The sequence below is a fragment of the Leucoraja erinacea genome, chromosome 12, assembly GCF_028641065.1.
Source record: "Leucoraja erinacea ecotype New England chromosome 12, Leri_hhj_1, whole genome shotgun sequence".
Lineage (NCBI taxonomy): Eukaryota > Metazoa > Chordata > Chondrichthyes > Rajiformes > Rajidae > Leucoraja > Leucoraja erinaceus.
Genome location: NC_073388.1, coordinates 2,085,461 through 2,146,408, shown reverse-complemented (window position 1 = coordinate 2,146,408; position 60,948 = coordinate 2,085,461). Strand labels below are relative to the sequence as shown.

The 60,948-nt window shown below is 44.0% G+C and overlaps 1 protein-coding gene across 1 annotated transcript; it reads left to right on the top strand.

Annotated features, from left to right (window-relative positions):
* The first annotated feature begins 337 nt into the window (after positions 1 to 337).
* Positions 338 to 35,544, top strand: LOC129702405 (sodium- and chloride-dependent neutral and basic amino acid transporter B(0+)-like). Its single transcript, XM_055644184.1, has 13 exons — positions 338 to 498; positions 2,916 to 3,063; positions 9,780 to 9,911; positions 12,335 to 12,533; positions 13,201 to 13,821; positions 15,216 to 15,348; positions 17,656 to 17,796; positions 20,857 to 21,004; positions 28,684 to 28,802; positions 30,330 to 30,429; positions 33,509 to 33,618; positions 33,707 to 33,877; positions 34,732 to 35,544. The coding sequence occupies exons 1-13, from the start codon at positions 436 to 438 to the stop codon at positions 34,885 to 34,887; spliced, it is 2,241 nt and encodes a 746-aa protein (XP_055500159.1). The 5' UTR covers positions 338 to 435; the 3' UTR covers positions 34,888 to 35,544.
* Positions 35,545 to 60,948: the final 25,404 nt, after the last annotated feature.

Sequence of the window (60,948 nt, the reverse complement as noted above, 5' to 3'; positions counted from 1 at the left end):
ATTCCTCATATGTTACAAAACATACTTGGCTACTAAAATATGATTATGAGTACCAATTCTACTTTAAGAGAAGTAAATTATCCAGTTAGTTTGTGCCATTCTGATCAGCTTCCTGAGCTCCTGCTTTCAAAATGGAAAATCAAAAATGCACAATACCTGCACGTTGGCACTGTGTGCTCCAAAATGAAAGAATAATCCTTCATCTATAAATTAATTAACAACGTAAAAATTCTTGGACCCTGGATCCACCAGACTTTCAGTAGACCAAGATACACTTATTTTAAACAGTGCAAGGCACTTGCCTTTGGCTGTGGAAGAGGTATTTCCAGGAATAGAAATAAATCAGAATCAAGAGGGGACAAAATACAGAGCGACTGGATAAAGTAATCAAGGACCCCCTAAACATCCCGGACAATCATTTATCATTGCCACAAAATGGATGAGAGAGTATTTGCTTTATCGGACCATGACTATCAAGCACACAGTCCGGGTGTGAAAGTGAGTATTTGATCAGAGACACCAGCAATTGTCAATAACATGCTGATGATCTGGGCAGTTTGGTTATGTGTAGCAGAGTTTCCCGCGGAGTTCAGAAGTGATGCAAACTGCAGCCGATTCCTGGTAAGTGGGTGGCACGACCGACGTTGCAGCGACCTCTGCAGTCCGTCTGTCTTTTTTTTTGTCCCGTTGAGTGTAGTTTGTAGTGTTTTTTAAATTGTTTTTAACTGTGTATGTGTATGTGTGGGGGGGGCGGGGGAGGGGGAAAAGGGGGTGGGGGAAACTTTTCAATCTCTTCCCTGTACGGTGGACCCGACCTTTTCCGTTTCGGGAGTCCGTTGTCGTTGGGGCCTAGCACCGTGGAGCGGCCTCCAACCGGAATGACCTTGGGGCTCCAGTCGCGGAGCCTGTGGACCTACCATCATGGAGCTGGCCAGCTTCGGAACGTGGAAAGCTGTGGTAGCGGTCGGCTGCGACCCGACTTTGGAGCTTCGGTGGACGGTGACATCGGGTGCTCGTGGGTCCCTGGTGGGAGACCACTTTTCGGAGGTCCCGAAACGACAGCTTCTCCCACCCGAGTTGCGGGGTTAAAAATGACCTGAAGCGGGGCCTTACATCGCCTGGCGCGGCTTTAACGGCCGCCGGACTTGCTAGCGCGCGCTGGGTATTCCAACATCAAGACCCGGGGTGCGGCCTTGCATCGCCCCACGTGGCCTTAATGGCCGTGGGACTTACCATCGCCCGCCGGGGGCTTTGACATCGGGAGAAGAATGGAGTGCAGGGGAGAGACAAGACTTTGCCTTCCATCACAGTGAGGAGAAGATTCATTGTGATGGATGTTTGTGTAAATTGTGTTGATGTGTGTATTGGTTCTTTTCTTGTTGTATGACTGCAGAAACCAAATTTCGTTTGAACTTCATTTGAGGTTCAAATGACAATAAACGGTATTGTATTGTATTGTAAATGAAGAAGATGCCGTTTTTCCGTGGATGTCCAATCCCTCCATACGTCCACCTCCCACTGGGACAACTTGAGGGCCCTTCCTTGTTCCTGGACCAGTGCCCTTGTCAGGCCTTCTTGCTCCGAATCACTCCTTGCCTGAACCCTCATATTGAATAACTCGTCTTTAAATTCCCCTCACTTCTCCAAATAAGAGATATTGCCTCAGGAACCTATCAAAATCCAAGCCATGTCTGTGTCTCTATGGGACAGGTAGTACATTTGATGGTTACATTAATGCCTCCCCTTACTGAATGATTGATTGGAAGATACAGCAGGGAAATAGGCCCTTTCATACCAACCCATTCACACAAAATGTAGTCTCATTAAGTCCCAGTTTTCCATTCTCCCAGTTTTTGCATCTCTGTCACATCCACTGTGACCATATTGTGATTCACACAATCACAGCTATCTCCTCTACCATGGGTTCCATTCCACTATAGTTGACAAGATATTCCATCAAAGCTAGTTCCATATGTCCACTTTTAGTCCATATCCCTCTAAACCAGTGGTTCCCAACCTTTTTTTGGCCATGCCTCTAATCACCTCTAAAATCCTGATGCCCCCCCCCCCCCTGCTTGGAGAGAACAGCAGGAAATAGAATTATAGGGTAACTTAGCAAAAGCCTTTGAAATCGCATTCAAATCAATTCAATAAATAAGTTCTCACATTACCTCCCGCGTTTGTGCGATTGCATGAAGAGCGATGGCGCGGTTTGTGTAATCTCTGTCACAATAAAGACTGTGACCATAAAATTATGACTCAAAATAACACCTATCTCCTCATATGTTTACCATGGAAAATCCAAAACAATAAAAATTGAAAATTTGGACCCAGACCTCCTCAGTCGCGCTCAATTGCCCCCCTTAAAAATCAAATTGCCCCCCTGTGGGGCGTATGACCCACGTTGGGAACCACTGCTAAACCTTTCCTATCCATGTACCTATCCATGTGTCTTTTAAATGTTGTGAAAATACTTGCCACAACTACCTCCCTTGGCAACTCGTTCCATATACCCACCACCTTCTGAGTGAAAACCTTGCTCCTCAGGTTCCTAGTAAATCTTTCCCCTCTCACCTTAAACCTATGTCCCAGTGGTTATGTCCTGGTGGCAATTTCCTGGTTCTTATCACCTTATCGCTTGCCCCTTTTAAATTATCTAAAACTATCTGTCATATTTATATTGTCCATATCTAACAAGACAATGTCTTATTTGAGTTCACTGACTTAAAACATCAACATATTTTTTTCCTCCACAAATGCTGGGAGACCTGATACTTGATTATCTCCAGTAGTTACAATTCTAAAGCTTTTTTTTTTGCATATGATTCATTGTTTCTGTAAACTGTCCCCCTTTTTGTTTTGAGATCATATCTAAAGATGACTGACCAGTTGGTCATTTCCCCTCCCTCCCCCAGTCTTCCGCCGATGAACACGTGGGTGACGAGAACGTGGAGCGAGGCAACTGGTCCTCGAAGACCGACTACCTGCTCTCAATGATCGGCTGTGCTGTGGGCCTGGGCAACGTCTGGAGATTCCCTTACCTGGCGTACAGGAACGGAGGAGGTACTGTAGGGGGTTCACAATCCGAGGGAAAGACAGAAAAAAGCCAACAATTCATTGCTTTATAAATAGCATTAAACTCGAGGAATGTTAATTAACAAAGTTCCCACTCTCATTGGACAGAAGATACAGAAGCTTAAAAACGGCACCACTAGACATAAACTGCTTCTTCTCCTCTGTTATCAAGCATCTAAATGGTCTTTCCATAAGCTATGCAAGACCATTCAGAAGCCCACTCACCTCTACCCTGTTGCAGACATTGGACTTTGTCAATGGAACTGATGCGCTACAATGCTATATTTTGCACTCTGCTCTATCTACTGCACGAGTGCATTGATGTATATTAGCTACCTGTTTGGATAGCATGTAAAACACTGATTTTCACTGTACCTTCGGACACATGACAATAATAAACCTGAACCTAAACCTAATACAATGCAAAGTGGTGGTTTTAAAATATCTCCATTCAGCTAGAAATATGCAACAAAAGCATCATCTGTTCAGTAATTCTGTAAACTTTTAATATATTTTAATCTTTTGCAATCAGAAAAATCATAATTTACAAGACTTCATAGTAAGTATGTGGTAGAATAGAAAAGGGAATCGGGAGATATTAAGGTTCACGTTTAGGTTGAAGTTTATTATTTTCATGTGTACCAAGGTACAGTGAAAAGCTTTGTTTTGCATTCTATCTAATCAGATCAGATACTATACATAGATACAATCAGTTTAAACTCAAATACAATAGATAGAGCAATCGGGAAGGTACAGAGTGCAGAATATAGCTCTCAGTTTGGTTTAGAGATACTGTGCGGAAACAGGCCCTTCAGCCCACCGAGCCCGCGCCGACCAGCGATCCCCGTACATTAATACTGTCTGACACACACTGGCGACATTTTTTACAATTACACCAAGCCAATTAACAGACAAACCAGTACGTCATTGGAATGTGGGAGGGAACCGCAGATCCCAGAGAAAACCCATGCAGGTCACGGGGAGAACGTACAAACTCTGTACAGACAAGCACCCGTAGTCAGGATCGAACCCGGGTCTCTGGCGCTGTAAGGCAGCAACTCTACTGCTGTGCCACCGTGCCGCCATAAAGCAGTAAATCTAAACCTAAACCGAATCTCAAGAAAAGTCCTGACTCAAAATGTCATCGATTCATGTTCTCCAAAGATACTGCCTGACTCACAGAGTTACTTCACCACTTTGAGCTTAATCCTTAAGTGCCAAATGTTTGACCCATCCTGGTTTTCCTCTGATATGTCCTCCAGCAAATATGTCAGTCTTCACATTAAATCAATAAATTGATAATTAGAGGATATTTAAACTGTACATTAGATCCCTATTTGGACAGATCGTCAACTCAAAATCCAAGTTGTGTGAATTATCAAATTCATATATAAATAGTGCAAATATAAAAGACTTGGAGAATTGAAAACCCCTCAGTGCGAGAGTATTCATTTTATTCACTAGTGCACAAAACATATTCAAGAATTGACTATTTCTTAGTGGATGCCAAATGTATTCCCATACGTATAACTCAAAATATCATAATATTATTATATCCGACCACTCTCCCTTAACCTTTAGGGTAAAACTACAAGGAATATCGGAGAAACAGACAAATTGGAGATTTAACCCACAAATTCTAAACGATATGGCATGATATGACTACCTTAAGTCGCAGATTAAATATTTTTTTCAGACAAATGACTTTCTGGAAACACCTGCCTCCCTGCTCTGGGAAACATTAAAGCGTTTGTGAGAGGATGTATTATTGACTTTCAAGCTTCCCAAAACAAGAAGAACCGAGCTGAACAACATGAACTAGAAAGACACATAAAATAGAATAGAATGGAATAGAATGCTATTTATTGTCATTCAAACCTGGGTTTGAACGAAATTCCATTTCTACAGTTTTTTTACATTACAAACACAATCCAAGACCCACACTTAACACAGTTTACATAAACATCCATCACAGTGAGTCTCCAACATCTCCTCACTGTGATGGAAGGCAAAGTCTTTATCTCTTCCCTTTGTTCCTTCTCCCACGGTCCAGCAGTCCAACTGCAGTGTCGAGGCGAACTGGGGCTCCGATGTTAAAGCCCCCGGCGGGCGATGGTAAGTCCTGAGGCCGTTTAAACCACGCTGGGCGATGTTAGGCCCCGGCTCCATGTCCTTAAACCCTCGATTCCAGCGGGAGAAGTTGCGTCGTTGCGGAGCTCGGAAAAGCGGTCTCCCACCAGGGACCTGCGATCTCCCGATGTTCCCGTCCACCAGGTCTGCGGCCGGTGCCTCCGAACTCCAAAAGTCGGGTCGAAGCCGCGCGCCACCACAGCTCTTCCCGCTCCGAAGTTGGCCAGCTCCGCGATGTCAGTTCCGCAGGCTCTGCAACTGGAGCCCTCAGGTTAGTCCCGGCCGGAGGTCGCTGCCGGCTCCACGATGTTAGGCCCAACGACATCCGAGACCCGACAGGGAATAGTCGGGTCCCCGCACAGGGAAGAGATTAACGGTTTCCCCCACAGCCCCCCCACCACCCCCCCCCACATATACACAGCTAAAAAAAAAAAAAAAAACTGACTCAAAGACATACATTTAACAAGACAAAAAATAAAAAAAGACAGACGACTGTAGTCGAGCCGCTGCCGTTAGGCGCCGCCACATACATAAAACAGCCATTCATAGAAAATACGATCGCTTCCTCTATTATAAAACATAATACAATTGCTGCTCTCAAATATAGGATAAATCATATACTTTCAGCTCAGATCTTAAGGCTTTTCCAGATCAAATCTTAAGGCTTTTCCAACATACTAAACAAACACACTTTGAATTTGGAGACAAGCCACAGAAGTTGTTAGCTCGTCAACTCCGCAAACTAGAAGACGAATGCACAATTTACAAAATCAGATCAGACGAGGGAGACTTGCTTACACTAACCAAGGACATCAACGATAGATTTTTGTAATTTTATCAGACATTATACTCATCAAAAACAACAGTCAACTCTGCGAACATGCAAAACTTTCTGCAGAAATGCAACCTATCTGGTTTAAACGAGAGGGAGAGAGAATTATTGGGCACAGAAATAACTACGATAGACATTGAAGAGACCATTAAGTCTCTGAAAAACGGGAAGACCCCTGGCCCCGATGGCCTGAACAATAAATTTTATAGCAGAAAAAGCATTTTATCAAGTGAAATGGTCCTATATTTTCTCTGTGATGGAAACATTTCAACTCGGTGAAAACTTTTGTTCATGGGTGAACCTCCTATATAAAACCCGAACAGCTAGAATACTGACAAACCAAATGTTGTCAGCCATATTTCACTTATCCAGAGGTTGTAGACAAGGATTTACACGATCCCCTCTTTTATTTGCCCTCGTTATAGAACCACTCGCCGAGAGTATCAAATCTCACCCAGACATCCACGGATACAATACTAAACATGCAATTAATAACATTTCTTTATACACAGATGATGTATTATTATATTCACAAACCCCAAAATTAGTATTCTGAGTTTATTAAATCTCATAACTCAATTTGGTTCATTTTCCAGATACAGAATTAATTGGAATAAAAGCGAAATTATGCCAATAACGGAACAAAATCCATCTATACTTCAACAATTTCCTTTTAAAATCGCCTACAAAAAAGTTTAAATACCTTGAAATCTATGTGACCAGGAAATATACGTCTATTCAAATGAAATTTTCCTTTTTTAGTTACTAAATTACACAGAAACATCGAATTTTGAAAAACACTTCCCATCTCACTAGTTGGTAGAATTAATGCTATAAAGATGATCTTTCTCCCACAACTATTATACTTATTCCAAATATATATCTTCCAAATTTGATTAAATTATTATTTTATTTGGGATTTAAGGGATTATAAACAAAAGACCTATGTAAGTCTAAGGCTATGAATAACCAAACAAAAAGGCGGTTACAAATCTATAACCTTCTGTGGATGAGTCTAATTGGCTAATGAAGGGAGGATTAGCTTTCGACCAAAAATTGAATAAAAAAAACATATGGAGGAAACCCGATTATACATATTTTCCGTATTATTAGGCGGTACTTTAAAATTGGGTAAAAATCTTCCTCCCTATAAATAACCTTCTTTCAAACTGCTCTTAGATAAAGACACTGATCAGCAGCCAGATCGGCTAAAGATGGAGAAGAAGGAGGATTGTTTACCTTCTGACATAGGCTCGATTCTTTTAGCTCCAATAAATTTGAATAAAAAAATATACATAGGGTGGAAAGAAACCCGATTATAGCATAAATCAGTTGAGTATAGAAGCCGTTAAAATACAAGGCATTGGTGAGACTGGAGTAACAATTTTGGTCGCCCACTTTACTTTCAAAAAATGGGAGAGTACATTTACTATGTTGCCTGGGTTTCCAACTAAGTTACCTTATTGGAGCGCAAAGGTAAGGGGGGACCTTTGAAATGATGAGAGGGATAGACAGAGTTGATGTGGACAAGCTTTTCCCTTTGAGAATAGAGAAGATTCAAACAAGAGGACATGACTTCAGAATTAAGGGACAGAAGTTTAGGGGTAATATGAGGGGGAACTTCTTTACGCAGAGAGTGGTAGCGGTTAATGAGCTAAAGTGGTGGAGGCAGGATCATTTAAAAAATAAATTGTTCAATGGATGAGAAGGGAATGGAGGGTTATATGGTATCAGGCAGGTGGGACTAAGGGGAAAAAAAATGGCGGGAGATGGCCTGTTTCCGTCAAAATATGGGGGGACTTTCCTCTCTTTCAGGAATTACAGCAGATGTATGAATTACATGTTAATTTTTTTTAGATAATTACAATTTATGTAAAATTATATATGCAAGATTATAGATTTAGGGGTCCAGAAATCCTTGATGAATGTCTGAACCGACATTTCAATACAAACAAACTAATATCTTATATTTATAATACCCTTTAAATACTGACATTCCGTCATCAGTCATATGGACGAGCATGGGAGGTTGAATTGGCTCAACCCATAATGAAAGACAGATGGGATGAAAGTTTACAATATATAAATCATTGCTCGTTAAACACTAGACATTCCTTAATACAGTTTAAAATATTACATAGATTACACTATTCGAAGACAAAATTAAATATGATCTTCCCAAGTACTTCCCCTCTCTGTGATAAATGCCAATTTCAAGAAGCCAATTTAACTCACACTTTTGTAACCTGTATAAAAATGCAACATTTTTGGACGGACATTTAAAAAATGATCTCTAAAGTTATCGATAATCAACTGGACCCAGATCCAAAATTAATAATATTAGGATTATCGGAACATACCACAAACTTTATGATAAGCCAGAGACACTTTCTTCATTACAGTTTAATAAATGCAAAAAAATTCATACTTATATTTTGGAAAAACCCAGCAACCCCCACAATTAAAATGTGGATTACTGAAATGACCGAGACCTTGCATTAGGAAAAAATAAGATTTGTCTTAATTGACAAACCAGAACTATTTTTTAAAATATGTTTTTTTTTTTAAAGTAAACTGGTTTAACAAAAAATTAAAGTCAAATCTTGGGTTTAGTGTTGGATGAACAAATATACTCAACATCTCCCGGATCTATCTCCACAATCTTTATATTTGTAATTTCCTTTCTTGCTTTCTTTCTTTCTATTAGTTTACACTTTCTCATATCTCTTTCTTTCTTTATTTCTTTTCTTTAAAAAAAAACTTAAAAAATTGAAGCTATGTAAGAAGTCTGTAGCTAGTTTGTCGTTTATTATCATTTGTACATATGCTTTTAATTAAAATATTATATGTAAAAAAAAAATAATCAAGAAATAGCTCAGAGAAGGGCAGAGTTTTTAACCTGGCCATAAAGGCTCGTTGTCCTGGTGGTATTGCAGGGTCGGCCTGGCCAAGCCTAGGCATTGGTGTCCTTCACCGCTCCGTGCTACTGACCTCTTGGATGGGTGTACAATGCAGCCGAGCCCCAGGCTGCTGCAGGGCCTCCAGTGGCCCACTCGACTGTCGAGGTGTACTGCACAGCCTCCCTCAGTCGGTCTGCTTACCGGCCCTTTATTCCTGTGTCTGCCGCTGCCATCTTGAAACTCTTCACCTCCAGGCCTCTGGGATGAGCAGGGCTCGGCGGCTAGAGTCTTGGGGACGGGTGTCCCAGCCCCTCTGCTGCCGGGGGATGGGCAGGGCACCACATTCTGCCATGCGGATAGCACCTGAGGTCAGGATTGAACCCGGGTCTCTGGCACTTTGGCAGTGGCTCTACCATCTGTGCCATGTCCATCACTATGCAATCCTTCTTCAAAAAATTCTTGTGGTCAATCGAGAATTCAAATTAAATGCTAAAAATACTACAATCTCTGGAATAAATTGCTGAAATAAATCTGAAATAAAACAAAACTAAAATGCTGGAAATATTCAGCAGGTCAATTAGCTTTTGTGGTAAGTGGGACAGTTATTGAATTTTCTCGAATAAAATTAAGTTAATATTATCCATTGGCGTAGATGTAAATAAGACTATATTTGTGGAAATGATAGACATTGGAGAATAGACAGATGCAGAGACAGATGGATACCACTGTTCACAGGGCCCAAGCTGTGGGTGTAAGTAAGACGTTTCAGCTTCCTCTTTGTATCCTCCTCTTTGCCCTGAAGGCTTTTTTTGCCCATTAAAATTCTTCATTGTATCTTCCAGGTGCATTTCTTATTCCTTACACACTGATGTTGGTGATGGCTGGGATGCCCGTATTTTTCTTGGAATCCTCCCTTGGGCAATTTGCCAGCCGTGGCTGTGTCCGTGTGTGGAAAGCTGTGCCAATTCTGCAAGGTTATTGTGAAATTATCAGCATCTCAACAAACTTGGTCAAAGTTTAGACCAGAATACAGTATGTAGGGAGAGGATGAGAGAGTGGGATAACATAGAACTTGTGTGAACGGGTGATTGATGGTCAGCATGGACTCAATGGCCCAAAGGACCTGTTTCCATGCTGTATCACTAAACTAAACTAAACTAAGCTATTTAAGCGGAATATAAGGTGCTGTTCCACCAATTTTTGTGTGGCCTCACTGTGGCAATGGAGTAGGCAAGGAACAAAAGGTTGGTGTGGCAATGGGAAGAGGAGTTACTTTAAGCTACAATGTTCTGCTTACGTTTTAGAGCAACACAAAGCATTTCATTACATGAGAGTCACAGAGGGGTCTGAAGAAGGGTCTCGACCTGAAACGTCACGCATTCCTTCTCTCCAGAGGTGCTGCCTGTCCTGCTGAGTTACTCCAGCATTTTGTGTCTACCTTCATTACATGAGAGAGTGGTCACTTCATGTGGGTTGTGATAGTTCCACAAAGGAGTTCAGATGTCCCCATTATCATCTCCACAACAACCACGCAGTCAGATCCTGCTTCCTCACTTGCCCTGTGGAAACTTACTACAACTCTTAAAGCCTATAAATGTGGATTTTTGTTAAAGTTTAAAGAACATGTGAAGCATTGTAAATTATCATATAAAGACATGAGCAGGTACAAGTATTTCAAATATTAACATAACTTTGCAATTCCTTACATCATTTATTTCCAGTTATGTTTTCACCACTCGGTGGGCTCCTTTATTGTTACTTTTTTTCCAGATCAAGTTTAGCACAGAACATAGAACAGTACAGGACAGGGCCAAGCACATCACCCACGATGTCTGTACCAAGACCAACTCTTACGTAATCCACATCCATGCATTCCCTGCATATCCATGTGCCAATCTAAAAGTCTCTAGAATGCCACTATCGTATCTGCCTTACCCACCTCCCTGTCAGCACATTCCATCATCTGTGTAAAAACATTTGCCCTGCACATCTCCTTAAGCTTTGTCCCTCTCACCTTAAAGTTATGCCCTTTGATCTTTGATACTTCCTTCCTGCAAAAACATTCTGACTGATTACCTGATCTATGCCGCTCATGATTTCACCTGTTTTTATCAGGTCTCCCCTCAACTTCCAGCTTTCCAAAGAAAACAATCCAAGAATATCCAATCTGTAGCTAATCCCCCCTGATCCAGGCATCGTTTTGGTAAACCTCTTCTTCACTCTTCACACAGCCTCCACATCCTTCCTGCAATGGGAACTGCACCAGAACTGCACGCAGTACTCAAAATAAGGCTTAACCAAAGTCCTATAATGCTGCATCATGACATCCTGACTCTTCTGCCTCCAATGAAGGCAAGCATACCATACCAACTTTCTTTACCAGGTAGCTCAACATTCACTGCCTTTGTATTGATATAATCATATCCATTCAGTTAAATTCTAGACTAGAAATCCTTCAAAGCCGAACCTACACTAACCTGGTGCAAGTCTCAAAGGAATTATACACTGTCTGCAAATCCATAATTTCATGCACACTGCACACAAATGTGTGTAGACCATAGGTAGTCCAATTTGTCTCACGTTGATGTGGGGATCTTATAACGGTGGTTTACTGGGACTATTTTAACAGAAACTTCAGGTGCTTGGGGGGCAATGGGGATGGTGTTATACAATATTGACTATTGGGGGTGGACCCCTAGTACAGAATTTAGATTGATGTTTATTATTCTTAGATGTACTGAGGTGCAGTGAAAAGTGTTGTTTCACAAACTAACCAATCAAATCAGATAATACCATCCATAAATACAATCAAGTCAAACCCAAGTACGAAGGGAAAGAAGCAGAGTGTAGAATATTGTTCTCAGCATTGTCATAAGGTCATAAGTGATAGGCAAATAATTAGGCCATTCTGCCCATCTAGTCTACATCACCATTGAATCATGGCTGATCCATCTCCTCCTCCTAAACTTTTTCTCCTGCTTTGTCCCCATAACCCCGGACACCCTTACTAATCAAGTGGCATAGAATTTGACAGATTCACCTCCCCCTGACTAAATAAATTCCTCCCCATCTCCTCTCATGGTAGGTCCTAGCCCTCCAGTGAACACAGATCAGCCCAATCTGAATCTTCCCAACATTTTAGTGACAAAGACCTCTTGTATAATCAACTGAATGGAAATTCAGGGCTACCCTGATGTTGTACAGATTTCCAGGAGCACTTCAACACCTGTGTTATTGGTTCCCCAGCTCATTAGTAAAACTAACCTGTATATAATCCTTATCTTGAAGGACATGAAAAGCCACAGAACAGCTACAACTATGATATCACACAGTGTGTTACATTGAAATTGCAATATATTTCTATACATTTCTAATCCAAACTCTGTTCTGTTCTAAGGTGTGGGGATAACTATGATGATTATGGTTACATTTTCCAGCGTTTCCTACAACTGCATCATCGCCTACAGCCTATTCTACCTGTTTGCCTCCTTCCAATCCCCACTGCCATGGTCAGACTGCTTCAGCTGGTGGGGTGCAGATGAAACCTGCAGTCGGACACCCAGAGGTATCGTGTTAATATCTCTAACAGTTCTGGAGTAACTCAGTGGGTCAAGCTGCCTGTTGCCTGTCCATGCCCTTCACAGGTGCTGCCTTGCCTGCTGAGTTACTCCAGCAGTTTGAATCTGTTTTTGTTAACCAGCATCTGCAGTTCCTTGTGCCACGGTATTAATGCCTGTTGTGTAACAACTGTGGAGCAAAGATCAGTCTGAACAATTGAAACATTTGGACTGAATAAAATGGCCTAATTGTAACTTGATCTCCCAACTTCTATATTCAAAACTCTTGATTGATGAAGGTCAATGTGCCATAAGGCTTTTGTTTACCATCTTACCTAACTGCGACTCGACCTTCAAGGAACTATGTACCTGCACTCCTAGATCCCTCTACTCCCCAGAGCCCTACTATTCACTGTGTCGGTCCTGCCCATGTTATACTTCCCAAAATACAACACCTAACATTTCTCTTTTCTTATCAAGATCTTAGACATATTGAGCCTTGTGTTGGCTTTAAAGGCCCATTGTCCTGGCGGTAACATTGGGTCAATACTGTAGGGGGTCATGGAATCACTCCGTGAAAATCTACCATCACAGACAGAGTGATCACCAGAGCTGGACTCTGCTGTGAGCAGAGTGTGCAGACTGTTCCTCTGTCCAACTGCACTGAACTCTCAATCACCTGATAACCGGGATCTGACTCATTCAGTCAGAGAACAACAGGGGTTGGCATCGGTCCATCTGTGAGAGATAATGGTGCAGCTTTGACGGTATCCTACTTGGAGACGGCAATGTTTCATCTGTGGTTGCATCTCCTTTCTGGGGCTGACACAGGTGAAGTTGCTTCTGACCGTTGGGCTGGGACGTGTGTTACTGTGGCATTTGACCATTTTGTGGCGTTGGTGCCTGACTTTATGTGCTGTCGTAGTGCTTCATACCCGCCTGGAGTGACCCTGATTATTTGTATGGAAATGAATCTTTGTTCCAAAAGAAATGTTCTTCTCATCCACACCCCACATTTTCCAGATCACGCTCTGCAAACCTCACTCTGGATGAAATCGGATATTTTAATGAAGTTGTTAATTACAACAATGAAGACCCTGGGGCTGCGCGAGGCAAACAATAAAACCTGTGTTCCAAATCTCTCCCTGGGATCGAGGAAAAGAAGCCATGTTACATCACCGTCGCCGTCGCGGGGCTGGCCGAGTCCGGACGGTGGGAGGAGCGCTGTTGCTGCTGCTGGGGTCCCCACCAACAGCGACTCCCCCGCCCGAGTTGCGGGGTTGAGCAATACTGGCGCGGCTAATGGCCGTAACTTTAATGGGGCTAAGTAAGTTTGCGACCTCGCACCACCCGGCGTTATATTTATACAATGAAGACTTTGACTCTGACATGAGAGTGCAGTGTTTTCATTAATGTTTTTAAATTATATGTGAATGTAAAAAAACGGCATACCCTCAGTAGAGCTTCTAAATATTTATTTATCCAAGTTGCCCAATGTCATGTCATATTTTCGGTGTCCTTGTAGCTAATGCCCTCTAATCCAGGTAAACCTCTTCTGCTTCCTCTCCAAAGTATCCACATCTGTCCTGTAGCAGGGCGACCAAAACTACACACCATACTCCAAATTTAGCCTAAGCAAAGAGCTGAAACATGACTTCACAAAACCTTACATCCAAAGTGCCTACTGATTTAGGCCAAGCAATGTCATTTACCCTCTTTACCGTTCTATGTATTTGTGTTGCCACTTTCAGGGAGTTATGGACCTAGACCCCAAGATCCCTTGGTACAACAATGCTGTTAAGATTCTGGCATTAACTATATTCTTTCCCCGTACATTTGACATCCCAAAGTGCAGCACCTCAGTTATTCGGACTAAACTACAAAACCCTTTTTTACCCCAACCCTCCCCCCATTTCCCTCTCCCCCTTGCCCCTGTGCTCCACCTGGACTCACACCTGTTTAGTTTAGTTTAGTGAAAAGCTTTTGTTTGTGTGCTATCCAGTCAAAGGAAAGACTTTACCAGAGTATAATCACACTATCCACAGTACACAGATATAGGATAAAGTCCAATAGATTCCAGTGACAGTGTTTTGTAGAGCAGAGAACAAGACACGACCAGAAATCTTTGCAAACCACCCCGGCATTCACTTTTGAAACAAGGCATTATTTTTCAATCAACAATAATTGCAATATGTGTTTGGCAGCAGATACTGTTTCTGTCTCACAGCTCCAGGTATCTGGTTTCAATCCTGACCTCAGGTGCTGTCTGTGGAGTTTAAATCTTCTCCCTATGACGAAGTGGGTTTCAACCAAGTCCTCTGATTTCCTCCCAAAGATGACCTTTGGCATTAACTAGTGGTTGTAAACTACCTTTGGCGTAGATGCAGTAAGTGGTAAATGAACCGGAGCGGAGATGCTTCGCATGTGAGCGAGAATAAGCTGCAAAACTGCAGCTACATAAGGACAGGACAAAGAGGGGTGATGATAGACAGCATGGACCTGATATGCTGAATGGCCTCTTTTTTATTAAAGGAACCAAGCTGAAAGAATAATTGTAAAGGATGTCAAATGCCAACTACATATTTTGTTCCAATTCATTGCAGACTTTTATTGTTTAAATCCAAATTATGAATTGAGCATTCTATTGGTTTATAATCCAGCAGTGATGTGTGATGAAGAATGCTGTTAAATGATATGTTTTTCTGTTGTTGTTTTGTTCAGCAAAGTGGCTTTACGGCGGTCAAGTTCCATGGATGAGACAGGGGAGATAGTCTGGCACTTAGCTCTCTGTCTGCTCCTGGCCTGGCTGATTGTTGGGGCCACCCTGTCTAAAGGAATAAAATCTTCAGGAAAGGTAAAATTAATACAATGAGTTTTATGGTTCAGAACAGAAAACAATACAGCACATGAACAAACCCTTTGACCCACAATGTCTGTGCCGACCATGACGGCAAGTGAAACTAATCCCAGCTGCTTGTACATGGTCTATATTCTCCCACCCATGCCTCTTCATGTGCCTGTCTAAATGCCTCTTGAATGTTGCAGTTGTATCTGCTTCCATCACCTCCCTGACGATGTTCCCAGGACTTGAGGGGTTGATCAATATGGAGTTGGGCAGGCTAGGACTTTATTCCTTATAGTGCAGGAAACTGAGGGGTGATCTTATAGATCTTGTAAGAACATGAGGGGAATAGATAAAGTGACTGCATTGAGACTAATATATATAGAATAGTAGGGAATCTAGAATGAGAGAACATAGGTTTAAGGTGAGAGCAGAAAGATTTAATAGGAACTTGAGGGGCAACTTCTTCACTCAGAGGGTGGTGGGTATATGGAATGATCTGCCTGGGGAGGAATTTGAGGTAGGTTCTATCACAATGTTTAAATAAACATTGGACAGGTACCTGGAAAGGTTTAGTGTGATATTGACTGTGGGACCGGTTGGGTCCCATGTTCACACGGGAGCGTTGGTCCCCCAACACAATATCCTGCCTCTCCTCCAATTCCAATATTGGTGGCCAGTGGGAAGGTGGGGGGCTTTCTGGAGTGCTAATATGCGTGTTGTGGGCCAAAGGGACTGGTTTCCAGAGGGCTAGTATGGACATTGTGGGCCGAATGGATTATTGAGTTGGCAGCTCAATCACTCAGGCCTGGTGGGCTGGCAGCTGTGTCACTCATGCCTGGTGGGCTGGTAGTTCAGTCACTCAGGGCTGGTGGACTGGTAGTTCAGTCTCTCGGGGCTGGTGGGCTGGCAGTTCACCCACTGATGGCTGGTGGGCTGACAGTTGATTGACTCACAGCTGTTGTGTTGGCAGTTGATTGACTCACAGCTGGTGGGCTGACAGTTCACTCATGGCTATTCCTTGAAATGTTTCAAGTATAGTGCAGGCCACCAAAGTCAAATGCAATTTCAGACCATTTCAAGCAGAGTGCAGGCCACCAAACTCAAATGCACTTCGTACCATTTCAAGCAGAGTGCAGGCCACCAAACTCAAATGCACTTCGTACCATTTCAAGCAGAGTGCAGGGCTCCAAATTCATTTCATACCATTTCAAGCAAAGTGCGGGCTACCAATTCATTTCATTTCAAGCAGAGTTCAGTTCACTCACGACGTAGACTCACAGTTCTGGACTCAACTGTCACTCACAGTCTTCCAGGGTGACAGATCCAGGGTTTTATTCTGCTGCCCCTCACCACCCACCCCGGAAGGGGGTGTTACCTTCATCATGGTGATTGACAGGCGAAAGGACCTATCAGCTGATCTCAAGATATTTTAGACATTCATAATGTTTGTAATTTTAATTGAAACAAATATCTGACCCGTTCAAGGCAGAATGGTTCTCTTTACTGAGAGTACAACAGCATCTCCCCAAACCTTTGGTATGTGCCCTCATTCCAAACACTCGTCTTCGAATCTGTGACTCTGGATGAATTTCCAGTTTTGAAGGAGTCATGGTCAGGACTGGCCCAGGGTTTGGGCAGTTTCACGGCCTGGTTTCAGTACGGGAAACTGAGCTTTAAATGGTCAGGGGAAAGATGAAGAAACCTGATCTATATACCAGTTTCAATATATTCATTGCTAAACAGAGAGATAAATTAAGGAGAATGGTATTCTGTCATTTTCATTTGGCTAAATGGAGATATAAAGAACTGCAGTGACTGGTTTACAAAACAACCTACAAAATGCTGGAGTAACTGCGTCAGGCAGCACCTCTGGAGGACATGGAGAGGTAACGTTTGGAGTCAGGTCCCTTCTTCAGACTGAATTGTCTTCCATGTTGCCCTGTCCCATTCAGCTCCATACAATCTCTTATTTCGCCAACTGTATCCTCCCTGCTACCTAACTGCCAATACTGAGGTGGTAAAGATCACCAGTCTGAAGAAGGGTCCCGACATGAAAGGTCGCCTATCCATGTCCTCCAAAGATGCTGCTGACCCGCTGAGTTACTTCAGTACTTTGTATTTTTGTTGATTTGTTTTAAAGTGCCTTTCACGCAATAATTTCATCAAATTCATTATCTGCTCAACTACAGCTCTTCAAGTGAGTCCTTTAATTTGGTGTTAATTTTAACTTGTTAATTTAATTTTAATTTTAACTGGATTGAGTGGTGTCGATGTACAACAACATAGGACAATCTAACAATCCCTCTCCCTGACCAGGTGGTTTATTTCACTGCAACATTCCCGTACGTGGTTCTGGCCGTACTTCTGATCCGAGGACTGACCCTGGAGGGAGCCCGGAAAGGGATTGAATTCTACATTGGAAGTCAGTCGGACTTCTCAAAGCTAGCTGATGCTGAGGTAATCTCATCAGGAGGAACTCCATATGTTGGGTTCAATCAAATGCCTTTTTGTTTTGCTAAATTCCCTTGTGTGCTGAACAAATGATATTTAACATTTATATTACATTCCTGTTCACATTCTGGAAAAGCAATATCAATTTACATCTGTGAAACCAAAGTTAAAACTGAGACCTTGTCATCCTGACCATCCCAGTGTTTGAATGTAGGCAGAGGGTATCAGAGAGAGTCATAGAGTCATACATTGTGGAAATAGGCTCTTTGGCCCAATTTGTCCATGCCGACCAAGATGCTCCAAATAAGCTAGTCTAACCTGCTCACATTTGACCCATTTCCCTCCAAACCTAAACACAGCATTCACTCGATCAATTCCCTTCATGATTTTATTCACCTCTTTAACCACTTTGTGCACTCCAAGAAATGAAATCCTAGCCTGTCCAACCTTTCCCTGGGACATTGAAGTCTTGGCAACATCTTCGTAAATCTTCACTGTACTGAACATGATATTCCAAATACGGCCTTAGGTCTTTGTGTACAACTATAACATAATGTCCAAATATACTCTTGATGGACTTGACAACAAACAAACTTAAATTGTTGAAATTCTCCGTTCAGATTCTGTTTTGCTTTGCTTTGGTTATTTATTTATTTTATTTTCATTCTTATTTTATTATTCGGGGCGAGTGAAGTTCCCATAGTGCGTTCGGCTGAATGCACTACTCTGCAGAGCCCTCTTGTCCTGGGCAGAGCAATTCCCAAACCAAATTGTAATATTTCCGGACAAGATGCTTTCTACAGCCGCTGAGTAGAAGCACTGGAGGATCCTCGGAGACACTCTGAATTTCCTCAATTGCCTGAGGTGGTAAAGGCGCTGCCTTGCCTTACTCACGAGTGCTGAGGCGTGTGATGCCCATGTCATATCCTCAGAGATGTGGACTCCCAGATATTTAAAGCAGCTCACCCTATCCACAGTATTCCCATTTATCCTCAATGGAGTGTACGTCCTCGGATGATGTGCCCTCCTAAAGCCCATGATCAGCTCCTTCGTTTTCTTGATATTCAAGAGGAGGCTGTTAGCCTGACACCAGAGTGCCAGATCAGCCACCTCTTCCCGGTAGGCCTTCTCATCGTTGTCTGAGATCAGGCCCACCACCACAGTGTCATCAGCAAACTTGATTATTGAGTTGGAGCTGAACCTAGCCACACAGTCATGTGTGTACAGGGAGTACAATAGGGAGCTGAGAGGACGCAACCCTGGGGCGATCCTGTGCTCAGGGTGAGGGACTTTGACGTATTCCTTCCCATCTTGACTACCTGGGGCCTGGCGGTAAGAAAGTCCAGGGCCCAGGCACACAGGGAGGTGTTGAGCCCTAATTCCAGTAGCTTCTCGGCCAGTCTGGTGGGGACTATCGTGTTGAAGGCTGAACTGGTGTCTATGAACAGCATCCTCACGTAGCCCCCCTTCTGGCTGTCCAGATGGGAGAGAGTGGTGTGCAAAACCTGGGAGACCACTTCGTCCGTGGATCTGTTCGGACGGTATGCAAACTGCAACGGATCCATGTTGCGAGGGTGGAAGGCGCAGATGTGTTTCTTCACCAGCCTCTCAAAGCATTTCATGACTACCGAGGTAAGGGCCACCGGACGGTAGTCACTCGGACAGGCTGGGGAGGCATTTTTTGGTACCGGTACAATGATGGATTTTTTGAAGCAGGCAGGGACCATGGACTTGTCCAGGGAGACGTTGAATATTGTAGTGAGCACTGGAGCTAGCTGAGTAGCACAGGACTTGAGTACTCGCTCATCGGGGCCTGCAGCTTTCCTCGTGTTCACCCATGTCAGAGTCCTCCTCACGTCGTGCTCGGACAGCGAGAACATGTACACATTCCTCCCTTCAGCTCCGGTAGCCAGCCCGCTGGCAGTATTGTCGATAGTCGGCAGCCCTGGGGTGGTGTTGCCCCTCTCGAAACGAGCGTAAAAGGAGTTCAGGTCATCAGCTAGGGAGGTGCCGGCACTTGCGATGAGGGTGGGGTGCTCCAGTAGTTGGTTACAGTCCGTTGCCCCTGCCACAGGCGTCTGGTGTCCTGCTGCTCCATCTGTGACTCCATCTTGGCTCTGTACCTCCTTTTTGCATCCTTCACCACCCTTCGCAGACGGTAGGACTCTGCCTTGTAGACGTCCATGTTTCCTGATGCCAGGCTTGAGTTGTAGGTAGTGGTGCAAGCATTCAAGGCAACACGAACGGACCTGTCTACCCAGGGTTTTTGATTCGGAAAGGTGCTTACCCTACCGTGGGGACGATGTTGTCGGTTATTGTTGCGATGAAGTCCGTGACTGCTTCCATGTGCACATTTTATGTTTATTATTGTCATGTGTACAGAGGAAGAGTGAAAAGCTTCATTTTGCACGCCATCCAATCAAGTCAGGTAATACTATACCAAAATTCATTCATGCCAAACTCAAGTACAATAGGTAGGGAAGGGGAAGATACAGAGTGCAGAATATAGTTCCCAGCATTGTAGTGCACCAGTTCACTACTTCCTGTACATTGGCAGCATATGGGTGACACAGTGCCACAGTTGATAGATCAACTTCTTCACCACGCCAGAGAACCGTGTTTTAGCCAGACTTTGGATGTCGAATGTGTGGAGTTTGCACGTTCTTTCTCAGGGTGCTTCAGTTTCTTCCCAAACTCCAAAGATGCGTGGGTTTGTAGGGTAATTGCCCTCTGTAATTTGCCACCGGTGTGTAGGAAATGGATTAGGAAGTGGGATAATCTAGAAGTAGTGTGAACGGGTGATCAATGGTCGGCGTGAATTCATTGACTGAAGGGCCTGTTTACATGCTAAACAGTTTCTAAACTGAATGAAATCAAATTGAACAATGAATTACACATGGGAGACCAATGAAGTTTTATTAATAAATATCACCAGTCAAAAGAAGTAGCTCGAGCCGAAATGTCATCTATTCATGTACTTTGTGTCCAGGCTATGATCTTTTAAAGATAACTATCTCTGAATGATTTTACTACAGTGCTGTTTGCATCAATGTATGACTGAATCATTTCCATTGTATCCACTGTTCAGGTTTCGCTTTGGTTTTCATCGCCTACCCAGAGGCTCTTGCTCAGCTGCCGTGGGCTCCCCTATGGTCCACTTTGTTTTTCTTCATGCTGCTCACTCTAGGACTCGACACTCAGTTTGCAGCTGTAGGTGAGAGTTTTGTTACTTTATTCAACCCATCTCCTTCAGGTTTTACAAGATACAAGATACATTTATTTGTCACATGTACCAATTGGTACAGTGAAATGTGTGGTCGCCGTACAGCCACACGACCTAATAAAGAGCCCAGAACACGATAGTCTTTAACACAGACATCCCCACACAGCGGGATCAAAGTTTCCCACTGTGAGGGAATGCTCCAAAATTCAGTCATCCTCCTCTGTTGTCCTCCCGTGGTCGGGGGGGCTCCCAAACTGCCGCTGTCGCCGCTACGGGCGACCCGATGTTCAGGCCCGCTCACCGTAGTGACGGAAGTCCGACGTCGGAACTGGAGGAGATCCTCTGCGGCTTCGACATCCGAATCGGCTACCTCCTACCGGAGTCCACGGCCGTATTGGGCGGAGATTCAATGCTGGCGGCCCTCGGCAAAGTGCCCCAGGACTCGGCACCGGCAGCGTTGGAATCCAGCTGCTGGAGCTCTGGTCCGGACCCCGGCAGGAAACGTTGCTCCACTCCAGGTGGTAGGCCGAGAGAGGGGAGCGAGAACGTGACTCAGACAATCGCCAGGAAGTGACTGAGAAACAGTTTCCCCCTTACCTGTACACTGTGAATGGCTCGATTGTAATCTTGTAATCTTGTACTGCCATTCTGCTGACTGGTTAGCATGCAACAAAAGCTTTTCACTGTGGATGTGAATTATGTAAGGAAAGACATTCATGCCATAGTGGGAGTACAGAGAAGGTTCACCAGACTGATTCCTGGGATGTCAGGACTTTCATATGAAGAAAGACTGGATAGACTCAGTTTGTACTCGCTAGAATTTAGAAGATTGAGGGCGGATCTTATAGAAACTTACAAAATTCTTAAAGGGTTGGACAGGCATGATGCAGGAAGATTCTTCCCGATGTTGGGGAAGTCCAGAACAAGGGGTCACAGTTTAAGGATAAGGGGGAAATCTTTGAGGAAAACATTTTTCACACAGAGTGGTGAATCTCTGGAATTGTCTGCGAAGGTAGTTGAGGTCAGTTCATTGGCTATATTTAAGAGGGAGTTAGATGTGGCCCTTGTGGCTAAAGGGATCAGGGGGTATGGAGAGAAGGCAGGTACAGGATACTGAGTTGGATGATCAGCCATGATCATATTGAATGGCGGTGCAGGCTCGAAGGGCCGAATGGCCTACTCCTGCACCTATTTTCTATGTTTCTATGTCTATGTTTCTAAGCCGTCTGTGTGAAAAAGTTGCCCCTTAATAGATTCCTATTAAATCCCTCTCACCTTAAGCCCTTTTTGGAATGGAATGTGAGTGAGATTCATTCAGCTCCAATCCTACACTCTGGAAGTCTGACCTGTACTTCATCCTTGTGATAGTTTTCATGTTGCTTGAGCATGGGATGACCAAATGGCAATCTCTCCAAGGAATGTCCATTGATTCAGATTCAGATTCAGATTCAGATTCAATTGTAATTGTCATTGTCAGTGTACAGTGCAGAGACAACGAAATGCATTTAGCATCTCCCTGGAAGAGCGACATAGCAAATGATTTGAATAAATAATAATAAGATGAGCATTGTTGCTCATTCCTGGATAAACAGAATGGAGGACATAGATGATCCCTTGGAGGGAGGTCCCCTTGACTTTGGTGGGCTCTCCTTGTAACTCCTTCCCTCCCAGCCCACGCCTAGACCTAGTGTCAGACATCGCTCCATCTCCTCACCTGCTTGGGCTTCAGGTATGCACGGTTGGACAGTTAAGTCAAGAGAGTTTAATAGTGAGATTAAACGAGTACTTACCAGTGCGAAGTTTGATCTGTATTTTATGAGGAGTTACGATGAGGGATTACGTGAAGAACCCACCCAGTGCGCAGGCGCGGCATACTTCCAAGCAGCGGTGTGGAATCACAGGTAGACACAATATTTGAAGTAAAGATAGTAAAGATTAAAGAGACATCAGCTCGAGTTTGATCCATATACTGAGGGTGGGAGCGGAGGGCACGTAATCCCTCATCGTAACTCCTCATAAAATACAGATCAAACTTCGCACTGGTAAGTACTCGTTTAATCTCACTATTTTACTTCGGAGTCACGTGAGTGACTACGTGAAGACTTCAAAGGTCTGTGATTTCAAACCGTGTAACAGCTATATCACTCGCTGCCGAAGTTATCGAGGGAGGAAGTGGTATCTAAAGACCAACGAATCTGTTTGTTTTTTGAAAACAAAAATGTTTATTAAACAATAACAAAAATAGCTCCCTTGGGCTTAAATTATAAATTTGCAGTTTCTAAAATTTTCTCTGCAAACAAGTCTTTCTGCATCAGCGGTTTATGATAGAATATCCGGAACGTCGATTCCCTTGACCATCCTGCTGTGCTTAGGATGTGGTCTATGGGAACATCCATCCGTTCCGCCGCTGACGTAGATGCTGCCCTAATAGAATGGGATTTAAAAACATCAGTGTTAATCCCTGCAGCTTTCAGGACCTGTTTTAACCACCTAGATATAGTTTGGCTGGTTACCCGTCCAAAAGGCTTCTTGTGGCTGACCCATAAGGCTTTTTCACTCCCTCTAAGTGTATGGGTTGTGTCTACATAGTTGTATAAATGGGTCACTACACACAGCCTAGGTTCTGGAGGGTAGGCCCGGAAGATTAATGGCGAGTTGGACATACCTGGCCTGCTTTGTTTAACTAACCCCGGCATAGTGAATGTGATGCAGTCTGGGGTAGTTACCATGTTGTCCAGTCGTAGTTGATGTAGCGACTGGACCCTTTGTGCAGAGACGAGCGCCATTAGCATGAGGGTCTTGAGTGTGGATTGCTCTAGACTGAGGGATCCCACCGGTGGCCATCCTCTGAGGTGTGATAGCACGACACTTATATCCCATACATGGGTATACCTGGGTGTAGGGGGTTTGTTATTGTAAATCCCCTTGAGGAGTTTTATGACTAGCGGGTGGGACCCGATGCTATGGTGTCCTGTTGGCATGAGATAAGCAGACAGGGCACTTCGTGCTGCATTGACGGCACTGTAGCTCATCTTCTGGTCATGGTGTAAGTGGGCCAGGAACTCCAACACGTCCGTGATTGAGGCTGTCGTATACGACGTCCCTGCATCCAAGCAGTACTGCTCCCATTTCTTGATATATGTCAGGTACTGCTTCTTGGTTGAGTCTCGCAGGGATGCCGACATGGTGGTGATTGTTCTCTCTGATAACCCCAGTCCCTGGTAAGGCCTGGTTAAAACCTACAAACCAGGAGTTTTAAATTTTGATGGCATGGATGACTTATGCCGGATACTGGGTGAGTCAATAGTTGTGGGTGACTGTGAAAGACCATAGGTGACTCAACCACCATGTCGTGAAAGACTGGGAACCATGGTTGGGTAGGCCAGTCGGGTACGACCAAAATACCTGAAGCAGAGTCTGACTGTATTTTCTGGAGTACCCGGCTGATGAGGCAGAAGGGAGGGAAAGCATAGAAGAAGAAATTTCCCCAATCCAGCGTGAAGGCATCTACCGCTGCTGCCTCTGGGTCTGGTTCCCAAGCCACATACATGGGTAACTGGTGATTCAATCTAGACGCAAACAAATCTATATCTGGCGTTCCATATTGCTTAATAATTTTTGCAAATATTTTTGGATCTAACATCCATTCGATGTTATCATTGAATTTTCGTGACCTGGTGTCTGCCACTGTGTTTAGCTTACCTGGTAGATAGGCAGCTGATAGCCAAATATGTCTCTCGACACACCATTGCCAGATTATATTAGCCAATTTGTCGCATGATACTGATTTTATGCCACCCATGTGCTTGATGTAGGCCACCACCGTTGTATTGTCAATCATTAACCTAACATGCACGTGCTGCATATTGGATGAATATGCTTTTAGCCCATAAAAGGCGGCCAGCATTTCCAAATAATTTATGCCTAGTGAGTGTAGTAGCGATGTCTCTGAATTAGTCCATCTGCCACCTGTGCTGGATATAGAGTTAGTAGCTCCCCAGCCTAAAGCACTGGCATCCGTCGTGATGACTATGTTAGGATTGGTGACAAGAATGGGACTGTAACTGTGCCAAATATTTTCTGACCACCACTGAAGTTCTGATATGGCCTCAGTGGGTAAATACATTGTTCGGTCATAATGCCCCCTACTTTGATGTAGTGCATGTGTCCTTGCTCTTTGCAAATTTTGGTAATGCAAGGGTCCATATTGTGCAGCTGGAAATGCTGCTACAATACTCCCAATTACTCTGGCAACATGCCGGATCCTTGGTTGTGTATTTGCGATTAAATTGTTGCATGCTTGCGCTAATGCAACCTTTTTATCCCTTGGCAGAGTAACAGTCATGTGGATAGAATCGATGGTGAAGCCTAGATAGTCCATGTTAGTTGACGGCTTCAATATTGATTTATCTGGGTGTAGAACAAATCCCAATGTTTCAAGGAGTTGTTTAGTAGCTGAAACTGCTGCGACAGCTAGTTCCTTGGTTCTCCCCATTATGAGAATGTCGTCCAGATAAGCCATGACTAGGTATTTTTGTTCTCTTAATATTTTCATGGCTACTTTAAGAATTTTGGTAAATAATCTGGGAGCTGTCGTTAAACCATTGGGCAGTGCTCTATACTGCCATAGTTGCCCCATCCAGATAAATTTCAGGTATCTAAAATGATCCTTGTGAATGGGTACTAAATAGTAAGCATCTTTGATGTCTATGCTTGCCATGAAGTATCCCTTGGAGATCAGTTGTCTGGCAGTGACAAATGTCCCCATTTTGAAATGTTGATACTCAACAGATTGATTTAGTGATGTTAGGTCAATGATGATGCGACATCCACCATCTTTTTTGGTTTTAATAAATATATTTGATACAAATTCCAATGGCTCATGTCTGGTCCTTTCAATGACTCCTTTAGACATGAGCCTGTCTAGTTCAGCCTGTCCTTCCTCCTTCTCTAGTTCATTGGGAAGGAATACCCTTTGGGGTATATGCTGAACCGGCGGTATTATGCCTGTTTTAAATTCAATTTTGTATCCACTAATACTGTTGAGTATGTATTTGTTGTTAGTGATAGTACACCAAACATGTTTAAAGAAACGTAAACGCCCTCCTGTTAGTAAAACACCCTTAGTTTGTGTATGTTGACAGGAACCAGACCCACCTACCTCCATGTTCATTTTTGGGAGCGTCTCCGTTGGTGGGTTTGGCTCGAGGGCGTTCTTGTTGGTGCTGTCACGGGGCGGCGTATCTTCCCACGGCTCCGCTCTGGGCCCCTCTCTAAAAAAGAGCTGTGGGGGTAGTGAGGAGCGGTCGCCAGGCTTTCACCAGTCCGGTATCTGCTGGTGGATGCCGAGGGGTGCTGCCAACTGGGTGTCTTCGCCCTGCTCGGCGCTGGTCCTGCCCTCATGAGGCCTACAGGTTTGGCAGCCTCTTCAAGTTCTTTCAGCCTTTTTCCCAGGTCAGCCCCAAATAGCAGTGCCTCTTTCTCTGGCGCTGGAGCTTTGCAAAGCCCCGCATATTTGGGGTTGAGGGCAGGCCTGATGTTTTCCCGCCTCAAGTTATTCATCTCAAAGTGGGTGTTGCACATCAGAGCTAGGACATCCTGTTGGGGTGTAGTGAGGTCCGTGTTCTCTGCGGACCGAGCAAAGGCGGTGATGGCTGCGGTATGGAGCTTCAGGATGCGCTGCATCTTCAGCTCTTGGCTCCTTATGTGTTGGCCTAGCTGGCTCCATATCTGGCCATTGACGGTCTTGACCCGCAGCGCCTCACAGTTCTCGGGTGCCGTGTACGTCTCGAGAGCCTCCTGGAGTACTTTCTCCTGGAGAGGCTTGTTGGAGAGCCGGTTTATGCTTGCCGCCATTTTTGGGCTCAGCATTCTCCCGGCCCTCGGGGGCGCCGCATATCTGTTGACCACACCCAGCAGCTCTTCTTCCTCCTGCTCCCCTGGCATACTTGTGCAGTCGTCCGCCTGCCCCTGCGATAAGCCAGCCCAGTCCTGGCCTCCCTTGCTGACCTCAAACAAGGAGGGAGCAGAGGGGTGAGGTGACGGTTTGGAGGAGGCCTCAGCCCGTCCTCCCTGGAGATGCTTTGCCTGCATCTCCTGCTCGAGCATTTGCTCGAGGAGCTGCCTCATGCAGCTTAAGCGGCTGTCTCCCCGTTTAGCCGGTGGAGAATGTTCCCATTCCTCCGACGAGTCGGAGACCACCGGCCGGTCCGTTTTACGGGTGGATTTCCTCCCTGTGCGAGGTGTTGAAGTCGGCAGCACAGGGAGCAGCTCGGGGTCGGGTGTACGGGAGCGCTCAAATTGCTCCTCCGCCGCCAGTGGCTGCCGCCCAGATGTCGACCCTTCCTCGGGGGGAGTTGGGCAGGCAGTCCATTTAGTTGGTCGCTTGCGGGTAGCCATGCTAGCGACTTCTCTGCAATACAAAAGACTCACTTACCTGAGGTCTTGTCTTTATCCTGCAGCTGGAGAGCCTGGCTCCAGCTGCCGCCGCTGTTGCCAAGAGAGCCTATAGTTCATAGTGTCATTTGTGTTTTGTAGTGTTCCATGATCTGGTAGTTGTTGAGGAGAAGCTGTTCCTCCACCAAGTCACTCACGTGACTCCGAAGTAAAATTGCCATATGTACCGGCAACGGGACAATGCAATTCTTACTTGTAGCCGCATAACAGGCCAGTAAAGCACAATAAACACAATACCCACGGATAACATAAAATAAACAAAAATATTCAATAAATTAATAACAGGGGAAAAAGCTATCCCTCCTGCAAACCACTAGAGCCTACTGCAGTGTTCGACTGTGTGTTTCTAATAGGTTGACAGCTTCAGTTATGAACTGAACTTGGTGTGTCAGCAACTCAGCGGATCATGCGGCATCTGTGGAGTGAATGAACAGACAAAGTTTCTGGTCCGGATACATCTACAGGTGACATTTCCGGTCGGGACCCTTCTTTGTGTCACCTGCAGATGGCTGTCAATCTGAAACGCCACCTGGCCATTCCTTCCATAGATGCTGCCTGATCGTTGAGTTACTCCAGTACTTTGTGTCTATTGAAGATTCCAGCATTTACAGTAATGAACAATGCAGATAAATGTCATTTTGGCACCTGTGGCTGCTGTATGTTATCTCAGTGATTATGAGTCTGTCTGTTTGAGTTTTAATTCAATGCCCTGATCTATTTCCCAAAACACTACATTTCACTGCCTGAGCCCTGTACCTGTTGTATTGTGTCCCAGGATAATAATTGTGTAGTCTGTGGCTTTTAAAAAAATGTTTGCCACAACTAACGTAACCAGATTGGGACTAATCGCACATCCATGTCTGGTTCCAGGGTGTTGAAAAATTAAACATACTTGAAAATATCAAGTACTAGAGAGCAAAGATTTAAGGTGAGAGGGACAAAGTTTAAAGGAGTGCGGGGCGTCTTTTTACACAGAGGGTGATGGATGTCTGGAACGCACTGTAAAGGCTGGTGATGGAGGCAGATACGATAGTGGCATTTAAGAAACTTTCAGAAATACACATGGATATGCAAGGAATGGAGGGATATGAATCATATGCAGGGAAATAAAAGTTGGTCACGTCATCATGTTCGATCTTTCCTGTGCAGCACTAGTTTACATTGTATTTTCTATGTTCTATTAAATCAACTTATTTCAAATTTTCTTTTAACAGAAATAATTATAACAAACCTAGTGGACCAGTTCCCCAAGCTGCTGCAATCAAAGCGTTTTTATCTGACCGCTGGAGTTTGCTCCCTGATTTATTTTCTTGGTCTTGTGTTTGTAACAGAGGTATGGTGCCCTTTTGTATATTTCCATGTGTCCTGCTCGTTATAACCCCATGAAGTCAGACATTTGAGTAAGGAATAAAGAAGGATCTATTCAAGTGAACAGATTGTGTTTCCAATTGCTTGATGTTGAACCATGATGATGAAACACTGACTGACCTCTCATAGAGAGGGAGATCTGAAAAGGTCACCTATTCATGTTCTCCAGACATACTGCCTGACTCGCTGACTTACTCCAGCACATTGTGTCTTTTTTTGAACTCTCAGGAAGTCTGCTTGAATGATGAAACTCAGCCTACACCTTATTCTCATTTCCTGGAGTGATGAATTAGATTCACAGGGTCATACTTCTCTGCCCAGACTGTGAATGTCCGTTGATAGATTCTCTTCCTTGGATGGCCACAATAGTCTGAGAGATACCTGCTCAGGGCTTGCTCACACTATGGATTAGTGCTTTTGTGTCACACTCCCCTCGAGTGACAACTTCACCAGGAACTTCCGTGAGCACACCATAGGCAATGGTTTATGACTGGGAATGTCAAACCAGGCACTGAAGATGACTCAGGCAAGTTGGGCCTCGTGGGGAGAAGGTACAATAGCAGCCAGGAGCAGACAGGCACCCTATCCTGAGGGAGTTTTTGAATATACAGGATCCTCACCAATGTCTAACAGGCTCTGCTTCTGTGAACTGTAGGACTTGTAGTCTAGTGGCATTTCTCAGTTTAGTTTAGTTTAGAGATACTTCATGGAAACAGGCCTATGGCCCACCAAGTCCATGCTAACCGTCGACCACCTGTTCACACTAGTTCTATGTTATCCCACTTTCTCATCTACTCCCCCTCCGAACCAGAGGCTATTATCAAAGACCAATTAACCAACAAAACCGCATGTCGTTGGCATGTGAGAGCTCACCACAGCACCCGGAGAACACCGGAGCATCCAGTGGAAACTCCTGGTCACGGAGAATGTCAGGACCCGAGCTCAGGACCCGGGTGCCCACGTCTTTTAAATATTGTTATTGAACCTGCCTCAACTACCTTCTCTAGCAGTTCATACCATATACCCACCATCCTCTGAGTGTAAAATTGCTCTTCAGATTCCAATTAAATCTTTCCCCTCTCAGCTTAAACCTATGTCCTCTGGTTCTTGATTTCCCAATCCTGGGTAAAAGACTCTTTGCATTCATCCTTTCAATTCCTCCTCATGATTGTATACACCTCGATATGATCACCCCTCAGCCCTCTAAAATTCTGAAGTGGTTCTGGAATACCCAATCAAGATTGAAATCATATTCTGACCAATTCAACCCATGCAATACAAATAATTTCCCAATTCATCATCTTTACATCCAACTCCCAACTTAAAATGTTACCTATCCATGTTCACCTGAGATGCTGCCTGGCCCATTGAGTTATTCCAGCATTTTGTGTCTGCTCACAGATTGTGTCACATTTCTCATTTACTATTTGCCTTGCATTTTGAAAGTTGAAAGTTTGTTTTTTATAAAGGACTACTTTCCTTTTAATGTTAGGCTGGAATTTACTGGATAAACTTAATTGATTATTTCTGCACTGGATGGATTCTCATTATAGTAGCTCTGTTGGAACTCATCGGTCTAAGCTGGATTTATGGTAAGTATGGTGTTTAATTTAGGTATTTTTAGTTTTAAAGATACAACATGGAAAATGGCCCTTGGCCCATCGAGTCCACCACAACCCATCAATCACTCATTCACTTGAGTTCTCTGTTATCCCTCCTTTGCATCGGCTCCCTGTACATTAGGGGCAATTTACAGAGGATCACTTAGCTGACCAACCCACATATCTTTGGGATTTGGAAGGAAACGGAAGCACCCAATGAAAATCCGCGTGGTCACAGAGAGAACATGCAAACTCCACACAGACACCACTAAAACCCCGGTAAGGCAGTGACACTACCATGTACCACAGTGCTGAATGAGGCAATTAAACTAATTAACTAAACCAATTTGCTAAGAACACATTGTTAGAAGGAAAAATAAATGGATTGGGTGATCTGATACATATATCCTCTTACCTAAAGACTGATGGTAAGGAAATAACTCTCCTCTATTGCTAGTCTTTTACCCCTCATTATGCCAAAGCCATTGTGAGACAGACCAAGGTATCTGCATCTAAAGAATGGTCCTGACCAGCAAAGTCAACGGTCTATGTCCCACACAGAAGCCACTATGGTGGAGAGAATGAATGATAGGGGGCAAGCAAGAGTGCTACTCTGTCCCCAATGGTGCTGAGCTTCCTCAGATTTGTTGGTGCTTTACACATTGAGGCAAGAGGTGAGAGTTTGATCACATTCCTGGTGTATGCTTTGCAGATAGTAGCTCATCCTCTGAGCTGCTCCAAGTAAAACACAGTGTTGGAATAGCTCAGCGGGCCAGGCAATGGAGGAAATGCATAGGGGATGTTTTGGGTCGGGACCCTTCTTCAGATGTCCTGGATAGATGTTGCCTGACTTGCTGAGTTCCTCCAAAACGGTATGTTTTACTCAAGATTCCAGCATCTGCAATTCCTTGTCAAAAACTTGTCCCTATCCAAGACATTACTTCTTCTCCCAATGATGGGTAGAAGGTACAGATCCTTGAAAGCGCACACCACCAGACTCAGGAACAGTTTCTTCCCCTTTGTTATCAGGCTTCTGAATGGTTCTTCCATAAGCTTGGGCACTGTTCAATTCACCTCTACCCTATTACAAACATTGGACTTTACCTCTGGAACAGGTGCACTACAATGCTGAGAACTATATTCTGCACTCTGTATCTCCCCCTTTGCTCTACCTATTGTTCTTGTGTTTGGCTTGATTGTCTTTATGTATAGTATTATCTGATTTGATTGGATAGCATGCCAAAAAGCTTTTCTCTGTACCTCGGTACATGTGACAATAATAAACCTAAGAGGTCTGTCTCTGATTTGAATTCCTGGGAACATTGTACTAATGACTTTAGTGACTTGTCCAAGAAAAGACCTCTTGTTTCCTACATCGCCTGTGTTGTCATTTGACCAACTCACCCTTCCCTCCACTCAAGGTCTTTCAGAAAGCCTTCGATGAGGTCCCACACAGGAGATTAGTAGGCAAAATTAGAGCACATGGTATTGGGGTAGGGTATTGACATGGATAGAAAATTGGTTAGCAGACAGGAAACAAAGAGTAAGGATTAACGGGACACTTTCAGAATGGCAGGGAGTGACTAATACGGTGCTGCAAGGCTCGTGCTGGGGCCGCAGCTATTTACTATATACATTAATGATTTAGATCAAGGAATTAAAAGTAACATTAGCAAATTTGTAATGACACAAAGCTGGATGGCAGTGTGAACTGTGAAGAGGATGCTATGAGGATGCAGAGTGATTTGGACAGGTTGGGTGAGTGGGCAGATGCATGGCAGATACAGTATAATGTGGATAAATGCGAGGTTATCCGCTTTGGAGGCAAGAACGGGAAGGCAGATTATTATCTGAATGGTGTCAGATTAGGAAAAGGAGAAGTACAACGAGACCTGGGTGTCCTAGTACATCAGTCACTGAAAGTAAACATACAGGTACAACAGGCAGTGAAGAAAGCTAATAGTATGTTGGCCTTCATAACAAGAGGAGTTGAGTATATGAGCAAAGAGGTCCTTCTGCAGTTGTACAGGGCCCCGGTGAGATCACACCTAGAGTATTGTGTGCAGTTTTGGTCTCCTAATTCGAGGAAAGGCATTGAGGAAGAGCAGCATAGGCACACAAGGTTAATTCCTAGGATGGTGGGACTGTCATATGATGAAAGAATGGAGCGCCTCGGCTTGTATTCACTGGAATTTAGATGAATGTGAGTGAATCTTATAGAAAGATATAAAATTATTAAAGGATTAGACAAGCGAGATGCAGGACACATGTTCCCGATATTGGGGGAGTCCAGAACCAGGGAACAAAGTTTAAGAATAAGGGGTAGGCCATTTAGAAGTAAGGTGAGGAAAAACTTTTTCACACAAGAGTTGTGAATTTGTGGAATTTTCTGTCTCAGAAGGCAGTGGGAGCCGATTCACTGGATGCATTCAAAAGCATATTGGATGGAGCTCTTAGGGCTACTGGAATCAAGGGGTATGGGGAGAAGGCAGGAACGGTGTACTGATTGTGGATGATCAGCCATGATCACATTGAATGATGATGCTGGCTCAAAGGGCTGAATGGCCTACTCCTGAACCTATTGTCTATGTATCTATGTAAGGTGATGGGAGAAATATTTAATAGGAACATGAGAGGTAGCTTTTTCACTCAGATGGTCGTGAGTACATGGATTAAGCTACCAGAAGAAGTAATTGAGGCAGGTGCTATAACAACACTTAATAGACATTTGGACAGGAGCATGGGTAGGAAATGTTTAGAGGGATATGGGCCAGACACGGGCAGATGGGACCAGTATAGACGGGGTATCTTGATCAGCCAGGAAACCTTTGGTCAAATGTCCTATTTCATGCTGTATGACTCAATTACTTTATTTTGCTCAGTTCCTTCAAACTACTGTGATCTTCAGTGTGACCAGTGTGGGAGTTGTCACCTCCAGGTACTGTGAGTCTGGGGATCACCACTAGCTTCTCAAGGGCTGTCAGGGATGGACTTTAAATACTGACCTGCCAGCAGTGTGAGAGGGGACATAACATGTGATTGAGTATCTCTGCTTTCCTGCTGTCCACAGGGGTAAACAGATTCATCAAGGACATTGAGATGATGATTGGGGAGAGGAGCTGGCTGTTCTGGCTGTGGTGGAAAGTGTGCTGGTGTTTTATCTCGCCGTGTTTGCTGGTGGTAAGGCCACATCTTCTAACGATTTGAAATTGAAAATAATTGAACCAGAATAATTTTCTGATCTGTTCTGTAAAATCATTTAAAACAGGTAATCTTAGCCTGGTCTTTGGCGACATTTACCCAACCAACATTCGGACATGTTCAGTACCCCATTTGGGCAGTAGCACTCGGCTGGTGTATGATCATCTTCTGCATTATGTGGATCCCTATCATTGCCATCGTGAGAGTTTTCCAAGCTGAGGGCTCCACATTGTATCAGGTGAGGAAACACCTTGACATCTTTCATAGAATAAATCCATGACATGAGGCTGAAGTTGATGTTAATTCAGAAGATTGGACAGTAAGGATTCACCATGTGGAGTTATTGGATCTAGGTATGGATAGCAGTTGGAAAATGTGGAAGTTGTATCAGGATTGTTGGGGATTGAGTAGTATTTCCACTTATTCCACGCATTTGGAGTATTGTCTTCAGTTTTGGTCCATGGCCATTGGCTACAGGAAGGATGTCATTAAGGTGGAAAGAGTTTAGAGAAGATGTACAACATTGTTGCCAGGATTTGGGCACCTGAGCTGGAGGGCAAAGTTGGGCAGGCTAGGACTTCATTCCTGGAGCACAGGAGGCTGAGGGATGATCTTTTAGAGGTGTATAAAACCACAAAGGGAATAGATGGGGAATACACAGCATCTTTTATCCAAAAGAACCAAAGGGTTTAGATTTGAAGTGAGAGGGGGCAAGATTTAATAGGAAAAGGGCAAAGTTTTCTGTGTGATGGGTAGATTGGAATGACAGGCAAGAGGAGGTAGTTGAGCCAGGTGTGAGCCATTTGAAAGTGTGAGTAATAGGAAGATGTTGGGCAGGCTACGACTTTACTTCTTGTAGTGCAAGAGGCTGAGGGGTGAATTTATAGAGGTGTATAAAATCATGACAGGGATAGATTGAATGGCACTTTGAAGCTGTGAGGCATCAACTCTACCTCTTGCAAAAACTGCCATATTGGAGTTTGCACAGAGGACTATTTTGGAAACACAATTAGAATCAGGGGCATTATCTTGTATGGAATAGTAAGAAAACAACACCCAAAAATATGAACCTTTTCACTTTCCTTTCCACAGAAGCTTTCTACTGCTTGTTCATCAGCTCCAGATTGGGGTCCATACTTGGAAAAGCACAGAGATGAACGGTACAGGAACAAGACAAAATCAACTGAAGTTTCTAACCAACTGCTTGTTTTTCCAACTGAGATTGGAACATTTAAGGAAGTTTCTTAAACTTTTAAGCCATGGCTTGAGGTCTGTAGTTAATCTGTAACCTCAGTGGGTGTTCCTTGGAACAGCCAGCAACTTGCTGAAACACACAAGGGCATTGATCTTGGTTGGGCTGGGTTGAGGGGAGATTACTGAGCATCAGAGTTACTACACCGTGACCATTTGTACACATCCCTCATGACTCCTGGGGTGAATATACGAGATTCCAATCATTTAGTTTAGAGATACAGCGCGGAAACAGGCCCTTTCGGCCCACCGAGTCTGCACCGACCAGCAGTCCGCACACATTAACACTATCCTATACCCACTAGGGACAATTTTTACATTTACCAAGCCAATTAATCTACATACCTGTACGTCTTTGGAGTGTGGGAGGGAACCGATGGTCTTGGTGAAAACGCACGCAGGTCATGGGGAGAACGTACAAACTCCATACAGACAGCACCTGTAGTCAGGATTGAACCCGGATCTCCGATGCTGCATTCGCTGTAAGGCAGCAACTCGACCGCTGTGCCACCGTACCGCCACATTGATGTCACTGTGTCCCATCAGGGGGACCAAGATGCCCATCTACGGTAGTTCCACCTGCCCACATTTCGTCCATATCCTTCTGAAACTTTCCTATCCACCTACCTTTCCAAATCAATATTACTAAAACTCTTCCTTGTGTGTGTGTGTGTGTGTGTGTGTGTGTGTGTGTGTGTGTGTGTGTGTGTGTGTGTGTGTGTGTGTGTGTGTGTGTGTGTGTGTGTGTGTGTGTGTGGGTGTGTGTGTGTGTGTGTGTGTGTGTGTGTGTGTGTGGGTGTGTGGGTGAGGTTGTGTGCGTGTGTGTGTGTGTGGATGTATCTGTGTGTGTGTGTGTGTGTGCGCAGTGTTAGTGTGTGTGTGTGTGTGGATGTATCTGTGTGTGTGTGCGTGTGTGCGTGTGTGCGTGTGTGTGTGTTATCGGGGCACACTCTGGTTAATTCTTATTTTCTTCCAAACACTAGACCACAGCCTTCCGATTTTCACACATCCTACTCACAGTTTTACCCTGGAGGCGATAAATAACTTCCCGTGGCATTACCACATATATTTCTGAACTTTTTGAACCCTGAAAATTTTTAAAACCGCACAAACTCGCCCCTTTTGAGAAAGAAAAATCCGACTGACGTCAAATTGTACTCGCAAGGCAGGACGGGACACTCCGGGAGGGATGGGGCACTCCAGTGCTCCCAGCGAACGAGGAGTGGACGCGGCTACCAGCCGCCCAGTGCCCTGTGGCCGCCCAGTGCCTGGTGGGGGGGTTGCTGCCGCCGGGTCAGGGACGGTGATGTCGGAATCTGCACTGGAGCCCAGGCGGCGGCCGAGCTGACGGCTGGAGGCTGCCACTGGAACCAAGGCCTAGCCTGGTTCTACGGTCAGGGCTGCATCGAGTACGAGAACCAGGCCGAGTTCCAGGCCCTGGCACTGCTCTATCAACTGGGTAGGTCCTGGGGCAGAGAATGGGAGTGAGGAGAGGATGATGAAGGAAATGAGGAGGAGGGAGATGGGGTAGGCTCTCCACCCCCTTCCCTCTCTACCCACCTCCCCCTCACTCTACCCTCCCTGTGTCGGAGTGGATAAGAAAGTGGGACAAATAGAAGTAGAGAACGGGCAATCAATTGTCGGTGTGGTCTGACATGGAAGATATTCCGGAGTACAGAAGCTTTCATTTTCATCGATGCAGTTCAGGTTCCACAGTAAAAAAAATCAAAACCAAATATGTAGGAATGACAAGGTTTGGAATGTTAAAGGTGAGATTGTGGGAGCCCCTGAGTGCTGAGGGATACAGAAATGAGAGGCCCTGAAAGATGAGACTGGGAAAGCCACTGAGCTGTTACGTGCAAGAGGATAAGGGCCTGAGAGATGAAAGTACCGACTAGCCTGTTGCCCGATTATCTCCGAGACAATGTGGAACATTCTGTAGGAATGGGCCTGAGCTATAGGGAGAGGTTAGACAGGCTACAAAGTGACATCACAGGTAGATAGGGTGGTAGAGAAGGCTTTTGGTACATTGGCCTTTGTCAGTCAATGATGAAGGCCAATGGAGCACAGGAGGCTGAGGGATGATCTTAGAGAGGTGTATAAAATCATGACAGGAATAGATTGGGAGAGATTTTTTTTACCTTGGGTAGTGGAATCAGGAACCAGAAGAGATGGGTTTAAGGTGAGAAGCCCATTCCTTCTCTCCAGAGATGCTGCCAGTCTCGCTGAGTTACTCCACAATTTTGTGTCTAAGATTTAAGAGGAACCTGAGTGACACCTGTCTCATACAAAGGGTGGGGACATACGGCATGAGCTGCCAGAAAGGGTAATTGAGGCAAGTACAATAACCATTTAAAAGCGTGAGTTACTGGGAGACGTTGGGTAGAATAGGACTGCCTGTATGGAAGTTACATGTCTACCCTGTGACTGCTCCAGTTACATCTCACATCTCAATGACGTGTGGATTTGTAGGTTGATTGGCCTCTGTAAAATGCCCCTGATATGTGGGAGTGGATAAGAAAGTGGGATAAATAGTAGTAAACGAGCCATCAATTGTCGGTGTGGTCTCAGTGGGCCGAAGGGTCTGTTTCCATGCTGTATATATACAAAATAAAGTAAAATAAACCTTAACAAACTAAAAGCAAAACAAACCATAATAAGTCACACCAAACCAAACCAAATAGCAAGACCTGCAATACAATTTGCCCAACAACTAGCCACTATAACACAGCAGAGACAGGGAAGGATGTGGAAGTACTGTTTGTCTCACATTGAAGCTGTGTGGTGAAAGGACTTTAAGAACATCTTTACCACACATGATCAAATATAACACTATTATGTAATGTACAATTTATTTGTTTCCTTCTTCTGAATGCACAGTATTCCACCGTGTGGCTCCAACAAAGGCTGCCTCGTTAACAGTCTGTCTGTCCTTTCTTCTATATTGTATGTTTGTATGTGTTAAATGTATGTTTTTAGTGTTCTTTAGCTTGTTTTATGTGGGGGGTGGGAAGGAAGAAGTTGGGGGAAACCTTTTCTAATCTCTTATCTCGACGGAGATGTGATTTTTTTTTTTTCCGTATCGTATCTCCGTACGCACTGCAGCCTAACATCGAGGAGTTGGTGGCCTTTGTTGGAGACCGACTTTGGGGAGCTCCATCATCACGGAGCTCGCGATCCCTGTTGGGATCGACTTTGGGGCTCCACCGCGGGTGCCTGCGCACTTTAACATCATGAAGCTCGCAGACTCTGGTCAGTCACCAACTTCGATCACCCCGATACGGGAGCTTCGACCGCCGGCTGCGGGAGATTCAATCACCCCGACTGCGGATGGTCCGACTGCCCCGACCGTGGGAGCATAAAGAAGAAGAAGATTGGACTTTATTGTCTTCCATCACAGTGAGGAATTTGGGGATCCGCTGTGATGGATGTTTCTATTAACTGTTATGTAGTTGTGTGTTATGAGTTACAAGCTCATAACAGACTGAAAGTGGTAACACTAGCAGAAAGAATGGTGAAGAAGGCATATGGTATGGGCTAGGGAATTGCGTATAAGAGTCAGGAAGTCGTGATGCAGCTTTAAAGGACATTGGTTAGGCCGCCTTTGATGTCTTGTGTGTAGTTCTGGTCACCACATTACAGGAAGGCTGTAGAGGCTTTGGGAAGAGTGCAGAGGAGGTTTACCAGAATGAGCCCAAGGTTAGCTTTAGGGAGAGATTGGCCAGACTTGGATTGTTTTCTCTGGAATGGCGGAGGTTAAGGGGAGACATGATAGAAGTATAATAGCATTAATGACCTGGAGGTAGGAACTATGTGTAAAGTTTCTAATGTAAAGGAAATATTTTTTGCACTGAAAATGGCAACATATGCTTACTCGTATGTGGGGCAACTTTTTCACATGTAGGGTGGTGGGTATATGGTACGAGCTGCCAGTGGAAGTGGTTGAAACACCCCTCACCCGTTCCCTCAATGCAAGATTCCACCACTCAATCGTTCCCCCAACACAAGCCGCTCCTCCTCTTCACCCTCCTGTTAAAGTTCAATTACGTATCACAGACAAGTCAAACACAAAGTAAAGCAAGATACTTTTATTCGCTAGCGGGAGTGTGCTGGAAGCACCTTAGCTTCTCTGTCACACATTCTCCGAACAAAGAAAAGTTAGTACAGCTATAGTCATTTCTTATCAATAAACACACCCAAGTCTGATATAGCATGATTGAAAGATTCTGTAGCCTTTCAGGAAATAAGGAAGGCTAGACCCATATCAAGCTAACCCAATAACAAGTTATTAGTAAACTTTGCAATGTCAGCAGTATTCTTCAAACTTGGCTCAGACATCTGCACATGTTTTTTGCTGTATGCATTCATTTTAGCTTCTTGACCAATTGTTTAGACAAAGAAGGACAGTCAACTCCATTTTGTGTCAAGGTTAGCATAGATTCATTATTATCTGCAGTTATGTGCCCTGTCCTTGATTCTAGAAATGTATTGCATAAAATGTGTCCCGTCCTGCCTTGCGAATGCATTGTGACGTCACTGGGGATTTTTTTCCGAAATGAGTGTTTTTAAAACTTTAAACTATTATTAAGTTCGGAAATATAGGTGGGAATGCCTCGGGAAGATGATTATCGTCTCGACGGGAAAATGTGAGTAGGATATGTGAAAATGGGAAGGCTGTGGCCTAGCATTTGGAAGATGGTAGGAAAAGTAGATTGACACATTGTCAGCACAAGCACAAACAATAGGAAGAGTTTTAATATTATAGAGATATACAAGCACACCCAAGACTTGTTGCGCCTCCTCTTATCCTAATCTGACACCAATCAGATAATAATCTGCCTTCCTGTTCTTGCCACCAAAGTGGATAACCTAACATTTATCCACATTATACTGCATCTGCCATGCATCTGCCCACTCACAACCTATCCAAATCACGCTGCAGCCTCATAGCATCCTAATCGCAGCTCACATTGCCACCCAGCTTTGTGTATTCCGCAAACTTGGAGATGTCACATTTAATTCCCTTGTCTAAATCGTTAATATATATTGTAAATAACTGGGGTCCCAACAACAGGCCTTGCGGCACCCCACTAGTCACTGCCTGCCATTCTTCGACCCTCCATGTCCATGTCGACCATCGATCACCCGTACACATGAGTTCTATATTAGTCTACTTTCTGGGCCACTCCCTACACACTAGGACCAATTCCACAGAGGCCAATTAACCTTCAAACCTGCAGGGTCATTGGGATGTGGGAGGACACTGGAGCACCCAGAGGGAACCCATACGGTTATCAGCGGGAACAGATCGTGGGTCTCTGGCGCTGTGAGGCAGCAGTTCTACCAGCTGTGCCACTATGCCCCCCTATTGTATTACCAGGATAAGAATAGATTGTCATAGAGTCATACAACCCAGAAACAACTGTGCCCAACTCATCCATGCCAAGCAAGATGCCCCATTTAAGTTAGCCTACTGCCCACATTTGGTCCATATCCCTTTAAACATTTCCTATCCTATCCATGTATCTACCTGGTAAAATGTTTGTCCAAATACACTTATTTCTACATTCTTTCATTAAAGTAGAAACATTTTTATCACATCTATCCCAAAACCAGAAAAAAAATCGACGCCACTTTCATTTGATATGATTTGTTACGTCATGACTTTTGTAATTAATCATAGAATCATAGAAAGTAGGTGCGAGAGTAGACCACCAGGTCCGTCGAGCCCGCACCGCCATTCGCTCATGGCTGAACACTAAACAGACACACTTACCCACAAACAGTAGACACAAGACACAGAACACAAGACACTACCCTCCCCTTTATACCGCTATCACCCCTCTCCACCCCAAGAACCTCGTGATCTCCTGGGGGAGGCAAAAAAACGGATAAAAACCCAGGTCCAATTCGGGAAAAAAAATCCGGGAAATTCCTCTCCGACCCCAATCCAGGCGATCGACACTTGTCCAGGAGATCAGGCTAGGCTAGGACTTTAGGTTGGAAACCTAGGAAAGGTTGAACAGGCTGAGTGCCCCCACCTCCCCCACCCCCCCATGAACTGTAATCACGCACATCGACCCAGCACAGACATATTTGCACTTTAGACTCTTTTACTGTTATTTTTTTTATAAATCATGTTTCTCGGGGTATCTAAATTTTATTAGTTGTTCAAGTTATGACTATCGAATGGAAGCTGCATACCAAATCTCATTGCACCTATGTGCAATGACAATACAATATATTATTATTATTATTGTTATTCCTTGGATCGCAGGAGACTGAGGGGTGATCTCATTGAGATGTATAAAATCATGACGGGAATAGATAGAGTGACTATACAGTCTTTTCCCCAGAGTAGGGGAATCAAGAACCAGTGGACAAAGGTTCAAGGTGGGAGAGGCAAGATTTAATAGGAACCTGAGGGACAACATTTTCACACAGAGGGTGTTGCGTATATGGATCGAGCTGCCAGAGGAGACAGTTGAGCCACGTACTATAAAAGACAAAGATAGGAAAGGATTAGTGGGGTAAGAGCCAAATGTGGGCAGGTGGAACTAGTGTAGATGGGGCATTATGGGCAGTGTGGGGATGGGGGCCAAAGGGCCTATTTCTGTGCTGTATAACTTTATAACGGTATGCTCTACTACTCAACTACTTATTGTGGCAGCATGTTCCAGAAAATATTTAATTAATATTTAAATTCAACGGTGTTGTCAGAGGGCTGCCTCAAAAACTGGGAGTGCTTGAGCAGCACTGTGATCAATCAGAACTCTTTTTCCTGGGTGAATAAAGATTGGCTTATGCGTACAGATATGTTTCCAGCGGACCTTGGGTTGGGACATTTCTGTGTGCCATCACTTAACTGTGAATATTTAAGTGTTGGGAATTCAAGCAATGTGCACCTCACTGCAGGGTATATACCCTGCCACTTGCTCTTGTGATTTGATGTCTATTCTGGTCAGTGTTGCCCCTCAAGCTTTAGGAGGTGGGTTACAGAACAATACCGTCTGACAGAAAGGCACAGCTGACATTCCCTGTCGGCTATGGACTGAGATCTGTTTGAGAACTCCAGTGATTGGCTTCAAGATATTCCAGTAATAGTTTAGTTTAGCTTATCACATGAATTTATCAATTTATGAGCAAACATTCCCAGTGAAAGGCAAACCAAAGATTCTCCATTCTATCAGAAATTTTGATTTCAGCCAGTTTGGTAAAGGGATTATGTAAATCTAACATCTAGAGCATATGGGAACCAAGGTTATAGCTAAAACTAGAAAAAAAGATTCTACACAAAGACTTTGCAAAGTTAGGGAGTGGCAGCAGTCCAATAATAAAGGATGATATTAGAATAATCCCAAGGAATGACCCTGGAATGAAGGTTACAAGATGTCATCGGGAACATGACAACTCTTTATATACAACCTCAGTGTAATCTAATATTCTTATACTACAATCCTTGTATTCTTGTACTTGGGTATTATTGTATGTATGATTTTACTGAATGGTTTACAAACAAATAATTTGACTGCACTTGGGTGCAGATGACCACAAAGTACCATTGACCCATTGGTGCAGGGGAGCAAGAGGTAGAATAAGTCTGAGTTGACTTGAAAGGAACCAATCATGTTTGATGCTGTCAAAACACTGAGCATCAGCTTTGCCTCTTGCAATCAGTGATCTGACAAAGTGGTGGCCACTGCTGAAAAATATCAATGTGGAGCAGGGCTTCTGATCCTTACAATACTTAGTGTCTAATTTAAGGAAACCTTGCCATTGTACACTGTAGACACAAGGAACTGCAGATGATAGTTTACAAAACTAGACACATGGTACTGGAGTAACTCAGCAAGACATGCAACATCTCTGGAGAACATGGATAGGTGACATGCATAGGCAACCTGAAACATCACCTGTCCATGTTCTCCACAGATGCTGCCTGACCCACTGAGTTACTCCAGCACTGTGTGAAATGTCACCTATCCATGTTCTCCAGAGATGATGCCTGACCCGCTGAGTTACTCCAGCACTTTGTGCATTGTTTACTGTAGATGGAAATTGTTATTTACCAGTCCACATTATGCAATGGCTTTAATCCTATAAATTAACCGCAGTGGTTGTGTGGGGTATAAACAAATGATCATGGCGAGTCTAATGTTCAGTAATTCCTCCCTGAATCCAACCTATATCAAATTGATAACCTTGTATTTCAGCAGACTGCTGGTGGCTGTTGTAAAGAACTCTCTTTGAAATTAAGGTACGATATCTAAGCAGCTACTGGTCTCGAGGTCCTGGTGTACACATCCTCTCTAAACTGTTGATATGTCAGACGCGATAACAAGTGGGACTTGGTTTGGATCATCTGCAGAATGAGGATAGTTTCGGTATCTTTCTCCTCTGTGCTTTTCCAAGTACGGACCCCAATCAGGAGCTGATCTGCAGGCAGCAGAAAGTTTCTGTGAAAATAATTTTGTTCTATTATAATCCCAGCATTATACCGGCATTGAAGAGACTTTTGCAGAGCAGGGAATCGAGGGATATGGATTATGTGCAGGCATAGAAGAGTTGGTCTTTGTATCATGTTCCGTACAGACATTATGGGCCGAAGGGCCTGTTGCTGTGCTTATTTTTTCAAAGTTTCATTAAAGCTGTAAAGCCACAGCAAGTGAGAATTTAATTGTTCAGTTCCTGGAGCACATGAACAATTAAATATTCTTGACTCTTGAATCCTTCTGATGTAGTTTTAGTTTAGTTTATTATTGTCACATGTACCGAGGTACATTGGAAGTTTTTTGTTTGCATGCTATCCAGTCAAAGCAAAGACTATACATGAATATATTCATTATTTCTCGTGACATGAAGGCCACCAGGCCCGCAGTGTAGCTCCATAGCTTCTGTCTTTATTTTAGATTTCCAATATTTTTGTTTTTTTTGACGTATCCATGTTCTCCAGAGATGCTGCCTGACCCACTGAGTTACTCCAGCACTTTATGTCTTTTTGTTAAACTAACATCTGCAGTTCCTTGTTTCTACTAGTTTTTATTAAATGTTTATTGCAAAATACTCGTCAATAGCTACAACACCAAATTGCCAATAATAAGCCAGAACAAGTAAATCGCAAACATTTTACAAAGGTCATTTTATTAACCAATGATAAGCTTTTAATGGTGTTCCCACCCATAGTTTTGTTATAAAAAAGCACAGATTGCTTTAGTAAGTCAGTGAGTCAGGCAGCATCTATGGGAGACATGGATAGGTTATGTTTCGAGCTGGGACCCTTCTTCAGACCAGTTATTGTTGTCGGAGCAGTGGGGGAGAAAGCTCAGAGGTGGGGGTGGGACGCGGTCTGGAAGTGATAGGTAGATACAGGTGCCAATGTAACCTTTCTACCTTGTGATACAATGCATTTTTAGTCAGCCATCCTCATTCTACTCTCTGTAACAAGGCTCATTCATTTTGGAAAGGGAGGGTTCTCTATTTGCCTGAAATCGTTACCTCTTGACAGCAATGAGAGCATTGTGTAACCTTACAACAGAATTTTACAGCACAGGACAGGTTATGTAGCCCACAATGTCTGTGCTAAACATGATGCCACGACCAACTCCTATCCACCTGCATGTAAACCATATCCCTCCATGTCCCCTGCATATCCATGTGCCCATAAAAACCTTGGTCTCCAACAGATATTCTGAATGGCTCTCTTGATACCTCACTCTCTGTGTATCTTAGACCAGAATTGTGTTCTCACGTTTCTAATTGTCATGAAGGATCATTAACTTTAAATATATCTCCATTTTCCTCTACAAATGCTCCCAACCTGCTGAGCGTTTTCTATTTCTTAATTTCAGATTTTCAGCATCTGCTGATCTTTTGTTTTTGAACTCCTAACACGTGTTACTTAACACATTCACTTTTCTAGTTTGTTAATGAAGCTTGAAAGTGTCACCACCAGACCCAGGAAGAGCCCCTGTTATTGGGCTTCTGAGCCATCATTCCATAAGCTAGGGTACTATCCAATAAGCCTCTGCCTCATTGGGGACATTGGACTTTGTCTATGGAACTGGTGCACTACAATGCTGAGAACTGTATATTCTGCACTATATCATCTAACTGCACAGCATGCAACTGTACCTCAGTACACAGAGGAATAATAGTGTCATAGTCACACAACATGGAAACAAGTCCTTTGGCCTAACTCGTCATGCTGACCAAGATGCCCCATCTAAGCTAGTCCCATTTGCCGGCATCTAGCCATGTCTAAACCTTTCCTATCCATGTACCTGTCCAAGTGTCTTTTAAAAGTATCTTCCTCGACTACCTCCTCTGGCAGCTCGGTCCATATACCCACCACTCCCTGTGAAAAAGTTGCCCCTTAAATTTGTGTTAAATCTTGGCCCTCTCACCTTAAACCTATGTACTCTGGTTCTTGATTGTCTTACCCTGGTAAAAGACTGTGCAATAACCCATATCTATTCCCATCATGATTTTATACAATTCCCTGATTACCACACAGCCTCCTGCACTCCACAAATAAAGTCCCAGCCTGGCCAAATCTTTCCCTATAGCTCAGCCCCTCGAATCCTGACAACGCCCTCATAAACCTTCTCTGCACTCGAAACCTTAACCTACCGACAATTGTACAGCAAGTGATTGGGGTAAACTCATTAAAATTCCTTTCCTTAGTGATTATGGGATAAAACAGTGCTTCCTTACCTGGCACAGGTTGGTGCCCTTAGCTTGGGCAACTCTCACGATGGCAACAATGGGAATCCACATGATGCAGAAGATTGATATAAACCAGCCAAGAGCTGTTGCCCACTCTGGGTACTCTACAGGTCCATATGTAGGCATGGAAAATGTCGCCAAGGACCAGAATAATATTACCTGTGCCAAATGATTGGACATAACAAGAAATAATTTAATGAGACTCGGTCTGTAGTGGGATTGTTTTCAGTTTACATGTCTTACAAACTTGATTGAGGTTTTTGATGAGATGACAAAGGTAATCGGGGCCAAGTTGGGCAGTAAATGAGGAGAGGGCAGTAAAAGATGGCCACATGGATTTTAGTAAGATGTTTTATCCTTCATTGCTGGCTGATCCAGAAGTTTAAGATGCATGGGATCCACCAAAGATGCAATGATTTGGTCATTTAGATTCAGAACTGGTTTACCAATAGAAGTCAGAGGGTATTGGTGGAAGAGTGTTATTCTGGTTGGACGTCTGTGATCAGCGGTGATCCGCAAAGGTATGTAAATATAAGTAGTAAATGACTTGGACAAAAATGTAGACAAGTTAGTGAGCAAGTTTGTAAATTACACAAAATTGATTAGACAGTGAAAATGGTTGTCAATGGATCGAGTGGGATATTGATCAGTTATACATTCGGGTGGGTAAACAGTAAATGGAGGTTCATCCATGCAAGTGTGAGATGTTGCACTTTGGGAAGGGAAAGTACACAGTTAATAGCAAGACACTTAACAGAACTGATATACAGAGGTATCTTGTGGACCAAGTCCATAGCTCCCCGAATGTGGCAATGCAACTTGATAGAATGTTAAAACAGGATATGGTTTCTTGCATTCACCAGTCGGGGCATCGAGTGCAAGAGTCAGGAAGTTATGTTTTAGCTTCATAAAACTTTGTTTAGGTCACATTTGGGGGTACTGTGTGCTGTTCTAGTCGACCATTATAGGAAGGGTGTTGGGGATTTGGATTAGGTGCAGAAGAGGTTTAATAGAACACTGCCTGGATTAGAGGGCATTAGCTATAAGGAAAGATTGGACAAACTTGGATTGTTCACTCTGGAACATTAGAGGCACAGGGGCAATTTGATATAAATTGAAAGGCGTAGATAGAGCAGACATTTTCCCCAGATGGAAATGGCAAAGACTGGAGGACAGAGCTTTCTGGTCAGAGGGTGAACATTTGAAAGGAGATATGGTGAGTATGTTTTATTTTTACACAGGAAGTGGTGTGTGCATGGAACACCATGGTTGAGGAGGCAGATATGATAGTGGCATTTGAGAGGCATTTGGATAAGCACATGAATATACAAGTAATGGAATGATATGGATCATGTGCAGGAAGAGATTAGTTTAATGATATTATGGCAGCCATTATGGGCCAGACCTGTTTCTGTGCTCTAAACCTCTATGTTCTAAACCAATAAATATTGCAAAGTTTCCTTACTGCCAGCAAGCTTGGGGAGATGAAAAGCCAACACATTCTCCACCACAGCCAGAAGAACCAAATCTTGCTCCCAATCATCATCTCAATGTCCTTGATGAACCTGTTTATTCCTGTGAACAACAAGAAACTATGGATTAGCATTCCGCTCCTCATCAGAACTGCCCCCACCATCGACTCCTTTAAGTCACGACTCAAAACCTATTTCTACTCCCAAGCGTTTTTGAGCCCCTCTGATGGGGCGCTGTAAACAGTTTATGTATGTATTGTTGTGTCTACCGTTGTATGTATCAAATTAGTATCTGCAGTGATGTGAAGCACTTTGGTCAACGTGAGTTGTTTTTAAACGTGCTATACAAATACATATTATGATTATTATTATTATTAAGAAAGCACGGACAGGCAATGAAGTGTCTTCTCTGGTCTTTAGTACAGCACTTTTATGCACACATCTTGCATTAGGAACAGATTAAATTGTAAAATGGATGCAATGTTAATTTCAAACATGGTAAGAGTCTTATTTCTTTCAATATTTCATTCTCTTGCAAAGAAATAATCTTTAATTCTCAATGTATCTGCCTTTGGCAAGAATGCCATCCCTTCCTTCCAATATCCTTGTCAGCTTGACTGGAACTCCTCCCACCCTGACTCGCGCAAGGATACCATTCATTACTTTCAATTCCTCTGCATCCTTGGAAGATGAGGCTTTCCAATCTTTCTAATGTTCTCTGTCTTCATTAAACCTGTCTTCTCACCTGCTCGTGGATGAAGCCCTCATCTGTGTCCCACCATTCTGCTCTCACTTCCCTTCACCCCACACAGAACCTCCTGTGATTCACTTGTCATCATAATTGGGGGATATTACGAAATGACTTCCATAATAACATGGGCTTCATTGAGCCTGCACTACCATTTGTATGCATCATGAACTTAAGTCACTTTACATAAAGCACAGAACAGTACAGCACAGGAACAGGCCCTTCAGCCCACAATGTCTGTGATGAACATGATGCCAAGACCATCTCTTTTTATAGATCTGCAATTACTAGACAATAGGTGCAGGAGTAGGCCATTCGGCCCTTAGAGCCAGCACTGCCATTCACAGTGGTTGATTCTGGCTGTTGTGGCTGATCATCCACAATCAGTGCCCCGTTCCTGCCTACTCCCCATATCCCTTGACTCAACTATCTTTAAGAGCTCTATCTAACTCTCTCTTGAAAGCATTCAGAGAATTGGCCTCCACTGCCTTCTGAGGCAGAGAATTCCACAGATTCACAACCCTCTGGGTGAAAAGGTTTTTCCTCATCTCAGTTCTAAATGGTCTACACTTCATTCTTAAACTGTGGCCCCTGGTTCTGGACTCCCCCAACATCAAGAACATGTTTCCTGCCTCTGCCGTGTTCAATCCCTTAATAATCTTATATGTTCCAATAAGATCCCCTCTCACCCTTCTAAACTCCAGTGTATACAAGCCCAGTCGCTCCATTCTTTCAACATATGACAGTCCCGCTATCCCGTGAATTAACCTTGTGAACCTACGCTGCACTCCCTCAATAGCAAGAATGTCCTTCATCAAATTTGGAGACCAAAACTGCACACAATACTCCAGGTGTGATCTCACCAAGGCTCTGTACAACTGCAGAAGGACCTTTTGGTTCCTATACTCAACTCCACTTGTTATGAAGGCCAACATGCCATTAGCTTTCTTCACTGCCTGCTGTATCTGCATGCTTACTTCCAGTGACTGATGAACAAGGACCGTCTGATCTCGTTGTACTTCCCCTTTTTCCAACGACGCCATTCAGATAATAATCTGCCTTCCTGTTCTTTCCACCAAAGTGGATAACCTCGTATTTATCCTCATTAAACTGCATCTGCCATGCATCTCCCCACTCACCCAACCTGCCCAAGTTACCCTGCATCCTCATAGCGTCCTCCTCACAGTTCGCAATGCCACCCAGGTTTGTGTCACCCAAATTTGCTCATGTTACTCTTAATCCGTTAATCTAAACCATTAACTTATCCAGTTCCCTCCATTCCCTGCATATCCATGTGCCTATCCAAAAGTTTCCTAAATATTAGTCATATCTGCCTCCACGGTCACCCCCTGCAGCACGTTCCAGGCATCCACCAAACTCTGCGTAAAAACTTGCCCCACACATCTTCTTTAAACTGTGCTCCTCTCATCTTAAAGCTATGCCCTCCAGTCAAACTGTGCAACTCCCCACCCTTCTGTCGTGGGGTAAACTGATCCCTCCCCAACCCCCCTCCCCTCCCCTATCTTTACACATCCCCAATCCTTTCCATTCGTCACTTTTATTTCATGTTTCATGTATCTTGTGTTATTATGACTGTTGGCAGATCAATTTCTCTCCTGGAATAAATAAAGTTCTATTGTATTTGATATCTCCATTCTTTCATTCAAGAGTGAAGTCCTTCAGACAACGTTTCTATCAGCAATTAACAAAAGCTGTAGCAGTGCATATCCAGCCATCAACAGCTACAGCCCAGGAAGTTAAGGGTGAAGGATGTAGAAACCACTGCCTGGATCAGGGTGAGTTTTGGGCAACAAGTGGAAAGGATTTTGACAGTTCAGGCAAAACCTTTTCTTTACTGGCCACATTTGATTAAGAAGGACTTACTATATTACATCATCCGATTAACTTGTTCATTTGTTCCAATCCTCAAGAACAAAAGTGAGTACAAAAAGTAGTGAACACTACGCAGTCCATCATAGATACTGACCTCCCCACCATAGAAGGGATTGATAGGAGGCACTACCTGAAAAGGGCAGCCAGCATCGTCAATAACCAACACCACCCTGGCCGTGCTCTCATTTCACTGCTACAACTAGGCAGATGATACAGGAGCCCGAACACCAAGACCACCAAGAAGTTCAAAAACAGTTTCTTCCCCATAATGATTCACATTCCTCCATTCACTGTGCATCAATGTGCCTATCCAAAAGTCTCTTAGGCACCACTATTGTATCTGCCTCCACCACCATCACCACCAGGCCCCTACCACCCTCGGCATCAAAAAACCTGCCTACACTCCCATTCCTATTTTTCTGTTTATTAAGCTATCTATGATTATTGTGTTTATAGGACTGTTAGTGTCGCAGCAAGTAAGAATTCCATTGTTGCGTTTATGGTACATATGACAATTAAACACTCTTAACTTGATCGTCATGCATTTAATATTTTAACAATCTAATTTAGAGTCAGCACTTTCCCTGTTGTGTTTACCATAAATCCAGCTCAGACCGGTCACTTCCAACAGGGCCACAATCAAGAGAATCCACCCGGTGCAGAAATAATCAATTAAATTCAACCAGTAAATTCCAGCCTAAAATTAAAGTCAGAGTTAGAAAATGTTGCATCACAAAATCACAGCATCAACATTAAAATTAGACTTTCAACGAGATTGGAAACTTCCAAAATGTATCCTGCCTTTGCGCACCTTACAAGGTTTATACAACAGCTCTTGCTGGCTCTCTAACTCAGCAATGCATTTAATGCTAATGTCCACATGGTTTTACAGCTAAATTTGAGCAAAAGCGCCCAGATAATGTTTGAAACCACATGACGATCAAAATACGAGGGTACAGTTTTCAGGTAGATAGACACAAGATGCTGGAGTAACTCATCCCTGGGTAGAAGGAATGGGTGACGCTTTGGGTCGAGACCCTTCTTCAGACTGAGATTTCAGGTGGCAGGAGATTTAAAATGAACCTCGGGTTAAATTGACACAGAATGGTTGATATATGGAATGCACTACCAGAGGATGAGGTGGAATCATAGAAACGTAGAAAATAGTTGCAGGAGTAGGCCATTCACCCCTTTAAACCAGCACCGTCATTCAATATGTTCATGGCTGATCATCCAAAATCAATAACCCGTTCTGGCCTTTTGCCCATACCCCTTGATTCCCTTAACCCTAACTCTCTCTAGAAAACATCCAGCGAATTGGCCTCCACTGTCTTTTGTGGCAGGGAATTCCACAGATTCACAACTCTCTGGGTGAAGAAGTTTTTCCTCTTCTCAGTCCTAAATGGCCTACCCCTTATTCTTAAATTGTGACCTCTGGTTCTGGCCTCCCCCAACATTGGGAACTAACCTGGTGAACCTACTGCACTTCCTCAACAGCAATAATGTAATTCATCAAAATAAGGGTCCAAAATTGCACACAATGCTCCAGGTGCCATTTCACCAGGGCCCTGTACAATTGCAGTAGGACCTCCTTGCTCCTAAACTCAAATTCTTTGGCGATTAAGGCAAACATGCCATTAGCTTTCTTCACTGCCTGCTGTACTTGCATGCTTACTTTCAGTGACTGAGGTACAAGCACACCCAGGTCTCGTTGTACCTCGCCTTCTCCTAATCTGGCACCATTCAGATAATAATCTGCCTTCCTGTTCTTGCCACCAAAGTGGATAACCTCACATTTACCTACATTATACTGCATCTGCCATGCATCTGCCCACTCACCAACCTATCCAGTCACTCTGCAGCCTCATAGCATCCTCTTTGCAGTTCAGACTGCCACCCAGCTTTGTGTCATCCGCAAATTTAGAGATGCTACATTTAATTCCCTCATCTAAATTGTTAATATACATTGTAAACAACTGGGGTCCCAGCACCGAGCCTTGCGGCACCCCACTAGTCACTGCCTACCATTTTGAAAAGGACCCGTTAAATTGGATATAATTATTATATTTATGAATCATTTAAACAGACACTTCAATAAGCAAGACCTACAATGATATGGTCCTAATGCGGGCAAATGAGATCAATGTAAATGCGCAAAAAGTCCAGCGTTGATGCGCTGGCTAAGGGCAGCACTTGTGTGCAGTATAATTCCAAGTTGCCATTTTCTGTATTACGGGGATCAGGAATTTTTCTTTTCTTATTGTGCTCAAAAGTGATAGGCGCAGAATTAGGCCATTCAGCCCATCAAGTTTACAATTGAATCATGGCTGATCCAGCTTTCCCTCTCAACCCATTCTCCTGCCTTCTCCCCATAAGCCCTGACACCCCAACTAATCAAGAATCTGTCAATCTCCACCTTAAAAATATCAATTGATGTCTTCCCCAGCCGTCTATGGCAATGGATCCACCGATTTACCACCATCTGTCTGAAGAAATTCCACCTCATCTCCTTTCTAGAGGTGCATTATTTTATTCTGAGGCTGGGCTGAGGGTTCTTGTTGTACAGGGACAAGAAGCTTTTATACATTCCATCAATCAACAGAAGGATCAAACCAGTCTACTGAGCTAAACTCAGGCTAAGGAAATGTTCTCTTTCAATTAACTTTGCTATTTTCATTTTCCTTTCTCTCCATAGAGCTAATTGTCCTCATCACACTTGACCCCGCAATGTCCACATAAACTGTTTAAAGTCTCATCAGTTTCATTTATTTTGTAATATTCTATCTTTACCTAATTAGCTTATTTTACCTGCCAGATGTTCCTGGCATTTGGAACACATCTGTTTCTTCCATTGTTCACTCAGTGCTTACCCTGTTGTTTCTACACATTGTCAATGCCCTTATGTTGTTTCTATTTCCATGTAAAGTGTTAGCCCATAGTTCTGTTCTTTCAATCGCATTGTAGAGATTACAATCTAGTCCCTGAAAGTGGCAATACAAGTGGCAATGTAATCAATTGTGGATGCAGCACAGACCATCACACAAGCCAACCTCCCTTCCATTGACTCTATTGATCCCTCACGCTGCCTCAGCAAGGCAAGCAGCATAATCTTCTTCACCCTCCCATCAGGCAAAACATATACAAGTCTGAAAACATGCACTTCCAGATTCAGGGACAGTTTCTTCCCAGCTGTTATCAGGCAACTCAACCATCCTACTGCAACCATAGAGCAGTCTTGAACTACTATCTACATCACTGGTGACCCCCGAACTATCTGTGATTGGACTAAATGTTATCCCCTTATCATGTACCTGTACACTGTGACTGGCTCGATTGTAATCTTGTATTGCCATTCTGCTGACTGGTTCGCACGCAACAAAAGCTTTTCACTGTGGATGTGAATTATGTGCAATCCAATAAGGATTGGTCTTAATGACATGTTTAACAGAGACATTGTGGGCCGAAGGACCTGTTCCTGTGCTATTCTATGTTCTCCACAAAATCCTTTAGCTGGAGCAACAGAGTCAGGATGATGGGTAGAACAAAGATGATGTGAGGAAAGGAATGGTCGGTGTTTCTGGTCAAATCCCAGCATTAGGACAGTGAAATTCTTCCTTAAATCCTGCTCCTATCAAGTTTTTAATCAGCTATGACAGCACTAAACATAAAAAAACTATTAAAGAACATCATACCTCTGTAACAAACACAAGGCCGAGGAAATAAAACAACAAGCAAATTCCACTTGTCATATAAATACGTTTCAATTTCAACATCTTAGGAAACTGGTCCCGCAGACTTGTTAGAACTGTTTCTGGGGAAATAAATGTTCAAATCGATGATAATCAGTGTTCCACAGTATTCCCACATTAGTTCAGAAGGAATAGGAGTAGATTTAGGCCATTCGGCCCATCAAATCTACTCTGCCATTCAATCATAACGGATCTGTCTCTCCCCCCCTAACCCCATTCTCTTGCCCTCTCCCCATAACCTCTGACACCCATACTAATCAAGAATCTATTTATCTCTGCCTTAGAAATATCCACTGACTTGCCCTACACAGCCTTCTGTGGCAAAGAATTCCACAGATTCACCACCCTCTTATTCACCACCCTCTGACTAACGAAATTTCTCCTTATCTCAATAGACAATATGTGCAGGAGGAGGCCATTCAGCCCTTTGAGCTAGCACCGCTATTCACTGTGATCATGGCTGATCATCCACAATCAGTACCCCGCTCTTGCCTTCTCACCATATCCCTCGTCTCCGCTATCTTTAAGAGCTCTATCTAACCCTCTCTTGAAAGCATCCAGAGAATTGGCCTCCACTGCCTTCTGAGGCAGAGAATTCCACAGATTCACAACTTTCTGGGTAAAACAGTTTTTCCTCATCTCCGTTCTAAATGGCCTACCCCTTGTTCTTTAACTGTGGCCCTGGTTCTGGACTCCCCAACAGCGGGAACATGTTTCCTGCCTGTATCGTGTTCAATCCCTTAATAATCTTATATGTTTCAATAAGATTTCCTCTCATCCTTCTAAACTCCAGAGTATACAAGCCCAGCCCCTCCATTCTATCAACATATGACAGTCCCGTCATCCCGGGAATTAACCCTGTAAATCTACGCTGCAGTCCCTCAATAGCAAGAATGTCTTTCATCAAATTAGAGGACCAAAACTGCACACAATACTCCAGGTGTGGTCTCACTAGCCTTGTACAACTGCAGAAGGACCTCTTTGCTCCTATACTCAACTCCTCTTGTTATGAAGGCCAACATGCCATTTTACTTTGGAATCACGTGAGTGATTACGTGAAGACCCCGCCAGCACGCATGCGCGACTTAGCGTCTCACACAGTACAACAGCGACGAACGGGAGTACGAGCTCTCCCGCAACAAGTTTTTAAAACGGGACCAGGTAAGTAAACTTACTCTGAGGTCGTATTTTTGGAACCCTTGTTCTGCTTTACTTCACAGGAACATGAACAAGGGAAAACAACCAAAGAAGGTCGTATCCCGTCCGACTGCAATGGACCAGGAGGGTCCCATCAGTGGGGGGCGACCGGCGGCACCTGGACCGCACACTCTGCGGTCCTCAGTCATCTACAACATTTCCGAGCCAAGCCCAGCGCCGCTAGCAAAGCTCGAACAACTGCAGCGGGCTGGAGGCAAGGCTAAACGGAAGTTGGACCGGCCGGTTTACTCGGATGAGTCCAGTGGGGAAGACTCACTGCCCGAGAGCGGCAAAGGTGGCAGTTTGAGCCGTATGGAAAGGCTCATGGAACAAATGCTCCAGCGAGACTTCCTCCGGGAGATGGGGCAAGCTCGCCAAGGGAGCACAAGCACTCCCGCTCCAGTGCACTATCAAGCACTGGCCATCGCATCACCCTCAGCAGAGGGGAGCGTTGGTGACCAGGACTGGGCTGGTCAAGAACAGGGGTCACTGGCTGAAGAGCATGGGAGTATGCTGGGGGTACAGGATCAGGAAGAGCTGCTGGGAGTGGTGAACCGTTACGCGGCAACACCACGAGCGGGACGGCCGTTACAGCCTAAACTGGCGGCCAGCATTGACTACCTGTCCTTTAAACCACTCCAAGAACAGGTCGATTGAGCAACTGTCCATATGGTGCCAGCGCAATAACCTGGCCCTCAACACCAGAAAAACCAAGGAACTGATTGTGGACTTTGGAAGGAGTAGGAGGGGGACCCACAGCCCCATTTATATCAACGGGTCGATGGTTGAAAGGGTCAAGAACTTCAAATTCCAGGGCGTGCACATCTCTGAAGATCTTTCCTGGTCCGAGAACACTAACGCAATTATCAATAAAACTCATCAGCGCCTCTACTTCCTGAGAAGATTACGGAGAGTCGGTTTGTCAAGGAAGACTCTCTCTAACTTCTACAGGTGCACAGTGGAGAGCATTCTGACCGGTTGCATCGTGGCTTGGTTCGGCAATTTGAGCACCCTGGAGAGGGAAAGACTACAAAAAATAGTAAACACTGCCCAGTCCATCATCGGCTCTGACCCTCCTTCCATCAAGGGGATTTATCGCAGTCGCTGCCTCAAAAAGGCTGGCAGTATCATCAAAGACCCACACCATCCTGGCCACACAGTCATCTCCCTGCTACCTTCAGGTAGAAGGTACAGGAGCCTGAAGACTGCAACAACCAGGTTCAGGAATAGCTACTTCCCCACAGCCATCAGGCTATTAAACCTGGCTCGGACAAAACTCTGATTTATTAATAACCCATTATGTGTTATTTGCACTTTACCAGTTTATTTATTCATGTGTGTATATATTTATATCATGGTATATGGATACATTTATCTGTTTTGTAGTAAATGCCTACTATTTTCTGTGTGCTTAAGCAAAGCAAGAATTTCATTGTCCTATACAGGGACACATGACAATAAACTCACTTGAACTTGAACTAGTCAATGAGGCGTCGGATATTTACACGCCTTCCGAAAATTGCATTTCGCTCAATGTGCCTGCCGTTAACAGTCAAATCTGGGGCAACATTGGGCAGGGTATCAGAACCCAAGAACTTAAATTGCAAAAAATACTGAAGCTCCTAACGTCGGCCATCACTTCATAAGCTCGGTCCGTGGACGGGGTTGACATGATAACAAACCAATAAGACACCCTGGCGCTACTGCGCAACACACAGTATGAGATCAACAACCTCCGGAAGGAGGCCATAAGACCTGCCCTCAACCCAAAATTTGCAGGCCTGTGTAGAACGCCGACCTCAGAACCACAGATCCTGCTATTTGGCAAAGACTTACCAAAGCAAATCAAAGATCTGGATGAAGAATCCAAGGCATTTGGTCTCATGAGGGCAGGCCCCGGAACAAGTAAAACCACACAGGTCCGCACATCATCCCCGGAAGTCTTTTTTAGGACAGGGCCCAGAGCGGGCCCCATGGAAAATGCGCCACCCCCCCCACAGCACCACCCCGACAGACAAGGAACCAGAAGCCCAAGGTGTGAACACTCTACCAATAACAATGGAGGTAGATGGGTCTGGTTCCTACCAGTACATAAAAGGTGGGGGGGATTGTGCTAACAGAGGGGCGACTACACCTGTTTTTGGAAGCATGGAGGACTATCACACTTGATAATTATATACTATATGTTCAAGGATATAAAATTGAATTTATTCAAGAAAATATGCCACCAGTTTAGCATGCACCCCAAAGGGGATTTACCCTCTCACTAAAAGAAAAACGTGAGGGACAAGCAGAACTGGTGGGGTTACATACAAAGGGAATCATAGAGAAATCTAAACATGAACCTTTGGAAGTAGTATCAAATATATTTACTAAAACCAAAAAAGATGGTGGATGTCGCATCATCATTGACTTAACCACATTGAATACTTTTGTTAAGTATTTCCACTTTAAAATGGAAACATTTGTGACTGCCAAACAATTGATTTCCAAAGGATACTTTATGGCAAGCATCGACTTAAAAGATGCATACTATTCAGTATCCATTCATAAGGATCATCGTAGATATCTAAAGTTTAACTGGATGGGGCAACAATGGCAGTACAAATCGTTGCCTAATGGCCTAACATCAGCCCCAAGACTGTTTACCAAGATATTAAAACCAGCCCTGGCAATATTAAGAAAACAAAAACATATTGTCATGGCATATCTTGATGATATTTTGATAATAGGCAAAACCATGGAATTAGCTAATTCAGCAGTATTAGCTACTAAACATTTGTTTGAAACCTTGGGGTTTGTCATACATCCAGATAAATCTAAGTTGACGCCATCCACAACTATGGACCATCTGGAATTCACAATTAACTCAGTCCACATGTCTGTAACGTTGCCAAAAGAAAAATCAGCAGAATTGGCACAAGCCTGTAACAAATTAATGGCTAACAATCAACCAACCATTCGACAAGTGGCAAGAGTAATTGGAAATTAGTAGCAGCCTTTCCGGCTACCCAGTTTGGACCTTTGCATTATCAAAACTTACAAAGGGCAAAGGTGCAAGCGTTAAAACAACATGCAGGTCACTTTGTCCGAACCATGAAATTACCTAACGAAGCAATATCAGAGTTACAATGGTGGAAAGAGAACATTTGGCATAGTTCCAGTCCCATCATTATCAATAACCAAACATTAACAATACAAACAGGTGCCAGTGCTCAAGGCTGGGGAGCAACTAATACCATATCCAGTACAAGTGGTAGATGGACTAATCTAGAATCATCACTACTACAGACACTGGGTATAAACTATTTGGAAATGTTGGGTGCGTTCTATGGATTGAAAGCATATTGTTCAAATATGCACCATTTGCATGTCCGTTTGCAGATTGACAATACCACAGTGGTGGCCTATATTAACCATATGGGCGGGATAAAATCGATATCATGTGATAATTTGGTCAACACAATCTGGCAATGGTGTGTCGACAAACATATTTGGCTATCAGCAACTTATCTACATGGTAAGCTGAATACAGTGGCAGACACCAGGTCACGCAAATTCAATGATAACACCGAATGGATGCTAAACCCCAAAGCGTTTGCTGAAATTACAAAGTAATATGGAACACCAGATATCGATCTCTTTGCATCCCGACTGAATCACCAGGTACCAATGTATGTCGCTTGGGAACCAGACCCTGAGGCAGCGGCGATGGATGCATTCTCGCTGAACTGGGGGAACTATTTTTTTCTATGCTTTTCTTCCCTTCTGCCTCATCAGTCGGGTACTACGCAAAATACAGATGGACTCTACTTCAGGCATTTTGGTAGTTCCCGACTGGCCTACACAGCCATGGTTCCCAGTGGTCCTTGACAGGGTCATTGAACCACCCATGACCATTCCCAGCGGACCAGATCTACTGATCCACCCGGTCTCAGGCAAAAGTCACCCATGCCATGACAGAATAAACCTGTTGGGTTGCAGATTCTAAAAAGACATTTACTGGACCCGATGACAGCATCTCACCGACTTTCCACCAAGAAACAATATCTCTCCAGTATCAGAAAATGGGAAACGTACTGCTGAAAAACAGGGACAACATACAGATCAACTACCATAACAAATGCACTGGAGTTCCTGGCCAGCCTTCACCACGATGAAGGTCTGAGCTATAGCACTATCAATTATGCTAGGAGTGCTCCGTCAGCCTATCTGAGGCAGGTACCAGGACAACAGGCCATAGGGTCTCACCCGCTGGTGGCCAAATTAATGAGAGCTGGCCACCAGCCAGATCCCTCACTCTGGAACAGTTAACCCTGAAAACGGCTATGCAGATGGCGTTAGTCTCAGCACAAATGGTCCAGTCCCTTTACCTACTCAGACTGGACAATATGGTCATAACATCAGTTCAAATACCATTCACCATTCAGGAGCTGGTAAAACAGAGTAGACCAGGAACTTCAGGACTCATTATGGAATTCCGGGCGTACCCACCTGACCCCCGTTTATGTGTCATGACACACCTACTACTATATATCAACACAACCAAAGATACCCGAGGGAGAGAAAAGGCACTATGGGTCAGCCACAAAAAGCCACATGGTCGGGTGTCGAGCCAGCTCTGGGGGAGGTGGGACCAGTACAAACAGGACGGTCTGCACCTGGGCTGGAATGGAACCAATGTCCTTGGGGGAGTGTTTGCTAGTGCTGTCGGGGAGGATTTAAACTAATGTGGCAGGGGGATGGGTACAAGAGCAGAGGGGCAGGGGGTGTAAAATGAAGGTAGAAGCAATAGGTAGCAAGGTGAAAAGTAAAAGTGGCAGGCAGCCAAAACCAGGGCAAAAATCAAAAAGGGCCACTTTTCAACATAATTGTATAAGGGGTAAGAGCGTTGTAAAAACAAGCCTGAAGGCTTTGTGTCTCAATGCAAGGAGTATTCGTAATAAGGTGGATGAGTTGAACGTGCAGATAGCCATTAATGATTATGATATAGTTGGGATCACGGAGACATGGCTCCAGGGTGACCAAGGCTGGGAGCTGAACATCCAGGGATATTCAATATTCAGGAGGGATAGAGAGAAAGGAAAAGGAGGTGGGGTAGTGTTGCTGGTTAGTGGGGTAGTGTTGCTGATTAACGCAATGGAAAGGAAGGACATTAGTTTGGAGGATGTGGAATCGGTATGGGTAGAGCTGCGAAACAATAAGGGGCAGAAAACGCTGGTGGGTGTTGTGTACAGGCCACCTAACAGTAGTAGTGAAGTTGGAGATGGTATCAAACAGGAAATTAGAAATGCTTGTGACAAAGGCAAAGCAGTTATAATGGGTGACTTCAATCTACATATAGATTGGGTGAATCAAATTGGCAGGGGTGCTGAGGAAGAGGATTTCTTGGAATGTATGCGGGATAGTTATCTAAATCAACATGTAGAGGAACCAACGAGAGAGCTGGCTATTTTAGACTGGGTATTGAGTAATGAGGAAGGGTTAGTTAGTAGTCTTGTTGTGCGTGGCCCCTTGGGCAAGAGTGACCATAATATGGTTGAGTTCTTCATTAGGATGGAGAGTGACATTGTTAATTCAGAAACAATGGTTTTGAACTTAAAGAAAGTTAACTTTGAGGGTATGAGACGTGAATTGGCCAAGATTGACTGGCAATTAATTCTAAAAGGGTTGACGGTGGATATGCAATGGAAGGCATTTAAAGACTGCATGGATGAACTACAAAAATTGTTCATCCCAGTTTGGCAAAATAATAAATCAGGGAAGGTAGTACATCCATGGATAACAAGGGAAATCAGGGATAGTATCAAAGCAAAGGATGATGCGTACAAACTAGCCAGAAAAAGCAGCATACCGGAGAACTGGGAGAAATTCAGAGACCAGCAGAGGAGGACGAAGGGCTTAATTAGGAAAGGAAAAATGGATTATGAAAGAAAACTAGCAGGGAACATAAAAACTGACTGCAAAAGTTTTTATAGATATGTGAAAAGAAAGAGATTAGTTAAAACAAATGTAGGTCCCTTGCAGTCAGAAACAGGTGAGTTGATCATGGGGAACAAGGATATGGCGGACCAATTGAATAACTACTTTGGTTCCGTCTTCACTAAGGAAGACATAAATGATCTGCCGGAAATAGCAGGGGCCCGCGGGTCAAAGGAGGTGGAGGAATTGAGTGAAATCCAGGTTAGTCGGGAAGTGGTGTTGGGTAAATTGAATGGATTAAAGGCCGATAAATCCCCAGGACCAGATAGGCTGCATCCCAGGGTACTTAAGG

Coding starts and splice junctions, on each gene's coding strand:
- LOC129702405 (XM_055644184.1), top strand. CDS start 436: ATGGATGAGAGAGTATTTGCTTTATCGGACCATGACTATCAAGCACAC. Junction 15,349..17,655: donor GAATAAAATCTTCAGGAAAG/GTAAAATTAATA, acceptor CTCCCTGACCAG/GTGGTTTATTTCACTGCAAC. Junction 33,619..33,706: donor TCTCGCCGTGTTTGCTGGTG/GTAAGGCCACAT, acceptor CATTTAAAACAG/GTAATCTTAGCCTGGTCTTT.